The sequence below is a fragment of the Gossypium hirsutum genome, chromosome A08 (assembly GCF_007990345.1).
Source record: "Gossypium hirsutum isolate 1008001.06 chromosome A08, Gossypium_hirsutum_v2.1, whole genome shotgun sequence".
NCBI classification, from domain to species: Eukaryota; Viridiplantae; Streptophyta; class Magnoliopsida; order Malvales; family Malvaceae; genus Gossypium; species Gossypium hirsutum.
In genome coordinates, this window is record NC_053431.1 from 7,943,600 (window position 1) to 8,015,688 (window position 72,089).

At 35.3% G+C, this 72,089-nt stretch overlaps 2 protein-coding genes, 1 non-coding gene and 1 pseudogene across 4 annotated transcripts; 2 read left to right on the forward strand and 2 right to left on the reverse strand.

Moving 5' to 3' along the window:
• Positions 1-7,529: 7,529 nt before the first annotated feature.
• LOC121205838 (small nucleolar RNA R71) lies at positions 7,530-7,636 on the forward strand. Its single transcript, XR_005900911.1, has one exon. It is a non-coding gene; the product is annotated as a small nucleolar RNA R71 (small nucleolar RNA).
• Positions 7,637-25,308: 17,672 nt separating this feature from the next.
• Positions 25,309-32,259, reverse strand: LOC107950623 (cellulose synthase A catalytic subunit 3 [UDP-forming]-like; annotated as a pseudogene). Its single transcript, XR_001698133.2, has 15 exons — positions 32,154-32,259; positions 31,834-32,008; positions 31,225-31,420; positions 30,803-31,020; positions 30,631-30,703; positions 30,317-30,515; positions 29,755-30,021; positions 29,291-29,636; positions 29,076-29,213; positions 28,627-28,752; positions 28,328-28,540; positions 27,928-28,192; positions 27,604-27,806; positions 26,778-27,128; positions 25,309-26,170 (listed from the first exon to the last, which is right to left on the reverse strand). The product of XR_001698133.2 is annotated as a cellulose synthase A catalytic subunit 3 [UDP-forming]-like (transcript).
• Positions 32,260-49,316: 17,057 nt separating this feature from the next.
• LOC107950640 (nuclear transcription factor Y subunit A-1) lies at positions 49,317-52,621 on the forward strand. The gene is made up of 7 exons (XM_016885527.2): positions 49,317-49,499; positions 49,897-50,109; positions 50,424-50,563; positions 50,766-50,837; positions 51,524-51,685; positions 51,785-52,187; positions 52,286-52,621. The coding sequence occupies exons 2-6, from the start codon at positions 49,935-49,937 to the stop codon at positions 51,905-51,907; spliced, it is 672 nt and encodes a 223-aa protein (XP_016741016.1). The 5' UTR covers positions 49,317-49,499; positions 49,897-49,934; the 3' UTR covers positions 51,908-52,187; positions 52,286-52,621.
• Positions 52,622-52,808: 187 nt separating this feature from the next.
• Positions 52,809-56,957, reverse strand: LOC107950632 (carotenoid 9,10(9',10')-cleavage dioxygenase 1). The gene is made up of 14 exons (XM_016885517.2): positions 56,659-56,957; positions 56,449-56,519; positions 56,322-56,336; positions 55,981-56,092; positions 55,638-55,737; positions 55,044-55,106; positions 54,793-54,903; positions 54,522-54,709; positions 54,147-54,285; positions 53,884-54,001; positions 53,703-53,804; positions 53,350-53,601; positions 53,152-53,263; positions 52,809-53,049 (listed from the first exon to the last, which is right to left on the reverse strand). Exons 1-14 carry the CDS (start codon positions 56,899-56,901, stop codon positions 53,023-53,025), a joined length of 1,653 nt encoding a protein of 550 aa, XP_016741006.1. The 5' UTR covers positions 56,902-56,957; the 3' UTR covers positions 52,809-53,022.
• Between the last annotated feature and the right edge of the window lie 15,132 nt (positions 56,958-72,089).

Here is a 72,089-nt window from a genome sequence, read left to right on the forward strand (position 1 = left end):
AAGTTTAGTAGTAAGGGTATTTTGGTCATTTAGGGGTAAAATGAATTAAAATACAAAATTAAAAGCCAACTTTGCTCATCTTCTTCACCATGGACGTGTATACCAAGGGAGACTCCATGGCTAGGGTTTTCAAGCTTCCCAAGCTCAATTGTAAGTCCGTTCTAACCCCGTTTTTCAAGTTCTTTACGTTTTTGGAGTCCCGGTAACTTGATTTAGCTTATGCTAGCAATAATTCAACCTAGGGTTCATATTTGGAAAAATACCCATAGGTAAAATTTGTGTATTCTGGTGTTTTATGATAGAATATGAGGTTTTAAGTTATGTTAGACAACTTGTGCTACTCGGTTTTAAGTGAAAACGAGCAAAAGGGCTTAATCGGTAAAATACCTAATAGTCATAAGTATATGTTAGAGTGAGAATTTGATGTTGCCATAGAAGGGAAAAATGATCATCATGTCATAAAACATAAGAATAAGGGATGAAGTTTAATTCCCGAGCCTAGAGGCAAAAGTGTAAATATGCAAAAGTTTAGGGGCAAAATTGTAATTTTTCCAAAGTTTGAGTTAAGGACTGTTTTGAATATTACATTAATTAAATAAGTAAAATATGATGTTTTAGATCCCGAAAAACGAGATTTGAACCTAGAATGAGAGAAAAATTGAAAATTGGGAAAGTTGGTAAAATGACCGTTTTAATATCAAGGTAAGTTCATATGTATAATAAGCATTAATTTATGCATGTTTCAATGTAAAATTGATATATTTACTATGATCTCCGAGGTGTTGAAAGTATGTAAGTTGGTATGATAATAATACAACAATAATGATGTAATTTATATTTGAAAGTTAAATTTAGTGAATTAATTGAATTATGTTAAATTAAATGATTATGGTGCCAAGCTTATGAATTGATTTAAAAATATGTCTATGGTACATGAAGTGCATTGAATTATCATACATAAATGTGATTTCTATGATTATGGATATTATGGGAAATTGTAAGTTCATATGATTTTTAATAAGACAATGTGTAATTTAATGTTATTGCGTTGATATTAAATGAGATGTAAGTTTATATGTAAGTAATACATCACTATTACTTGTATTATGATATTTTATAAAAATATTGGAAATATGTTTGTGGATAATTACTTGATTGGTGAAATTGTTGGAAAAGAGAGAGAAATCCCGATTGAACCTTCGGAAAGATTGGATGATACAGATGGTATGTAGCTAGGTCACATGTATAGTGCTGAGTGCACATCATGTGTACAAGAGAGCTACAAGACATTATGATGTAGCTAGGTCGCATGGGTGATACTATGTGTACACCATGTAGACAAGAGAGCTACGGGATATATGTAGCTAGGTCGCATGCGTGGTTCCAAGTGAAGGACACCATGTAGACAAGAGAGCTACGAGATAAACTGGCTAGGTCACATGGGTGGTACTAAGTGTTCACCATGTGTACAAGAGAGCCAAACTATATGATGGGTGGAGCTATGTGCTGAAACCACCAAGTATCGAGGATTGATCCGAAGTGTTCAACGGGAGACTCTCTATGTATTGCTTTGTGAGTTTTGTGATGAATAAGTGCAGGAACTTGGTTATGTGAATGATGTATTCATTAAGCAGGATGTGGTAAGGTTATAAACAAGTAAGTTATACATGAGGATGATTTTATGGTGACCTTGTGATCATGGGCCTATACTTGTGATGTATCAAATGTGGTGAAAATGATTTGTGATATGTATGTTAAAATGAGGTTAATACAAAGAAAGTGTGAAAGAGTGAATTAGCAATAAAACTATTTTGGACAGTAGCAGTGACGTGATTTTGAAAAATCACCAAAAATAGTATAAATTGAATCAGAGACTGAATAAGATATCAAATTAAAGCTTAATGAGTCTATTTTCATATAAAAGAAACATACAAGCAAAGGAGTTCTATATTTTGAGATATTTATGTTTTTGTGAGACTGATTCAGAATGATTACGTGATCCCCTGTTCTGACTTTGGAAAATCACAAAAATTTGGAGAAAAATAATTAGAGGATCAAAATTATATTTTTAAAATCCATAATGAGTCTATTTTCAAGATAAATCAACAAGAACATTATCTTAGTTTTGTACTGTGAGATAATTATTTTTTAGTGAAGAGAGGTCAGAACTGTTAAAAAGTGAAACAGGGGAAATTTTAATGAATAAACTGTACTAATTGGCTAAACCAAAAATTATGAAAATTTTATGGTGGAAATATATGTGAGTCTAGTTTCAGAGGAAATTTATGGATCTTAATTTGGATCTCTGTAGCTCGAATTATAAATAATTAAGTGACTATGACTCGTGTGGACAGTTTGATGTGAACATTTATTAGTAAATTGTGAAATCGTACTTACAAGAATGCTATATACATTAAGGATGTGGAATGGAGAGGAGGAGGAGGAGGAAAATAAATATAAGTGGAATACATGGAAACTATGGTATATGAAATATTGATATAATGAAATAAATGATATGTGTTTATAAGAAAACAAAAAGAGAATGTTATGTATCATGACATGTATATATATATGACTAGTCTCAATGTAATGCTTGTTGGGTATGGAATTGAATTGAAATGTTTCAGGCAAACATGTTATTCTGTGCATCTGAATCGTGGTATTTTATAAAGATATGATCTAGCTTTAAATATGAATGCTTGATGATTAAGCTGAAGATATTTGGTAAGATGATAATCTTGGTATATATGTATAAGTGTTACTATAATAAATAAGGTAAAATGAGTATGAGAGACACATGTATGATGACATACAAATGCTATGTTTGTGGTTTAATTGAGGATGTTTAATCATTAAATGAATACCATGTTATATGCTTTTGATTTTGTATAAGTGTGTAAGAGATCAAGGTTGACCAAAGCTTGGAAAATAGCCTAGGTATATTCCACACAGGCAGAGACACGACCATGTGTCTCAGCCGTGTATGGAACACGACTTTGGGACACAAGCGTGTGGAGCCTTAAAGCATGATATTTCCAAGATTTTCGTAAGTTCTCGGTTTAGTCACAAACCCTTTCTAAAGTATGTTTTGGGCTTCGTAGACTCAAATAAGGGACTATGTGTAAGAGAATGAACGCTTTGAAATATGAATAAAATTTTATGGCTCGTATTTTAGTTTAATGTTTGTATGTTTGTCTGGTAACGCCTCGTACCTTAGCCCGGCCTCGGATACGGGTAAGGGGTGTTACAGTCGAGGACTTTTCCAGTGTGTCAAGTAAACTGAAGTGTCGAGCGAGACGAGTTATGTAAGGGCCGAGAAAGATGGGGCCCTTCTTATGGCGTTCAGTCTGATTGTAGCAAGCGAGCGCAATAAAATATGTCACATCAAACACATGTCCAGTAATCATGCTTCACAAGAAATAAGCGTCATAGGTACTAACCACTCCTGTGCTCTCTCTCCAACCCGCCAAAGTGTGAGTTAGGAGGACATGAATATACTGTAGAGCTGAAGAGAGGTGCATCGCCTTTGAGCGACTTGCGACATAGTTAGTCAGGCCGCCTGTGAGCTCCACCCAACATTGTGAGGGTGAGTAATGAATATGTCGATGAAGGCAGAGAAAGTTCTCAGTGCTCATGAACTCCTCTGTGTAAAGTCCCAAAGCAGCACCGAACTCTATGATACACATGTGTCACACCAACCCGCCAAGGTGAAAGGTGATGGTGCCTGGCTCGTCATGGACTGACATGACTTGCTGAACTAAAAATGTGGCGCCAAACTCTAAGGGGAGCTCTGAGCAGGTGGGCTCAATGATGGTGAAGAACCTTACCCATGGGGCTGTGGTGATAATCGCGCACACATCATCAGCCAAAAGGACCTACTCCAGCGCGGCCCAATCAATGCAACGACCCACATCGAGAGGTCGTACTCGATGAAGCTGGTATATTTCCTCTTGAGGGCCCGCTGAAAATTGAAGATAAGGTTGGCGAGCCTCGGCAGATGCGCTCAATGAAGAGGTCCCACTGGAACCTTTCCGCTTTTTCGAAGTGGAGACGGCAGTCTTCTTGCCTTGTGTGTTGGTCATAATGTTCCTGAAATAATAAAAAAGTGTATTAATAAATAATATATTACCAAATAAAAGCAAATAATCCTAATTAACAAATTACTCCTAAAACTTATTATTCAAAATCAAAATATACAACTTTATATAATGATTCTAAATAGAAAGTACATAATTAAATAACTAAATAAGTAAAATCCAAACTAAATATGAATCAGAACTCAAAGACAAAGTAACCTATACTAATATATATATTAACAATAGTAACTAATCATTGGCAGAACACAATCATATTAGACAAGAATAGTAAAATGAACAAATTATATGTGAAGAAATCATGTCAAATAGACATCAAACAGTGGGTAATCATATGAATGATAATGAACAATGGAAAGAAAAGAAAATAGTGAAGAATTGGAATAGGTAATAAGCATAAGAAATAACTAACATAAAATACTTGTTATAATAATCAAAATAGTAATTGTTAGGGGTGAAAAGGGGAACTAGAAGAAGTGACCGGAGATGTGGACGGCAGTGGGATAGGGAGGCGTGCGGCGGTGCTTGGTGGTCGGAGGGAAAGGAGAAAGGGGAAAAAGAGAGGAGAAAAATAAAAGAAAGGGAGAGATGGGGAAGGAAGGGGTAGGAGAAGGAGGAAAGAGGAGAAAGGAAAAGAGGAAAGAAAAATGGAAAAAGGGATAGGGATGTGGTGGCCAGTTGATGGTCAGTGAGAGGGAGGAGGGAACGGCGGTGTCTAGTTGAAGAAGATGAGGGAGAAAAAGACAAAAAAATGAAAAGAGAATTTAGGGTTTAGGGGTTTTATGTGGACACGGTCGTGTGAGTCTCGTATTGGGCCACACGGCCGTGTCACACTCCCGTGTGGCTCAAAATCTAGCCCATTTTCGTCAAGGAGAATAATAGCCCACTCGTCACACGGTCATATCGCACGGTCGTGTGCTACGTCGTTCGCTTCTCCCACGCCCATGTGGTCTACCCCACACCCGTGTGTCCTAACACACGACCGTGTGCCTTACCCGTGAAGCTCTCTGACTTACTTAAAATTTGAAAATTTAGTTCCAGTTTTCACACGACCTTTGACACACCCGTGTGTCTAGGCCGTGTGGGTCATATGACTGTATCGCACGCCCGTGTGGTCTCTATTAGGCCGTGTCTCTGTCTAAATTTGGGAAAATTAAGTCCCAGGATCAACACGGCCAAGGACACGCCCGTGTGTTCAGGCCGTGCGGATCACACGGCCATGTCGCCAGGCTGTGTAATACACTATTTAATCCCTGTTAGAGCACACGACCTAGGACACGCCCGTGTGTCCAGGCCGTGTGGGTCAAAAAACTTGCATTTAACATTGAAAAATAGATAAAAAAATAAACTAGTTAGTGGTGTTAGTGATCGGGTTGCCTCCCGAGAAGCATTTATTTAGAGTTTAAGCTCGACTTTACCTCGTATTCACATAGTCACGGCTGATCACGGAGTCGAAACCCCTCTTTCTTGTTGTCAATTCCTTTATTTAAATAAGGTTTAAGTCGAGTGTTGTTTACCTTAAAAGTGCCGAAATGTTAATGGTTTACCTCGATTGTATCGTATGGAAAGACTTTGAGTACTGTAAAAGGAGTCGCTCCGTTTGCATTGAGCTCTGTATTGATAATTCGAGGGTCATTTTTATCTAACTAGACTTGGTCCCCTACCTTGAATTGGCTCGTCTCGTCTTTATGCTCGTCATGGTTTTGTTTTGATTCGGCTTTGTGTATTTTTGGTTCCTCCTTGACATGTGTCCGCCATTCATCTAGTTCTTCTATCTGAAGCCTTCGTTCTTCATGAACTGTTCTAATGTTGTCGAATGAACTAAAACGTGGCTAATTTGTATTACTTGAAAATTTTTCCTGCAAAGAAGGTCGAACCACATGAGTAGGCATATTATCAAGATTTAGACAATTACCTTCATCACTCGATGTCTTGACCGAATCTCAAGCCTAAAGAATGATTGTTTCGTCACCTACACGAAGCGTTAGTTCACCTGTACCAACATCTATGATAGTTCTAGTAGTTGCTAAAAATGGAAGACCCAAAATTAAAGGCACCTCAACATCCTCATCCATGTCAAGCACAACAAAATCAACAGGGAATATGAATTTATCTACTTTTACAAGTACGTCCTCAATAATACCCCTAGGAAACCTAATATTTTTATCTTCTAGTTGTATACTCATTCTATTTTGTTTAGGTTTCCGAAGACCTAGTTGTTTAAACATTTTATAAGGCATGACATTTATACTTGCCCCTAAATCGGCTAAAGCATTATCAATATTTAAACTACCAATTAAACAAGGAATAATAAAACTTCCTGGATCTTTTAACTTGTTGGATAGTTTATTTTGTAGAATCACTGAGCAAACTGCATTTAACTCTACATGCGACGAATCATTTAACTTCCGTTTGTTTGCCAAAAGCTCCTTTAAAAATTTAACCTAATTGGGCATCTGCGAAAGAGCTTCAATAAACGATAAGTTAATATGTAACTTTTTTAAAATGTTAAGAAATTTACCAAATTGTTCGTCTGTGCGGTCTTTCTTTGTCGCTTTAGGGTATGGCACGCGAGGTGTATTTTCTGTGCTCACCGGTTTCTGTTTAATGTGGCTTTCACCATCCTTACTATTATTTACCATGGTTTCTTGCCTTGGTTCTGGTTTGGACTCAACTAACCCTTCTTCATATTGAACAGTAATCGCATGAAGTTGCTCTCTTGGGTTAGTCTCGGTGTTGCTAAGCAAGCTACCTTGTGATCATTTTGAGATCAGCTTAGCAAGCTGACCTATTTCAGTCTCGAGACATTGAATTGACGCTTGCTGATTTTTAAGCACTATTTCAGTGTTTTGGAAGCGTGTTTCTGACATCGAGATGAATTTTGATAGCATCTCCTCAAAGTTCGTCTTCTTTTCCTGCTGGTAAGGTGGTAGGAAGCCTGGAGGGGGTTGTGGTTTTTGATTGCCTTGTCCACCCCAAGAGAAGTTGGGATGGTTCCTCCAACCTGCATTGTAAGTAATACTATAGGGGTTATTCTGAGGTCTTGAATTGTTACCCATATAGTTGACTTGTTCATTCGTGGTGTTGGAGTCATAGGCTAGGCATTCTGTATTATTCATTCCTTCTCCACTTGTGCTGCACTGCATCACCAGATGTACCTGCATAGAGACACATAAATTATCAATCTTTTTATTTAAAATCTCTAGCTGATTTAATAATATAGTGACTGTGTAGAGGTTGAAAACATTGGCTGCTTTAATAGACTTTATCCTCATGACTTTCCACTGATAGTTATTCAGCGACATCTCTTCAATAAATTCATAAGCCTCATCGGGTGTTTTGTTATTTAGGGTTCCGCCAGCGGCTGCATCGATTAGTTGTCTAGTTGAGCGGTTCAAACTATTGTAGAATGTCTAAACCTGTAGCCATAAAGGTAGCCCATGGTGAGGGCACCTTCTCAATAAGTCTTTATACCTCTCCCCTGCATCATAAAGAGTTTTTAAATCCATCTGCACAAAAGAAGAGATATCATTCTTCAACTTAGCCATTTTAGCCGGTGAAAAATATTTAAGCAAAAATTTTTCAGTCATTTGTTCCCGAGTAGTGATTGACCCTCGTGGTAACAAGTTCAACCACTGTTTAGCCTTATTCCGTAATGAAAAGGGAAACAACCGAAGGCGAATGGCATCGTCAGAAATGCCATTGATCTTAAAGGTGTCTCGGAATTCCAGAAAATTTGCTAAATGAGTGTTTGGATCCCATCCTGCAAACCATCAAACTGAACAAAATGTTGTATCATTTGAATCGTGTTAAATTTCAGTTCAAAATTATTTGCAGAAACAACAGGTCTAACAATACTCGATTTAGTTTCTGTTAAAGTAGGCTTAGCATAATCATACATAGTACGAGGAGCAGGATTTTGATTTACTAGATTTGCAGCAACTATAGGAGGTAGCAGATTATTTGGATTGTCCGCCATCTCTTCGGGTATATCGGTCACGTCCTTTTGCTCTTTCTCTATATACTGTAGGCTTCGCCTTATTTCTCTTCTATTTCTGCGAGCTGTACTTTCTATCTCACTGTCAAATAGCAAAGGTCTTGACGGGTTCCTGCTAGTCATAAACTAGAGATTCCTGCCAGAAGCAAATAACAGGGAGATTAGAAGAGAAGTAATAAATTCAAACAAAAAGTAATTCACAATAAAATTAAAAAATGGCTAAAGTAATAAAAATCAAGCATTCCTAATATCTTAGTCCCCGGCAACGGCGCCAAAAACTTGATGATCATTTTATGAATCACTAAACTAGACTACGATCATGATTAAGGCAAGCGCACCTATCGAATGGTAGTATAGCTATGGTGAGTCCAGAATATTGTATCCACAAGGACTAAAAGTACTAGTATTAACTGTCTTTCTATTATTTAGCCTAAAATATAAAAGATTTGTTGTAATTTAAAATTAACTAAACTAATTAACTAATGAACACGACAGAGAGCGACTTGGGAAAAATACTTAAAGAAAACTTATAATGAGGACAATATCCAGGAAAGAATCCACCTAGACTTCACTTATTATTCTGATTCTAAATCAAATGATTTATTCACTTGTCATGATCCGTAGAAATCCCTAAATTATGTTAATATCTCTTTCGAGACAAAGAACAACTGATTCTAAGTTGATTAATTGAAACCCTTATCGTCGCATTAACTTGATTTATGGATTTCCCTATTAGATTTGACTCTAATCCGGCATATTTATGTCATCCTATTTCGAGGATTACATGCAACTCTGCTTAATTATGCTAGATCTACTATTAAACAAGAACTTTTGCTCCACTGAATAAACACATCAAATTTGGAATAATATCCTGAAAATATTAAAACAATGATTAAAAACACATAATTAAGAACAAGAACAAGTATTTATCGTGTAATTTCGATAATTAAATAATAAGATCCATCTTAGGTTTTCATCCTCCCTAAGTATTTAGGGAGTTTAGTTCATAATGTAGTAGGAAAACATCTCAAAAATAGAAAAATAAGAAAACATAAAGAAACCCAAAAAGTTCGAGAGAAATTGAAGAAAGATCTTCAGTCTTGAAGGAGATCTTACTTTCGAGCTGAATCTGTTGGCATTCTTCGAGTAATTCCTGTGTTCTACTCTGCAACCTCCTTTTGATCCTCTTCTCCTGTGTTTAAATAGACTTTGGAATGCCAAAAATAGCCCTAAAATTATCCTTTTCCGAGTAGAATTAAAATAGGTCTCGACAGGGACACGGCAGTGTAGCACGCCCGTGTAATGGTGCTCAGGCCGTGTGTAATTCTGACATGGTTTTAAGTCGACACGGCCATGACACACAGACGTGTGGCCTACCCTTCTAGAAGTGTCTAAGTCGGGTGAAGCGCTGAAATAAACCCATTTTGTCTGTTTTTGGCCTTTTTCTTGCACTTTTCACTTTCCTATGCTCATCTGGATATAAAACATGAAATTAAAGGATTAAGAGCATCAAATCCACTAAATCTTATGATAAATCATCCAAAAATATGCCAAGAATGGGATTAAAATATGTTACTTTTGAGGTTTATCAGTGCGGCATCGACCAGTGGTTGTTTGCTCCTACTGCAGTCATGGGCTTGTTGGCAAATATTGATTCTACGTCTCAAGGTGAACAACCCATATATGTTTCCATTGGTGACGATCTAAACATCATTTCTTAACAAATACATAGTTTGCATAGTAATTTTTATTATTATATGTTTCTACTAACATATCACTTGTACAGGTGGAACCATGGGCCGAGCTACATGGGACTGCTCGATGATTTAGAAGATATTAGGTTGTTGTTAAATCAATGCTCGGAAGCTGAGGTAGTGACCTATTCTTTTGAACCTATGTTTATTACGTAATGATTGGTAAAAAAAATCATAAATAATAATATTTACAATTTTGCTTTTCAGCTTGAATGGATGTCGTACATCGACACTGATGTCATATCCTGCATTTCACTGAAAGTTTTATGCAATTGATAGATATGGGATGTGAATATGTCGTTGATAGTGTACGCGATGATGGAAATGCACGAAACAAAACATGTGTTGCAGCAGTTTGAGTGGAGGCAACGAATTCCATCGCCACTGCAAGATTTGAAGGATCTGCACAAAGTAGACATGCAGGGGAAGGGCAACATTGACTGTTCGAAGCGGCACGAGGAGTACATCGAAGCATGGGGTCGTAGGATGTAATTTATACCCATTCACGAACAATTTTTCTCAATAGAGACGACAACAACTGCTATTACCAGAGGAGAGGAGTCAGATTTATCGGTAAGTCGTATCTGCTATTACCAGAGAGAGGAGTCAGCAAATTCAGGCAAAGAGGTCAGGTCGACTGCCACAGCATATCAGGAGGAAACGCAGTCAGACGACTCAGACGACGGGTTCGTTATTCGCTTCAGCAGAAGACGCGTCGTCTATGGTTTTAATATAATAAAACATAACATAAAATAAATAATAAATAAAATAAATGAAATAAAGATAGAAAAGGAGAAAGTAAATAGACGAAATAGAGAAGAACAGGGGAGAAAAAGAGAAAAGAAAAAAAGAAAGGGGAAATAGGGATTTTAAGGTTTCAAGCTTAAGTGGTAAGTCAATTTAATCTATTTTCTTGTAATTTTGATGTTTTTGGAATCGTAGAACAAATACTACTTGATATAAGTGGAAATTTTGAAAGCTAGTTGATTTTTAGATAAGGTTATGTTAAATTAATTGAAGAATTAGGGTTTGAATTGATAGAATTTCAAGTTAGAAATGAGAAAGATATTAAATTGCAAAACAAATCATAAGTTTTATGTAGTAGGGACTAAATTGAAAGAATTTCAAAATTAGAGTTTTATTGTGAAATTAGGGAGTTGAAATTAGATTAAAGTGGAAATTGAATTGAGATATGGAATTGGTTTTGTAAGAAAATAGTTAGTTTGATTTAAGGACTAATTGGAATTAAAGTAAAAGTTGTATAGAAATTGAAATATTCAATGTTAAATTGTAGTATATTGATAAATTTTAATTGTTGCGATTTTTGTAGCTAACATTGACCTGGAGACCTCAGCTAAAAAAAGAAAGGAAAAAGTCAACGAGGATTAGCTCGAAAAATACGGTTTGTATTTCTATAATCCGGAAACTAAAATTATTTGTTGTATTTATTATTATGTATGGCAAGTGAAATTGAGGTGAGTTTGATATATTGACATTGAATTGAATTGTTTTGTGAAATTATGTGTATGATTGAAAAGTATATTGAATTGGAATTTATTGAAATTGTATATTGATTGGAAATTGAATTATGTATTAAAACACCCTATTAACAATATTAGGCTAAGTCAGATATAGTTGGCATGCCATAGGATTGGAGGTGTTCAGGGATACTTTGACTTCGAATCGATGAGGCACTATGTGTCGTTTTATTATTGCTTCGGATAAATTCGATGATGTACTAAGTACCGTATTGTTTTACTTCGGTATGGCCGATGAGGCACTAGGTGCCGTAATTGTGTGTTTGGGTTGGATCCGTGTATCCATTGGAGTCCGAGTCGTGTTAATAAGGATATATGAATGATATTGAATAAGAAATGTATATTGATATTGAAATTGAAATTGAGAAATTTAATGTGAAATGCTATTGAATAACAATTGTGAGATTGAAATAGAAGATATGATGATTTGAAAGTGATTGGATGATGAGCTTATGAAATTGGTTATTTATTGAATGATTATTATTATGTATGATTATGTATATAAATATTATAAATTTTGGTTTAATAAGTATTCGGATTATAGAAATACCATTGAGTGTATATTCAGCGTACGGTTTGTCTTTGTGCGCAGGTCAGGTAAAGTCTGATTATTGAATCAGCATCCAAAGTCAATCCCGAACTCAAACACGTGGTGAAGTATTTTCTCTTTTGAGAATTGAATGTACCTAGGTTGTCTTTTGATGTCATTTTGAGATGTGAATATTAATGGTGTATAAAATGATATTGGTTGATTTATATATATAAATATTTGTCTTATATTATAGCCATTTATATGGTTTAGTTTGAATTAATTGAATGGTATTTAATTGAATTGATTAGATAACTTATGTTAGATATCTATGAACATGCATGAGTTAGATCATTATATTGATAGTCCTGACATGTTTTAGATGTATTTATTTATGTTTTGTTCTAGTTGAAAGATTGGATTTTGAGTTGCTTGTTGTTCATGATTTGTAGGGTTGGTAAAATTGTTGTATAAGGCTCATTTTGAGTCCAGACGGCCTGGAACACAGGCGTGTAGCTAGACCGTGTGAGACACACGGCTTACAGATGGGCGTGTGGTTAGGCCGTGCGTCCCCTGCAACATAAAATTTTAAAAAACAAAATGCTCAGGTATTGCTACACGGGCGTGTGTTTCTGTTGTGTGAGGTACACGGCCTAGCACACGGACGTGTGGCTTGGTCGTGTGAGGTAAGTCAGAGAGTTACACGGGGTAGGACACAGCCTGAAGCATCGGCATCTTTTAGGGTCACATGGGTGTGTGAGCCCTGTATATAGGAAAAATTTTGAAATTTCGCGAAAAATTCTCTGATCTTTTAATTAAGTCTCGATTCGTTTTAAATACATATATTAGGCCTCGAAAACCCGTAAAGGGACTATATGATTAATTTATAACGTGTAGGCAATTTAATTTATTTAATGTTCATAATTGATCTGAATTGTCCGGTATTGCTCTGTAACCCTGCTTCGACGATGGATAAGGGTTAGGGGGTGTTACACCTTCCGTCCTTTATGACACACTTTCTTTTGAATTTTTCGAAGTGAGACTTTGTGATGTAGTAGTTTACACCTTTCTTGATGTTGTACCACTTTAGCACAGCAAGAAAAGTACCTTTTTTGGGGTATTCAATTCCAACATCTAGTACTCTTAAATCACGAACTGCCTTGCATGACCAAGTTGTTTTGTGCGAAAGTCGAGAAAACTCTAAACCACTTTCAGCCAATTGGTCGATGTTCGTCATATGGGGCGGAGGTTCATACGCTATAAATCATAGATCTGGGTCTGGAGTATTGTCCAAGGCGCCATCGTTAAACTCACAAGGTTTTGGTTCTATTGTAACTAGATCTGGTTCGAAAAATAGTTCCACTTTTGAACCATTCGGACTGCGTTATTGAATTTGCTCAAGTTCTGACTCCTCCCCCTTGTTTGTATCCACAGTCCCTTCTTGCTCACCAGCATCCCTTTCCTCACCCGCGCCTTTATTGTCAACTTCCAATATGGTGTTGGACATACCCTCGCCAACCCCCGTCGAAAAGAGTAGGTCATTAATTCTCTTACAGCCCATTTACCCACCAGAATAATCTTCGGGTTGATGACTGGTGTACGTCAATGATCCCCTAGTATAACTGCTTCCACCCCATAATATTGACCCAATGCCAAAGTTGAAATCAGATGCGCTGATTGAATGTCGAACTTGATTGTCTAGATTTGAGTTATGCTGATACCCCGACTGGTACTAATCCTTGAAATTTAGGTTGATGTCGGAGATCGATAAGTATCTTCCCATCGATATCCCAGGAAAATCGTAGTAGTTGCTTTAAAAGAGGTCGGAAAACCCATCAAACAACTATGTAGTAGGACTTTCTATTTGAACTTCAGCACTTGTATTCGTCGCAACGGAGGTCGAATATGGGCCAGATCTATCAGTATTGATGAACTTGACATATAACTAAATAATATCATTTTCGCTTGAGATGTGCAATGATATGACCGTTTCGAGATGCGTCTCAATAATCACATCGAATAACTCATACTTATAGGGGTCAACAGATGTAAGAAATCTGTATTGTAACCTCGTAATTCTTCCCCAGCTCGATCCCTTGACTTTACTCCTGATCTGGGTCCGTAGCTCACGCATTTGAATGGTACTCTTAAATGTTAATTCTATGGACTTCGCTCCTACAAACACAACCTCAAACTTTGTATTACAGATTTGACCATCGTAGTATATAACGGATTTCACTCGTCGACTCATTTCAATATTGGTCACGGTTTGGATGAATAAACACAAATAAATAAGTAGAGAGTTGTATGAATGAGTACTCACAAGTCTCACCTGTGATGCAAGTTTTTTTTGTTTGATATTAACTTGATGTGTGTCTATGATATGAAAATTACATCGATTTTATAAGAAAATTATGTAGGGAGAAAGAGAATACGTGCTATGAATTTTGTTACGAATACATATATTAGTTGCATAGTGTATGGTGCAAATAAATTTTATCATGCATTCAAAACTCATATAATTTTATCGAGATTCTACGTTTCATAACGTGCACAACAGTCATTTGAAAAGGTACTTTTTGCCTGGAATGGTAAAATATGTTAGAAAAAGCTCACCCAACTGGGGGCTTTCCTGCTCCCAAGTTAGGCGAGCATTCTCTAACATACTAACCATTCCTGGGGCTGAAAAGCCTGACACTTCGAACAATTCGAATGATTTAAATATTTCAACATGTTTAGAATATGTTGCAGTGCACTTTGAAGGTTTTCCTTTGCTAACAGACCCTTCCATGCGACTATAAAATAACTCTCACATACCAAGCTTCATCATCCCTCACTTATATAATTTCTATCCAATCCTTTCTATTTCTCCACCATAAACCATTTTCCAACCTTAAAAATTTCGATCGCTAAAATTATTTGGTTTATATTCGAGTTATTCTTGAGTCTTCGATGATGCGATATCACTCCAAGCCGCACACATTTCATATATCATACTGAGATAGGATCATTGCCACCGAAACCTATCCTAGGGAAGTCGGTTATGGGTGATTTTGCTTTGTACGGTCAAGGCTGAAAGCTGACATGAAGGTCTCAATCAATGGTCGTTATGTGGAAATGGATCGGGGTATAATAGGGGAGCCAGTTGACGGTCGTTACGCAGCCACAAGCTTAATCTTTTCGAATACATGGAAATAATGCCCTATAAATACCATATAGAACTTGGTAAACCTTCTAGTTATAATCATATTCAAACTTTTAGATGCCTTTGTTATGTTCAAAACTTGAATAAGAAGAAAGAAAAGTTTGCTAGCAGAAGTCAATGGTGTGTGTTTGTAGGATATCATTTTGGAAAAAAAGGGTGGAGAGTTTATGATCTTGATATAGGAAAGTATTTTGTATCGAGAAATATTGTGTTTTCTGAATATGAATTTCCATTTGATGTTAGTAAGAAGGGCGCACAACCAGAACTAGCACAAAATACTCATTTCAGTATCACCAACCATGCTAATGATGAGTTGAATAAAGTCGAAGAAAGTGAGGTACTTGAGAATTCAACCGTGATTCAATGTGATAACGATGACAATGGGTGTTACTGAATTCTCAAGTCAATTTGTTTAAAAACAACTTGGGCGTGGTCATAGAACAAAAGAAATTTCTACTTGACTGCGAGATTTTGTGACATATACTGCCCAACGAATAAGCCCCTCTACATGTTCATCCAAACCAATTTTGTCCCCAGGTATCTTTTATCCTATATCATATTATGTAAATTGCAACAATTTTTCTCCAAAACATCATTCTTTTCTAGTAGCTATGGCAGCCAAAAAGGAGCATACTTTAAAAGTTCAAGCCATAAAAGATATTCGATGGAAAAAAGCTATGACAAAAGAAATTGAGGTTCTTAAAGCTAATGGGATATGGACTTTGGAATATTTACCACCGGGAAAATGAGCTATAGGGAGTAAATAGGTTTACAAGACCAAATATAATTCAAATGGTTTAGTTAAACGTTATAAAGCTTGATTGGTGATTCTTCGCAATAATCAGATTGAAGGAATTGATTACAGTGAGTCCTTCACCCCCGTATAAAAAATGGTGACTATTCGTATGTTTCTTTCGATGGTGGTAACAAAGAAATGGAAACTTCATGAAATGGATGTTCATAATGCATTCTTGTATGGAGGTGTACATGAAGATGCCTCCTAGTTTCGTCACACAAACAAGCTGGCAAAGTCTGTAGATTACGTAAATCACTTTATGGGTTATGATAGGCCCCTCGCTATTGGTTCGAAGTTGACAACTGCATTAAAGTGGTCTCAGTCTTACTATTCATTGTTTACTTTGAATCAAGACAAGATATAGTTGAGTATACTGGTGTATGTTGATGATCTTGTTATTACGCGAAAAAATAGTGTTGCCATTTAGAAGTTTAAAGATTATTTATGGCACTGTTTCCATATGAAAGATTTGGGAACATTGAAAAAAATTTTGGGCATAGAAATGGTACAAAATTGCGAAGGGATTTTTTTCCAACAAAAATCTTCTTTGGATATTATTAGCGAAGTTGGGTTATTGGATGCTAAACCATCTGGTTTTCCCATCGAACAAAATCATCATTTAGCCTCGGCAGAGAGTGCGCTGTTGGAATATTTAGAAAATTATCAGAGATTGATGGGAAGATTGTGATAATACTCTAGAATAACGTATTTTTATGTATTAATCATGTGTTTATTCTGAGGTTGATCCTACTAATTTGAGTTATTTATGTCTTTTTATCGATTAGGGACTGATTTGGAGGCAAAAGCAAAATTAAGGGACAAAAGTGCGAATTTGGAGACACAATGGGCTGATATGTGACACAGGAAAAAGATTGTGCCAAAAGTGCGAGCATGGAAGACACAATGACTAAAAACGCAAAAAGAAGGGATTTTATTTTATAAGACTCCATTTTATTTATATTAGGATAATTAATATTAAGATAATTATTAAGATTATTTAATTTTAAGATTTTATTTTAATTATCTTTATTTATCTTTAATTAAATGTATTTATCTTTTTAGAATTTAAGTTAAATTAGACTATCTCCCCTAGCACTATAAATAGGGGGTGAAGTGACTCTATTTGGTGTTCATCTTTTTCTGTAAACACTCTCCCCCTAAAAGTCTAGGCTTTTGTTTCTTCATATTTTCTTTCAATAAAATTCCCTTTTCCATTTTTATATTTATTTCTTTTTCCACCATTATCATGAGCCACTAAAACCTATTTAGCCGAAAGTTGTCAATATTCCCCAAAAAGGGTTCTTGAGGCCTAGAATACGTACTTAACCTTCTTGCCAAGTATTCATCGTTTCTCCGCACTACGGGCTGACGCTTCCATCCATGGCCCTTAGGAAGTAAGCTTTTCAGCATATGCAAAGGCGGCCGCTTTGTATGTTTTGGAAGGATTGCACAGTCGGTTCGTTAACTTACTGCGTCAGAGGTTGGCGAGCCAAAGAGACGAAATGGCGTGGGATTCGCCATTGAGAAGCGTTGATCTAGCATAGATTACTGGCTAGAGTCGGGTTCTCTAAAAATCGTAAGTCTAATCTTTGGAGCTGGTGGTCGTAGGTATCCTCTTCCACTATAACTGGCTTACTTGAGTTGAGAAGGGTCATTTAAAAGCCGAGGATCGAACCCAAGGCGGAATGAGACAACTAGGGGCTGGAATCTACCAATAAGAATTTCTTTTCCTTCAACTCTTTTTATTATTTTTATTATTTTCGTAATCACAATTTCAGTCAACTTTAGATTCTATTTTTTTATTTTTCCAAATCAAATCTTTAATTCTGTTATTTTTTTTATTTTTTTCTGTCACGCAGGTTTTCTTGGACACGATTCTGCCCAGGATTTCGAGAAACAAGCATTCGTATAATCCGATCCCTGAGGATTTGACCCTACTTCCCCTTTACTGTTCTTTTTCATTATTTTACAGGGAATAGGATATTTTTGGTGCTCTCAACGACCGCATCAGATTGATTTACTTGACTCTTACTCAACCTGAGTTGTCCTACTATATCCATATCTTGACACAATTTATGCATCAACCAAGGAAAGCTCATTAGAAAGCAGATTTATGCGTGGTTCATTATTTGAAGGGAAGTCCTAGACAAGGAATATTTTTACGCGCTGATTGTGATCTACGACTATATGTCATTGTAACTCTAGTTGGGGAAGTTGTCCTTTAATGCGACGATCTCTCACTGGGTATTTTGTTATACTAGGCACTCTCTTATTTCTTTGAAGACTAAAAGGAAATATATAGTGTTGAGATATTCTGCTGAAGCATAATATCGTTCCATGGCTACAACTGTGCGTGAACTGAAATGGTTAAAAGGTCTCTTGGTGTTGTTCATTCCAATCCTATGTTGTTGTATTGTGATAGTCAAGCAGCCTTACATATTAGTGCAAATCATGTGTTTAATGAGAGAACAAAGCACATTGAAACTGATTGTTATTTTATTCGTGATGAGATTCAACATGGACATGTTCAAATTGTTTATGTTCGTAGCTCTGAGCAATTAGCTGATATCTTCACTAAAGCATTGGGGACACAATAGTTTAGGTATCTTCTACGCAAGTTGGAGGTTTGTAATCTTCACGCACCAACTTGAGGGGGTATTAGAAAAGAAGCTAGGGAATATATTAAGATATGTAAATATCTGTTAAATATGTAAATAATATATTTAGGAGAGAAGTTACGGATTTTGTTCTAGAAATTAAGGATTTTAATAGATTTATTGGATGACTTATTTTCCATGCCTATCATGTAATATGGCTTTTTTTTTGGCCAGTTAAAATAGAAGAAGAAAGTCATTCCTCTCAAAAAATTTTACAAAAAGACTTTGTAGCTTTATTTATTTATTTATTTATTTAACTATAGCATTAGTGACACAATTATGAGTTTTTCTTGGATTTATTTTACTAAAAAATACAATTTCATCACTAAGATTTTAAAATTAATTTTTTTATCCATCATTAAGTGATTAATGGTGAAGTTTCTTTAATTAGTATAATAATAGTTTTAGTTTTCAACTTTTTAACCTTCATTATATGATAAAAATTTGAATTTTTCTAAAAATTTAGAAAAATTTATATAAACATAAAAAAATTCAAAAATTCAAAAAAAAAAGATAAAATTAAATAAACGAGATAAAATTGTTTCACATTATAAGAAAAGAAAAAAAGTCAAAATATAAATTTGTTTTTTACAATTTGGGTTTTGAAAAATAATTTAAATGAATTGAAATTAGATCATTTAATGTAGTTGAAATAATTGAATTTTGGGTTGTTCGATCAAGTAAAGGAATTTCGATAGAATTCATACTCAATGTTATTATTATTTTGACTTTTTTCTTTCTTTTTATTATCTGAATATTCAGGAACTAAGGCCATTCCAATGCTTCTTTTCGCCATGCATAAACTGAACCAACAATTAGGATAAGCACGAAAATGAAAGCTTCTATGAATACGGGTACCCCCAATACATCGAAACTCATTGTCCATGGTTAAAGAAAAACCGTTTCAACATCAAAAACAACAAAAACTAGAGCAAACATATAATAACGGATTCAAAATTGTAACCAAGCATCGCCCATTGGTTCTATACCCGATTAATATCTAGAAAGTTTTTCTGGACCCTTTCTAATCGGGGCTAAAACTCCAGAAATTAGAAATGCCAAAATAGGAATAGCACTTGATATTATTAGAAATGCCCATAAAATATCATATTCGTAAAGCAGAAACATAGACGAACTCCTATGAATGTGATCAATTGAGTTTAAAAAAAGGAAATTTTGTAATACATTTTGTATCTTTTAGCTAAAAAAATGGCATGAGAGTCAATTTTATAAGATTCTATAATATTTGTTCCAGAAGAAGTTCTTCAACATGGAACTCGCCTTGAAAGTATTACTAATCTGGTTCTATTTTATTTTTTATTTGTTATTGGATTCTATTAAACGGCCATATTTGTTCTTATATATCAATATTGAATAATCTTAGGCTTTACTGCAATAAAATCTAGAGTTTTCTTGTATAAACATTTGCTTTAAATCATATTTAAGCTTTATACCTAATGAATATTAAGAGATTGAAATTGATCTATTTTTTATTCGTTTTCATGAATTTACGGTAATGATGAAGATTTGTTATTGCAATAATTTAACTATAACCTGAATATTTATATAGAATTTTCTAGCTTTTTAAAAATAATCTTGAGTTTTTTTTATAATTTTTATATAGCATTAGGATTAGGATTCGATACACAAAAAGTATAAAAGCGAAAGACAAAATTGTATTAAACCTACTAAAAAAGTTAACCACTTAATAGTCAAGTGACTAAAAGAACAATTCTGAATACTTAGTGATTAAATTGTAGCTTCTTTTTAATTATCTAATGAAAAAAAAAAAGCACAATATCAAGTAATGCACCATTTGCCTCTATCCCTATAATCTAATGCCATGGACTAATGATCTTTATTGTTTCAACAGCGTCTTAAACTACAATTCAAAATCCAATATTGTGTTCCAAATAATAAATTATACCAAATTATTGGTGTGTGTTACATTTGTATTTTGCATGCATGAGAGAGTGTGTGTGAATCATAGATTCAAGCAACCCATATAAAACTAAACCAAAACGAAACATATCTATTAACTAGTTTGGGCCATCAAGGTTGATCTATTCAATTTTGCTTCTACATTCGGAAACATATGTGTGTGTTAGAGTAACTATGTCAATTAGATTCTGTTAGTGTTGTTAGACTCTGTTAGATGGGTGTTATGAATTAGTTAGTGAAGTACTCTTGTTGTATAAATGTATGGCTTGTATACTGAACATAGTAGTTTTGATTGAAGAATATTCATGAGTTTCTAATATGGTATTAGAGCATATTTTTCGTCTGTAGAGTTAGAAACAGATAAGTTTCTGGTTCTTGCGTCACAGAATGTGGCCGTTCTAGTGGATGATGGGAATTTCTTGGCTCGAAAATAATACATGTCGTTGATTGTTAAGATTCATCACTTACAAATGTTTATAGATGGGATAGTTACCATTCCTCAAAAAATGGTGGTTGATGATGATGGTGCTTTAGTTGAGAATCCGATGTATGTGCGCTATGAATAGCAAGATTCTGCGCTCGCCGCATGGCTGCTCTCGCCGGTTAGCCCCTCGTTGCATAATCAGCTAGTTGGGAGTTTTGATTTGTCTTTTGAGTTGTGGGAAGCTCTTATGCGTATATTTGGGTCTCACTCAACCACTAAGGCCATGCGCTATCGATCGTTGTTGCATAGTGTTCGGAAAAATGAGTTGTCAATGTCTGCCTATTTAGTAGAGATCAAACATCTTTGTGATTCATTGGCAGGGTGTGGTTAACGAGTATCGATGGAAGAATAACAGTACTATTTTAAATATTTACCAACGGAATTTGACCATGTGATGTTAATTATCACTACCAGTAGAGTTCCATTTGATCTCCAAGGAGTCACGACTGCTCTGTTGGATGCTGAGGCTCGACAGCAAGGCCATTTATCTCAGGCTTCGTTTATGACGAATGTTGCGGTGGCAAGCAAGACTGTTTTGGCACCAGATGTTCCATCGTATGCTGGACAACTGTCGCTAGAGATGTTTCGATCATCTCGTGGATCTGAGTTCTCTCGTCGCGATCGAGGTCGAGATAGAGGATGACGTAGTGGTAGCATGAGGCCTCAATGTTAGATTTGTGGAAAGTTTGGGCACCTTGCTCGTATACGCTTCTACAGGTATGATTCGGCGTCTGACAGCGAGGGAGAAAACCCTAGAATGAGGGCTAATAATGAGAATTCTAACTGGATTGGATCTGTGTCCATGTGGTTCTTAAGCCCATTACTGCATATATGTCCTATACGGGTAGTGGATCAACTTGGTCTGGGTTGCAGTCTCATCACTATGTTCCTGATCCAGTAGTACATGGTCCATTTCAATAGATTCAACCTTTAACTTATGAGGCAGATCAGGTTCACCATGGTTCAAGTCAGCAGTTTCACTCTCCTTTTGCCTTTGATTAGATTCAACCTATTACGCGTGTTAGTGGGTGCTCTATCTTAGCTAAAGATTCTAGTCTATTGTTGCTTAAGGAATTATTGTATGTTCCTGATATTTGAAAAAATTTGTTGTCTGTTTCGAAGTTTGCAAAGGACAATGGTGTGTTTTTGAGTTTTATCCTAACTATTGCTTTGTCAAGGGTCTGGATACTCATCAGACGTTGTTTTGCGGAAGTGAATTGAATCGGTTGTATCAATTTGATACTGCAAAGTTTGAGTCTGCCTTTAATGCTGCAAGTACAACTAGTGCAGGGTCTCCTCAACAACAGGGGTCAAATGCTCAATTTGACCAGTGGCATAGACGATTGGATCATCCGTCACATGGAGTTGTTCGCAGTTTTTTGGATGCTTGTAATGTTAGAATCTCTAGAAATAAGAGTTACTTATTATGTAATGCATGTGAACTCGGTAAAGGTCACAAATTACCATTTGTTTCTTCTGATTCAGTGTATACTACACCTTTAGAACTTGTGGTAGCTGATGTGTGGGAACTAGCTCCTTATTACTCTTCTGGCTATCAATGCTACTTGTTATTTGTAGATTCGTTCTCACAGCACACATTGATATATTTTCTTCAAAAAGAAATCTAATGCTTTTCATGCCTTTGTGTCATTTAAGACCTGTGTTGACTACAGTTAGGTGTTAAACAAATTCAGACCGATGGAGGTGGGGAGTTTCAGCCCTTTACCTCGTATCTTCAACAATGTGGAATTCTTCATCGCGTGTCTTGTCCACATACCTCTGAGCAGAATGGCTTAGTAGAATGGTGCCATCGACAGATTATTGAAACAAGGCTATTGTTGTTAGCTCAAGCTTCTTTGCCCATTTCTTATTGGGCTAATGTGTTTGCTACAGCCATGCACCTTATGAATGTTCTTCCCACGAAGGTACTAAATAGTGTATCTCCAAGAAAGAAGCTCTTCGATCACAAACCTGATTATCATCAGCTTCGTGTGTTTGGATGTTGTTGCTATCCACTTCTTCGATCGTATAATCGACACAAGCTGCAGTATAGGTCAGCACCCTGTACGTTTATTGGTTATGCTTCAAATCACAATGGGTATAAATGTGTTGATCGATCTAGTCATGTTTACATTTCTTGACATGTTCAATTTGATGAGAATGTTTTTCCATTTGTTCAAGCATTTGCTTCTGAAGTATCCGTTACTGACGACAATGCTAGTCGTTAAACAAGAGTTGTTACTACCTTGCCAGTGTTCATGGTTCTTGTACTAGTGAGTTCAGCACAATCTTGACCTATTTTGGTTTCAGCTAGAGATATTGGTGTCTGGGGTTCTTCTTCAGATGCTAGCGTCTTGGGTTCTTCTTCTAATGATGCCCTTGTCTCTCCTTCAATGAGTTCAGTGGGTACTTCAGAACCAACGGTTGAGTAGCCGGTGTCTACTCCACCTATTGAGCAGCAGGTGCCTATTTTAGTGAATTGCCATCCCATGATGACTAGAAGTAAAATGGGGGTTTACAAACCGAAGGCCTATACGACAATAGTTGGTGATGTGGAGCCCTCAACTATTCATGAGGCAATGACGATTCCTTCTTGGCAGCAAGTAGTACATGATGAGCTTCAAGCCTTAATTCGGAATCATACGTGGGATTTAGTTCCAGTACCGGCTGATCGACCTTTAGTCGGTTGCAAATGGTTGTTTAAAATAAAAAAAAGAATCCTGATGGAAGTGTGGCACGTAATAAGGTTTGCTTGGTGGCTCAAGGATTCTCTCAAGCAGCTGGACTGGACTAGCATGAGACCTTTAGTCCAGTTGTCAAAGCAAATACTGTACGCATGATTCTTGCCTTAGTTGTATCTCAAAAGTGGAAGCTTCGACAAGTTGATGTGAACAATGTGTTTCTGAATGGAGAACTAGCTGAAGATATTTACATGAAGCAACCTCCCGGGTTTGAGGTGTTTGATGCTCATGGACAACCTCTGGCATGTAGGTTGAATAAGGTCATATATGGTCTTAAACAAGGGGCATGGTTTGAAAAGTTGAGGAATTTTTTAGTACAACAATTGCAATTTAAGGCTTTAAAAGCTGATTCTTCATTATTTTACAAGCACATAACTGCTGAAAGTGTTTATTTTCTTGTGTAAGTTGATGATATTATCGTTACAGACGGTGATTGTGTTGAATTAGATTTTGTTATCTCATGTTTTGATCGTCAGTTTTCTCTAAAAGACTTAAGGGAGCTGAATTTCTTTCTTGGGCTTAAGGTGTTTAGACATAAGGATCGTATGTATGTGTCTCAGCAAAAATATGCTCGTGAGTTGTTAGAACGCGCAAACATGGCGAATGACAAGCCAGTAAACACTCCTATGGTGAGTTTTCCGACTCTCACATCCTTGGTTGGGTCGCCATTGTCAGATGGTACATTGTATTGGCAGGTTGTCAGTAGTTTGTAGTATTTGTGTTTAACTCGCCCTGATTTGTCATTTGTTGTCAATAAAGTTAGTTAATATATGCATAAACCTCATGATGTGCATTGGAGAGCTGTAAAACGTATCTTGCGTGTGTCAAGGGTACAATTGATTATGGGTTGTTGTTTCAAGCATTGAGTATGAGTTTAATTGGTTTTAGTGATGCTGATTGGGTGAGTTCACTTGAAGATCGCAAGTTTACTTCTGGACTTTGTGTATTTTGGTGATAATCTTGTTGGTTGGATATCCAAGAAATAAAGTGTTATATCCCAGTCTACTTCAAAGGCTGAATATAGAAGCCTAGCTAATGTGACATTCGAGTTAATGTGGTTTCATTCTTTGTTGACTGAGATAGGGATAGAGGCTGAATATAGAAGTTTAGCTAATGTGACATTCGAGTTAACGTGGTTTCATTCTTTGTTGACTGAGATAGGGATAAAGCTTCGTGGTACACCAATTTTTGGTGTGATAATTCTAGTAATGTATCCTTAGCTGCTAATCCTGTTCTACATGCTAAGGTTAAACATTTGGAGTTGGACATTCATTTTGTTCGAGAAAGGTTCTTAGTAATCAGCTGTGCGTGAGTTTTGTTCCCGGTTGTGATTAGGTGGCTGATGTGTTGACCAAATCATTAACGGTTGGAGCTTTTTCTCGTTGTCATGATCGAATGAATGTTGTTGCTGCAAGTGTTTTGTGTCAACATACTGGAGGGGGAATGTTAAAGTAATTGTGTCAGTTAGATTCTGTTAAGAGTGTTGTTAGACTCTGTTAGAGGGGTGTTATGAATCAGTTGGTGAAGTTCTCTTGTTGTATAAACGTGTGGCATATATACTGAACATAGTAGTTTTGATTGAAGAATAAACCCATTCATTCATTCATGAGTTTCTAATAATGTGTATGTATATACCTGAATAAATACCAGTATTTTCCACAGGCATATACCTGAATAAATACCAGTATTTTCCACAGGCTGTAACCTTAAGGCATGTCCAAAATGTTACATCACATTCCTGATAAAACATGATATTATATGACCTATATACATATACTGCACATGATGTGAACTGAGTTTTAATTAAAGACAACATCATAATTCGTTCATTCCCACCTTTTCTATGAACTTAGCAGTTGATTCCACACAGCTCTACATCTGGCCCGGTAACTCTAGTGGTGAAGGGATCAATCCGTACCCACAACAGAGAGAAAATGGAGGCAAGCAGAATTGACCATACAACAACGATGGTCGGTGTCCGGTTTTGCCGTCCCATTAGACCCTTCAGGAAGGGGTAGAGATGGATGATCACCCAGAAGGCAAAGAACAACTTACCAAAGAGAGGACCCCATGATTGATAACCACTGTTGATGGCATAAGAGATTCCTGCAACAACCCCTACCAAGTTTATAATAAGGAGAGTAATCGGTGGGATGAGAAGGGTTGTCCATTTGAACATGTAAAGTTCCGCAAAATCTCCGTCTTCATCTGATGCTTTCGAGGTAACGGTGAAGTTAGTGTCAATGCCAGCAAGAACTTTGAGAAGCCCTTGAAAAACAGCAAAAAGATGTGCGGAGACACCACCAATAACCCAAAACTGTTCGTTTCTCCACCACTCATCTATTCCAACACCACTCCACCTCATTTCTAAAATACCAGTTGCAAAGATGGAAAGAAAGAGAGATATAAACCATATACTTGCAATGTTACTAATCTGCAGTCACAGCAAATCAAACAACAGAAATTAACATAAGATTCACCCATTTGTAGCTTTCACCATAACAAAACTGTTGGGAGTTAGGAAAGCACTAATAATCTATCAAAAAGTACGTGAATAAGGTCTTTTTCAGAGAAGACTGTATCTTCACATGAATTATTTCCAGACTCATAACAGTTCAAATAACCTATAAAATAATAAAAGGATACCGATTAAAAATACAAATTTAAGGTAAATGACAATCAAGTTGAAGGTAAGTGAGGTTAGTTATATGTGCAATTAAACCAGTTAATTCTCCTCAGCAGCCAAAAGATCCCATCTAACCACTAGCCAACCTTATTTGACCATAGAAATTCAACAACTTAAACCATAAAAAATTATCTGAACCAAAATCATAGGGACTGTATTGACATGGACCTGAATGACCTTAAGTAAAAGTAAATTTTTGAAAATAAAAAATAATGAATATAACATGAATTATTAATTTATATTAATTACTTTAAATTGTTAATTGACCGACCTTCCTAATAGATAAGTCTATGTTAGGTGATAAGTCCATGTGCATTTTTGCAAATGAAACATTGATTATGTAGAAAAGACTAACCTGTGGGATAATGAACTTGTTAGTGAGCAGACAGACAGCAGGCAATGTGCAATACATGAGAAGAGGAATGGCGGTGACTGGGTAGATGGTAGTGTTAACATATGCAAATCGTTCAAGCCACTTCAGCCTACCACCATAACCATACCAGATAGGACAATGCCTACTAAAAAGAATTTCCACAGAACCAAGGGCCCATCGAAGCACTTGTTTGAGACGATCTGAAAGATTAATAGGAGCAGACCCTTTAAAGGCTGGGCGTTTTGGCATGCAGTAAATTGACCGCCAACCACGGGCATGCATTTTGAATCCAGTAAGAATATCTTCTGTAACAGAACCATAGATCCATCCAATCTGTAGGCAAAAGGAACATGAAAGTTTAAGTACACTATGGCAGATTGAAGGAGAAAGATGTTAAGAAGATTCAACAAAAATACATGCATAAAGGACAAGAGATTATCCTGCACAAGCAACAAAAATTGAAATTTAAATTGGAATAAAATCAAGCATTTGTCTGACTTCCCAGAATGGCAATTCTAAAATTCAAAACTGAGTTTTGAATATAGAGTCACTAATCTGGGAGCACAAAATGCACCCAAAACAAGCTTATATTCAACAGTAATTTTTTTTTGGGTTATATTATACTCTTTCTTTTCTTCTTCTAATGCCCTAAAACAATCATTGTAAATAATTCAGTATATTATGAACATCAACTGAATAGCTATAAATCCAGATATCAATTTTACATATAAAGGAACCACACTATCTTAAGATGAGCAATAAACTTTTAGGTGCAGTGAAAAAAGGGACAAGAAGGAGAACAACTTACCTCACTTCCCCAGTCTGTTTTGTCTTCATATCCACAGCTGATAACATGAATTGCTTCCTTAAGAAGTGTTTCTGGCGTAGCAGACTGAGGAACACCGCCATTCTCCATAAGGGTAGAGGCAACAAAAACAGCAGACTGTCCAAAACGTTGCTCCAGGCTCATTTGCGACATTAGTAGTGACTTTTCATCATCAAACCCAGCACCTAATTTCACATAAGCACAATGTAGGATATGGAAGGGCTTTTCCTCATTAGGCCAAAAAAGGCATGGAACTAATACATAACAATCACCACTTAACTCAAAAGACAAAAAAGTGCATTTTACCTTCAACACCCTCCTCTATATCATCTAGACTGAATACTGGTACAGTAGGATCAACAGGCTTGCCAGATTTCTTCTTGTCTGATCCCTTTTTACTTGATTTTGAACTCTTCTTCCGAGAACCCCCACAGAGTGAAGACAGCGCCCCTGCCCTTTTATGCTTGGGCTTAAGTGGAGGTTCATATCCATATAATGCTGTTCTATTGAAGACACATCCCGTACCGACATAAACAGGTCCTTGAATGCCATCCAGACCCCTCAAGTTTATCTATAGTTTAACGAAGTATATAAGATGCATCAAAAGGAATTCTACCGCCAGTATGTTCTATAAAAAATTGATACACACAAATCATTCTACATGGCTGCAGTAACATCATCTACATGAGTGAAACATTTTGCTTACATCAAAGAAAACAGTATTTCTGTTGGCATATCGATCATTCCGATCAATACCATCAAATCTTTGCGGGAACTGAACATAACAAACTTGCTTCCCAAGGTTTGGATCCATCAGAAAACACATAGCTTCCCTTAAGGCCTTGCTATTATTTATGTAGTGATCACAATCAAGATTCAACAGGAAAGGTCCATTCGTAAGAACTGCTGACACACGAACCTGCAAGAAAGATTCATTGAAAACTAGATTGACATATGATAGACAACAAAGAATACAAATAAAGTATTATTTAAGAAGTAACTTACGAGTGCATTCATAGCACCAGCTTTCTTATGGTGTTGGAAGCCTGGACGCTTTTCACGAGAAACATAAACCAACCTTGGCAGCTCATTGCCCTCAGCATCAAGGCCCCCACTCTGGCCTAAGAAAACCTACAAATTTTACAAAACCTTATTGTAGTTATTAATGGATCCAAATTACTTATACCTCTGGCAACCCAATAAACTTCATTCTGAATAATGAAAACCATGTGGATAACAAAATAAATAAGCAATAAACTTGAAAATGGAGTGGAATAACTCAAGCAGATTTGTTTTCCTCTCATGCGTCCATTAATATGCACTGTTGGAGTTTTTCCAGTCCACTTTGCCTTTGAGTGCATAGAATCATATAATCTAGAAATTAGGAACATATGCCATCCTGATCAGGGTTGGTGCATGTGTAGATACTCTATGAATGCAAAAAATTGTCCTACCTGGATCATTCCTGGATGATCTCTGGTGTTATTACCGGGCCATGGAGTACCATCCTGCATAATCCATCCTTCTTCAGGAACTTTCTGTGCCTTTGCGACAAGCCCATTAATTCGAACTTTAAATTCTTCATATTCTCTCTGCAACAGAAACAAAGAATTGAACATGATGAAATTTTGAATATGGAGCAATATGGCACAACCAATCAGACCCTTACCTTCATAGCTCTACGATCTTTAACAAAAGATGTTTGAACTTTATCCTTCAGGTAGTCAATCTTCTGTGCAAAATACCATTCTGGAGCCCGAGGCTCAATGTTATACTTCTTGCAGAAAGGTACCCATTTCCTGGAAAACTCTGATGTCTCAGACAGTGCTTCAAAGGTTAACATGGCAGCACCATCATCAGAAACATAGCAAGAGACCTTGTCAACTGGGTAGTCAACAGCAAGAATGGATAGTACAGTGTTGGCTGTCACAAGTGGAGGCTCCTTTAATGGGTCGACAGTACTCACAAATATGTCAACTGCAGCTAATTCCGACGGTTCTCCTTCTCAATCATATCTGTAATTCATCCAAGGAATTGAAATCACAAAACAAGAAAAATCACAGGGACTGAGTTGGCAGAACAGCTCAAAATATTAGCAAGGATTCATGAGATTGGCAGGAAGAAACATTCCACCTTAAGGCAAGCCTATTAAGATACGTCTCACGATTAACAGGAAGCCATTTTGGGAACTGATCCAATATCCAGGATATTGCAAACCAAATCTCACATATCACAGATATCAACCATAGAGCATAGGCATTTGGAACAGGGTTTGTTATTCGGTAGTGCAAGAAAATGCAGAGAATAACAAGACGCAGTATGATGACCATCCGATAAGGATTTATTTTAGATGAGGGAACGGAAACCTTCCTTGATAGAGGCTGTCTAGCTTCATCATTCCTGCAAATTAAGAAGCAAGAGTGCTGACAATTAAACTAGGCAAGACAGATTTATAGCAGGACTCAGGTTCCACACACCAAGAATTTCACAGTGGTTGCTTAAACTAGGTTTCTCCTATTTCAAAATATGTATGAATATACACACACTTATATACATTGCAGGACTCAGAAATACCATAGACAAAGTACTAAAGTGTAATCATGATTCATATAATTTTTTGACTTTCCCTGGACAACTATGCACAAGAACAAAAAACCTCACAAAAGTTCTAGAAATTAAACAGATAGGAACGCACAGTAGAGAGTCATCCACAAGCACATCAGTGCTGGCATCAATATCTCCAAGACCTCTTTCAGAAGTAGCCCGGCATGTACTCATAGGAACAGTATTCTTCTCCTGCTTCATCTTCCAGCCATCAACTCTCTCCTTCCAGGCTACATTGCCTAACCCTGATGAACCAAACTCCCTCACTGGATCCACAACCCTAATATTCGCTGCACAGGAATTACAATACTTATATCAACTACCCATAGGTACCTATCGACTGAACAATAAATTTCTGTTTGTGCAATTAATTGATCTCAGCCACAAAAGGAAGAGGATTCATACATTTCCCACCAGCAACTCCAGGAGATGCCATAGAAAGCCGCTCAGGTGATGCAGCAGAGAGCTCACCAGAAACCTACAATATTCCAGGAGAAAAAGCAAAGTTCCAATCCATCATTCTATGCATGATCAATCTCACATCAAATCACTAGCTTTTAGACAGCAAATCAATTACCTCCTGCCCACTGGTGAGCAGAGGAATATGGTTATGAGAAATTTCTTTATCATAAGTTGGAGCACCAACATCCTCCCCTCTATCATACTTTGCATTCCAGCCCAGCGTCCTTTCTGCAAGTTTCTGCTTCTGCTCTTGGTTTTCTGAGTAATTGAAATCACTGGCGCCATCATCTGCATCACCACCCGTTTCTCTGTCTCCAAGAATAGCAGGACTGCCTGGAACCAGTAATAACTATAATTGGAAAACCATTGATAATTATCGGTAAAATTGAAGGGTGATTTGAGTACAATAATGTGAAAATGTATTCAACATTTTGTGTTAACGAACAGATCCTACAAACAACTAAATATCTCACAAATATATATTTGTGGAACTTTGGACCATGTGCATATCTAGTAAAACATTAATGTTCAAAGTACCTTTTTGCCACTTGTATCTGGTCTTGCATTGAGGGCAAAACTGATTCCCGTCCTTCCTTTCATATTCATAACAAGGCCTGCATACAGGAAATGCACATACATTGCAAGCAATGAATGGATCACCATCTGTATTTTTGCCAACATTGTCACCACAGATTTGGCATGTCTGGCCACCAAGATTCTTCATGGGCTTGCCCTGATCAATCGAAGAGTAACAATTCACACATTTAGCAACAGAAATAGACGACTTCGTTAATCTAAGTATAAACATTTAAACCTACCAAAAATGTCCAACTATAAGTACTAAGAAAACAGAAGGTATAGGGAAATCATCACAAGCAGTGATAACTAGGTTGTGATTGTCATAATAAATTCAGGAAACCAATTGCAAACATGGTCAACTCGAACTCCTTAAAATCATGGAACCAAAAAGCAATAGTTTTTACTCGAGGACCTGTTGCAGGTATTTAGCTTAACTGGGATACAATTTTTAGCCAAGAAGAATAATGGACCCATACGTGGTTTAATTTTCTTTTGCCTTCAACTTTTCTAATCAATAAAGCAAACAGCAAACCGGAGACAACTATGAATATTTCTTTCATTGCATACCCCAATATCTCCTTCCGATTCCATTGTCACGTGCTTCTTTCTTTAGCTGAGAACAAGGGATATAACAGGTCGTCCAAATATCAATAAGACATGTGCATGCCTTTTATTTACAGATGAATGTAGCAATTCACTTCAATTAATCCTCCACTTCAAGAGTAAGTTGTTGATCTCAAATCTGAAAAAATAAATAAATAAACAATGAGAAAAGAGATTATCGTTCACTAACTAGCATTTCCCATGCCTCGGAAACTATTTCCAAGAAAGTACTTTTAATGGAAAATGCAACTAAATTTGAAGTATCTTATTCTTAGAGATTCCACCGTTTAATATTTTCTTCATATGTACGATAAACGCCACTTAATTGAGTTCCAACTGAAAGAGTTAACCAAAATAACCACGATCTGAGGTTTCTATGCGAAATCAGACTGAGAAAATAGAAAGAGTTAACTACTCCGATTGTAAATTCAAGAGCAAAAAACGTTATAACGGAATGCGATTACAAATCAAACACAATATATTTCAAAATATTAAAACAAATTCGCGAATAAACCAAAAAAACATTATCCAAAGCTAAGGCTATATAACCACAAGTTTTAGAGTGAAAACAAACATGAGAAAAAGAGTTGGACGCATAAAAAGCGAAATCGTACTCAAAAGCGACAAATTGGCTTCAATCTCTTGCAAAAGGAGAACAAATCTACATCAGATCTTGCGGGAAAGCAGCGAGAGAAATGGAAATCTAAGAGAGAAAAGTGATGTACCAACCTTGCAAATGAAGAATTGAGGAACGAAAGAGACAAGCAATGCAGAGTAACAAAGAGCTCTCTCTCTCTCTCTCTCCCTTCCCAAAGAAGATAGAGAAAAGTAAATGAAATAATAGCTCTTGTTCTAAAGCAGAGAAAAGCTTACTTACAAGAAACGAAAGTGACAGTGAAACAACGAGCTCCTTCAACACACCCGGACCCGGACCAGTATCCGGAAGACTGCCGACATTTAGAGATGGCAACCGGGCGGGCCGGTTCTAGCTCCGACCCAATCTGAGTTTTATAATTTATACCTTCCACCAAAGTTTTTAAAATTTGTAAGGATCGATCCAATTCATTAAAATAATTGGTTCAAATAAATTATTAAAATATTTATAAATATTTAAAAAATTAATTTAATTATTTAATTTAAAAAAAATTTAACTCGATTGAAATATTTTTCTCTAAATTAATATTATTTTATAGTCTAATTAATTTAATTGAAGGTAAAATTCAAATAATCATACTTTTTACTATTTAAATTTCATTTAAAATTTTAATAGTTGAAGTCGAAAAAAAATTAAAATTTTTTTCAATTCTTACTTAACCTGAAATATTAAATAAATTTTATATTTTTTTATAAAATTTAAATAAAATACGGGTTTTTTACCTCAATATTATAAAAAAAATTTATACACGAAAATGGGTTGTCAGCCAAATTAGTTACGAAAATGGTATTTTTTTTAAGTCGTGCCTACCTGATAGGCACAACCGATTTTTTTAATATTAAAAAATTTTTTGTTTAAAAAATTATTATATATATTTTTTTCGAGTTAGTATACAACCCGTGTATATGGACGGGAAAAGCATACATGCATGTTACGCCTATCTGACAGGCTCAACTAGTTGAACCTATTTGACAGGCACGATTAGTTTTGCCTTATAGGTAGGCGCAACTGGTGGGGTCCACATGCTTAATTTTTCCCTATATATTCCCCCGAAAATCAGATGAAGAACATACAGAAAATTTAGCAGCAAAATTGAAGTAAGAAGAGAGGGAGAAGAAGGAAAGGAAAGAAAAGAAAGCAAGAAGAAGGATAATGTATTTTAATTTATTTATTTTTAAATAAAATGTAGAATTTTGTTAGAAATTTTATTATTTAAAAGTTTGTTAGATGAATAATTTTGTTAGCTTCTGAATGAAAAATTTTGCATTAAAAATTTTATGTAACTTTTTTGCTATTCGAAACTATTTTGAGAATTTTGAAATTTTTTTAACAGATCTAGTATTGAATATGGAGAATCAGTTTTTCGTATGCGTTTATTTTGATGGAGAAATTTTGACAACAAGCATAGGATGTATATTTGAATGTCGCAAACAAGTAGCAATGAGATTCAATAGAAATATCTCTTTTGATGATATGAAGGAAAAAATTAGTGAAAAAATTTATAAACGTTGTGGGAGAAGGATCTCGAAACTTTTCTACAAGTTTCCAGTTTCGACAGATCCCATAAAATTCACCGAAATGGAACTTGTAGACGATGAAGACGTGGAGACAATGGTCACTCTTTATTGTAGGACTTGGAGCAACCAAAATGCACCGATTCAGTTATTTGTTGAGTTAGCTGGTGTGGAGGAAACTGAAGATCCCACTCCATTAGGTGAAGAAGATGGAGCTCAAGAACCGTGTATGGTGGTTTCGGTATCATACGTTGATAGTCAATCAACTATACATGGGATCGACATTGATCTTAATGCTATATCCGAGACTGCTGTGGTTGGTGATGGTGTATACCATAGTAGTAATCCTTCTGATCATGAAGTCGATAGTGAAAGTGATCCTGACGTGGATGAGGTCCCGGATGATATTGACGATGAAGGCGTGAATGAGGAAGTAAATGTTAATGCGTCTTCAGTTGGGAACCAGATTCGTCGTATTGTGATACATAATAATCCTGTGTCACACATGTCTCGGATAAACCCTAATGTGGCGCATGTAGCCGAGTTCCTAGAGTACCTTGAAATACAATCTGCTCATCGGATGGCCGTATATTTTGATCCTGAGGAGTTGTTCGTGGGCCAGAGATTCGAAAATAAGGAAGAGTGCGTATTTGTCATTAAACGGTATAGTATGAATATATCAGTAGACTATAAAATCATCGTGTCTAAACTGACATTATATATTGGAGAGTGTTGGAAGTCGGCGGAAGGCTGCATTTGGCGGATACGAGCTGCATTTATCCAAAAGTCGCAGATGTGGGAGATACGAAAATTTGTTAGGCCTCACACATGCACTTCATCACGTATGACAGAAGATCATCGAAAACTTGATTCCAAAACTATCTGTACGTGCATCATGCCAATGGTTGAAGACATGCCGACCATTAAAGTTTCGGTACTGATTGCCGAAATACAGGCACGATTCCAGTATCGAATGTCATACCGGAAGGCATGGATAGCTAAACAGATGGTAATTGAGCAATTGTACGGAGATTTCAATGCATCATATAATGAGTTGCAGGGATGGATTGCCGCTATGAGGGAGTACATACCAGGGACTGCCATTGAGTTGCAGACACGACCTTATTATGGCCCTGATGAGCAACTACAACCGAGAAAACAAAAATACCAACGGTTGTTCTGGACGTTTGATCCATGTGTACGTGCATTTCCCCACTGCAAGCCGTTTGTGCAAGTAGATGGGACATGGCTATACGATAAATATACACAGATCTTACTTCTTGCTATTGCTGAGGACGGGAACAATAACGTGCTTCCGATTACGTTTGCCATCGTAGATAAAGAGAATATGGAGTCGTGGGAATTCTTTCTTATAAACCTGCAGAGGTATGTTATTTGTAATGGTAGTATTTGCATCATCTCCGATAGAGGGAAATGATTAATTGCCGCCATTAGGCGTTCCGGTGTGCCATGGAGATCTGTTTACTGCATACGGCACATTGCGTCTAACTTCCATCGAGATTATAAGAATGCAGACTGGAAGAGACAAGTTGTGAAAATGGGTAAAGAATAACCTTATCCTTTTAATAAATAACCTAATGTTTTGTGATGAGACTGTAACTTATATTTTCTTAATACATACACAGCGTACAAGCTTGAGCCACACATTTTCCGGCAAAGGATTACTCGACTTGAGAATGACATAGAAGTTCAAACGAACACATCTTTCCGATAATGGTTGGGTACCATGGAGCCGTGGCAATGGGCTCAAAGTTTTGACAAGGGCTTTCGTTACGGTCAAATAACCACAAACTTGGTGGAGGGCATCAACGTTGTGTTATTGAAAGCACGACATCTTCCGATTTCATCTGTCTTCTCGGCTACATTCTACAGATTGGCTACTTTGATGCCAAGAATGGGTTAGCAACAAGTCAACCAGATGGAGGCAAGACACGTGTTTGTCGAATATGTTAGGGATGCAATGGTTACAAACCGTTGGATGGTGAGGTTGATAAATGTAGAAGTATATTCACGATGTAATGAAACGTTTCACGTTACAGAGACCATCAGTCGTCGACCCGGTATACCACCTAGTTCCTACGGAGTCGATCTCAAAAATAGACGGTGCGATTGTAGGAGGTTCCAGACACTTCATTATCCTTATGCACATGTTGTAGCAGCTTGTGCTAAAGTCTCACTCAATATAGATCAATTTATCAATAAAGTGTATACCCTCGAACGCACGTTGCATGTATAGGAGAATGAGTTTCTCGTACTTTCTAACCTATCTACTTGGGAGGTTCCTCCGACGACATTCGAGCTTGTCCCAGACAAAAGGTTGCGTAGGAACCCAAAAGGTCGTCCGCAATCATCTAGAACCCGTAACGAAATGGACATTAGAGAGAAATCTGATGGGAAGTTGTGTGGAGTATGCAGATTACCCGGTCATAATCGGAATAAATGCCCGCTCTGAAACTACCATATTGGACAATCGTCGCTATAAGATAGAAATTAAGATTTTGTTAATTACATGTTGGAAGAAAAAGTCCCGCCGAGTAGCATTAAATGGATTTTTTAAGCATTTTAAAATTGATTGTTTTTAATCTCCTCTTTTTTTTGCAATTATGTACTTCAACCCAAGCAAATCCAAAATTCACCTTCGAAACACATGTTTATATACAATTTACATACTTACTCCGGGTGAAGCATGACTATTTGTGTTCATACATACTTAACTCGGATTTATTATGTATTTCATTTACTATTATAATTAAATTCTTCAACTAGGGGAATGATGACTATCCTTTGTAATTAAATGATAAAAAACTCATTACATAAATAGTCATTACATAATTTGCCAAAAATAAATTAAATTGATAAATAAAATGCCAAAAAATTTATTACATAAAAAGGCAGTTATTTATATTACAAAACCCCCTAAAATTGATGGTTTGATGGTGTGGTTCTAGGGGTATATTTTTGTAGAGCCCGACGTTCATGTTGCGGATGACTACAGCGATCAACGTTCTCTTCATCTGTATGTGGGGGTGTGTGAAACATAGACGAAAAATCATATGTCTCAAACGCCATCGATAAACTTGAGCCGAGAGGAGTAGAATATGGCGGTGGATATGGGCCGGGAGGAGTAGAGTACGACGGTGGATATGGCTTTGGAGGAGTTGAGTACATGGGTGGATACGGGCCGGAAGGAGTAGAGTACTGAGATAAATATGAGCCGGGATGACTGGAGTACTGAGGTGGTAGTGGGCTGAAGATATCAAACTCTGAATGATATCCGTGGCCTGAGGAGCCCAAGAAATAGTCATTGCCCCCTAAATCTGGATGATAAGAACTACCTCCAGAGTGTAGTTCCGGCTCTGGCTCCTGCTCTGGCTCCCGCTCTGGTGCATGATGCGGATCTGGAAGATGTTGCCTAATTCGTGTCGTATGCGGGGGGACTACCATCGACCGCCCACCAAACTAAAATGGTTTCCCTATCTTACAGTACCACTGTAGGTACTGTAACGAGGGCTGGAGATCCAAGCCACGATCCATCTGAGGTACCCTCCTAAACCGGTTGTTCCACATCGTAACATATTCTTCATGCTCATCTCCCCAATCAAGCCCATGCCTCCCCCTCCTGGTCATCCCATGGATATCCCCCAATCGTACTGGCAGACTCGGGATATATTGAATGCAATCGAACTGCCAAAGTACTCGATCGCCATGATACCACTCCACTATCTGAGAATTGATAACGGGTGCGCTAATGTACCATAAGTTTGAGTGGACACGAGCAGACGAGGGAATAACTGCCATAATTTCTAGAACAGAATACGGCATCCAAATGAACTGCACAGTTAATCACATTTTTTATATTAACGTAGGTCGAGTGAAATAAAATAATAAAATAAAATTGATATTGGAAAAACTTACCCCCTCTCCAGAATGATTCTTGATCATCAGACTGTATATCGTAACCGTGTATGACCTTCCGATACTCGGATTTGTGCTCCATCTAAGAAAAAAAATTGTTAGAATAACATAATCTGAAAAAAAAAGTCAACTAATTGTTACAACGCATAAAAATTCATCACCTATTAACGAGTGGAAATATATATGGTTGGTGACTAATTAATGCCAAGAATGGCATCCGGTAAAGTGCCCACGACTGCAGCAGTATGAGGCATCCGTCTATGTCCATCGCAGAAGGATCTGTCATCCGACAAAGTTCTCGATACAACATGGCTAACACTGCGGACCCCCAACTGTATGAACGGGTGTTATGCAAATTAGATAATAGGGGTAAGTACATCAAGTGAACAGTACTGCCGTTTGATTCCGTCATAAGTACACCCCCTATAAGGTGCATAATGTAAGCTCGAACAGCCTGCATCACCTTCCGTTCATTGGCAGTACTCGACAAATACTCAAAATTGGCCTTTAGCCATGACAACCTCAAACTGGCAAATTTCCCCTCACTTGGCGAGCGTCCAAGTAATTCATAGCAAAAGGTTGTCGGCCTGGAGATCGAACTTACGCCCGTGACCGCGTTCCGGTCGATGGGTCTTCTAGAGTGATGGTACACTCCCCAGACGGCAAATGAAATGTATGGGTCTCCGGACGCCATCGCTAGACTAAAGCGGAAATCAAGTCATATAGCAGATCAAAAGTCCGGATTAATGCTGCTGATCCGAACCAGGCTAACTCCAAGAACGGTATTAGGCGTTCATCTGGCTGAAACCCTATACTATTAACACGGCCTCTCAATACGCGATACGGCTCCTGAATTATTATATTAGCGAAATAATTAATACAATATAATTTAATTCAACAAATAACATGACTATGAAATAAAAATTTTATTACCATCTCCTTAATGGTACTTGATATGTGATTTGTATTATCAATCAAAGAACCCATTTGTTACAAATCTGCAATTAAAAAAATTGAATTCATTTTTTCTTATTTCAAAAGATACAATAAATTATTTCAAATTTTAGAAATAAACATGGTAAATATCTCATAATTTCTCATTTTTTACCTACAATTTTTTTTATATTAGATAACAATAATAATATAATTAAAAACATATAAACTATCTAAATATAAAAAACATACGAATTAAAAAAAAAGAAGAACTAGAAACATACCTATTAGAAGAACTTCCAAATAACCTATAAAATTATATAACAACAAATTTAATCAACATTTTAATAAATCAATAAAAATTATCAAATAAATATATAATAATATAAAATTACATTATATAAAAATTACATTAAAAAATCACAAAACACTAAACTATAAACACTAACAATTTATAATCATATACTAACACAAAATAACTATAAAATTATTTTTTTAAGTACATTACTAAAAAAAAATCACAATACACTAATACACACTAAACCAGTAAACACCAACAATATATAACCTAATCTTAAATTACTAATAAAATAGCTATAAAAATATATTTTTAAAATATATTACTAAAAAAATCACAATACACTAAACCACTAAACCACTAAACACTAACAATTTATATAACCTAATCTTAAATTACTAATAAAATAGCTATAAAAATATTTTTTTAAAAATATATTACTAAAAAAATTACAATACACTAATACATTAAACCACTAAACACTAACAATTTATATAACCTAATCTTAAATTACTAATAAAATAGCTATAACTTTTTTTTAAAAATATATTACTAAAAAAAATCACAATACACTAATACACTAAACTACTAAACACTAACAATTTATATAACCTAATCAACTATAAAATTATTTTTTTAAAATATATTATTACTAAAAAAATCATAATACACTAATACACTAAACACTAACAATTTGTAACCTAATCCCATAAATTATTAACAAAACAAATAACTATAACAAAATACAAAAAACTAATAATTTATAACCTAATCATAAACTACTAACAAAATAATTATACAATTTTTTTAAAAAAATTTACATTGCTAAAAACTCACAAAACACCATAATTTTATAATAAATTACTAAAAAAATACATTACCCTTTTTTTTCTTCTTCTTCTCCTTCTCCTTCTCATTTCTCTCCTTTCTTTCTCACAATCGGTGGCTGCTTCTATATGGGGGGACCATGCTTATAAGGTCCCCCATAAATTTTTTTTTCCCATGAGTGATATGACTCATGCATGAAAAAAAATGGGCAGCATGCAGGGGTAAGGCAGCAGCAGCAGGTGGAGCGGTAGCAGCAGCTAGGTGGGAGTGTCGTGCCTACCTGTCAGGCACGACTAGTCGTGCCTACTTGACAGGCTCGACCCGTTTCGGGTATTTTTTACCTGTATAAAACCCGTATTTTTACATATATATTAATATAAATATTAAAAAAATTAATATAATAATAATTTTTTAAACGAAAAAAATTTAATATTAAAAAAATCGGTTGTGCCTGTCAGGTAGGCACAACCTAAAAAATATACTATTTTCGTAATTAATCTGGCTGACAACCTATTTTCGTGTATAAATTTTTTTATAATATTGAGGTAAAAAACCCATAAAATACAATATTTTACCTAGAAAATTGAAAAAAAATAATTAAATAAAATAAAAATATCCCATACCTCTTTCTCTCTCCATCCCACCCTCCCGCTCCCTTTCCTTCTCTGTCTCCCTCTTCTCTCTTTCCTCTCCATCTTCTCCCTCCCACCCGCCGGCTCCCTCTTCCCCCTTCCCCCTCTCCATCTTCTCCCTCTCTTCCCGTTCCCCTCCCCCCTCTCTACTCCAGTCATAAACCTGCAAGTAAAGTTTGTTGTTAGTTAAAATTTTTCACCTTAAAATTTTGTTAGCATTGCAACAGCAAATTAAAAAAAAAAACTATGCTTTTGTAAAGCATACAGATTGTAGGGGAAGAAGAAGAGGGGAGTAATAGGTGTGTTGAAACTCCAGTTAAGATTGAATTAACTGATCAAATTGATCTAATTCAGTGAATCGGTTGGTTAGCCAATCAAGTTTAGTCGTTAAAGGTTTTTTAGAATTTTAGTTAACGGATAATTTGATTCAAAATCGGATAATTAATCAAATTAATTGAACTTAATAAATAATATTATATATTATGTATATTAGACTATTACTAATTCAGATAATTCGGTCAAATGAGCATTATTAATTTTTTTATATGTTATATACTTGTTTTAACAATAAAAATAAAACATAAAAATTTTAGTTAATTCAATTAACCGACCAAATTAATCGAAATATTTCGGTTCGGTTAATTTTTTTGGAAAAATTCAATTCGATTAACAATTAAGATATTAAAAAATACTAATTCAATTCGATTAACTGTTTATACACCTCTAGGGAGAAAAGCAGAAAAAATTGAGAAAAAATAAAAAAATAAATAAAAAAATAAGAAAATAAATTAAAGTTTCACGTACCACAATTTGATTGTTTATAGAATTATAATTTAAAGGTAAAGGTCAACATTGGTTATAAAATTATAATTTAGCTGGCAAAAAAAATGTTTAGATACCTAACTCAAAATAGTCATAGTTGGAGGAAACCTTTTCACAAATACAAATAGAAACACAATGTAAGCATAAATACAAGTACAAACTAGAATCAAATCATTACAACACATCTTGAACTGGAGTAAGAAATGAGAGTATAGATTGGAGTTCTCTGTTCTCAATTTGTATTTGGAAACTCTAGAAAAGCATAAATGAATTTGTTATACACTAGCGCTAGAATTGAACAATAAACCTACGAGTGGTCTAAATAAATCCTATTTATAAACCTCTTAGGAGCACTCGAAAATACCCTTAGAATACTCAAGAAGGGCCTCACTGCTACACTAGACTCCAACTACCACGTCTCATCAGAGATAATTGAAAGCCTATTTTATCACCACCTTATCTAGACCTATAGTAGCAAACCATTTGGCCACTTGCTTTTGATCCTCTTATGAGAACTCAACACATGACACCTCAACACCAAGATTAATGATATACAAAGTCCAAAGCCTACAGACCAGAAGCTAGCAAGCTCTCTCCCCTCCTTCTGATCATTCTCTTTTCCTACCTCCCTATTCTCCTTAACCACTTTAAACTGTGGCCCTCCACCTTGTGGTGATCCCATCAAAAAGTTCATATTTAGAGATCAGCATAGTAATAGCCTCACCATCCTATACTCCAGCTTATCGTGGGCAAAGGCACTAGCACTTGACCCTTGAATGATGCATCTCTCTCTTGCTTACGGTAGCGACAAGGTGTGGCAACCATCGAAAACAAGTTGGGTCAAACTTAACCCGGATGGTTGGGTTAGTCTCGATAGAAAGATGACAGCAATTGGTGGTGCACTCCGTAATAGTAATGGAAATAGGATTGTCTGTTTTAGAAGAAGTATAGGGACTGCTATTGTTTTCCAAGCCGAGGGTAGGGCAATATTGAATGGCTTGCACTGATATGTGCAGGTTGAAAGTGAAAACACTTTATTGATTCGGAATTTGTGCACTTGTCTTGATGAAAACAATGGAATGACTGAGATTAGATAGAAGGCCATGGCACTTGGAGTTGTAACGTGTCAATAGGGAACAAAACAAGTGATTATCGTCTGTAAAAAAATGTAGGAAATTAATTTGGAAAGGTTGCCTTTTGACTAGAACTTCATAAACTCATTATAATACCTTAAAAGAATTGTTTGCACTGGAACAAAAAAGTATTTTGGGTTATGCTTGGTGACATAAGTGAGCAAATAAGAGCTAAGTGAAAATTTTGTAAAGCTGTGTTATATGATAAATGCTACAAGGATGACCCTCTTAATTAGCCCAACAATGCATACTAAAATTAATAGTTGTTCAGCCATTTGGTGGCTTCGAGGTCAAGTTAGATGAGCAACTTTTTAAATTCAGTTTTGTAACTATTAAATATTATTAATTAAGTTTTTGATGTGGTTATTTCTTATGCAATTCTTAAACACTTGCAAAAGACCATGAATGAGTTGTCTTAGTAGTGGATGAATCTCACCATGTATATGATACCATGATTTTTAACCAATTAAGATGTTGATGTGGTGTTTTCTAATTGAGTGAATTGTGGATGTGAAGATTTAATGTTTGCAAAATGAAATATTAATGTTTAAATATTATATTATCAAACTTTATTTAGTTTGTTAGCAATTTTACCTATTACTATTTAATATAACATCCAATCCAATCAAATATAAAGTTAATTAAATAAACAAGTATAAGTAAATAAAATAAATTACATTAAATATAAAGTTAATTGAATTAAACAAAAGAAATAAATAAATTATATAAAACTTAATTAAATATATACAATCATTCAAAAAGTTGTAATATCGTTTCACAACGTAATTATCTATAATTAAATGTTAAATTTTACCAATATATTAGTTGTACAAATCTTCAGCCTCACATCAATCTTCACCATGAGGTAATACGATAAATGAACTTACTTGAGATGGGTGGGATAAAAGCAAACTCACCACCCAAAGGGTCTATTAATGAAGATGATGTACTGGATAGAAGGGACAATACATGGACACACTCTTCATGTTTGCCAACATTTGACTAGCTTCATTCCCCAATTGATATGAAGATGCAATCAAATGTTGAGGTTAGGCGTGTTAGACATACGATTTTCGAGGCCTCTATTGACAACTCAGTGGTATATGACATTGCAAAGGTCAAGAAGGCCATCCTTCGCCAGTGGGATACCATTTTTTATGGGTTATATATCAGTCAAAGTATGCCATTGATTGTGCTAAATTATAATTCAAGATCATGCATCCTCCACAATATTTTAAAGATGAGCCTTCCAGTAATCAATCCATTAGGCGCATAGGTGTCGTTCCTCACATACAAATCCAGCCCATGAAGCTCATCGCGGTTCATCGAAGGTATATGAGCAAAAGATGGTAACCAATAGGATATCCACACAAACTATAAACAATTGTATAGTTAAATGTATTTATGATAATAATTACTTTAGTTAAATTCAAATATACAAATAAATTACCTATGTAAATACAAATAAGTCAATTTGTGTATATTTTGAAAAATCTAAACAAGTCTATATTTGTTAAAATATTAAATGTAATTGTTGAGGGAAGACTGAGAGCTGAGAGTGTGTAGATAAAATGTAAGCTTAGTATTCTTGAAGGGTTGATTCTTTCTTCATCATTCTTGAGAGTATTTACAAGCAAAAGTCATGTGTCATATAGTGTTAATGTGTTGAACTTGTCATCTAGCCATTATTATAAAGTGCATGGAGGGATGTCTTTGATGGGGCAAAGATATTTATGATAGGACAGGTCTTATAATTCATTCTAACTCTAATGAGATAAAACAGTTAAGCCTACGTGATGTTTGGTAACCAAACAACTTCATATTCACAATGAAGATTGGACTATCTGTTGTTTGGATAATCATCCTCACAAGTGACTTTCTGACTCGCTAGTGACAAATTTATTGTTCAAGCATTTTCTAAACTTGCGACATATCCTAATGCAAATAAGGATATAATAAAAGTCAATTATGGATAAGTATGAGAATAACAATTGTTATATTTCACTGAAATCAATTTACTAGACATGAAAAATAATGTGCTTCAAATTTAATTTAGGCTAGCTTTGAATTTAACTTCAATTCTCAGTAACAAACTTTTTATTTGACTAAATTATATCATTCAACTTCTATTATTAATAAATTGAATCATTCATACAAATTTTGTTAATTAATTTTATTGTAAAATATATACGATACATTTTTTAAATAAAATCAAATTTGAAATTTTTGTGTTGTGTCATGTATGCATTTTAAACGAGCACTTCCATAAAAATTATTTAATTAAGTTACCATAAGTAATTTATTCATAAAAGAAATCCAATGATATAATTTGATAAAATTAGAAGTATATGAATTGCATGAATTAAGATACTTAAAATGTAATTACCCTTCAATTTATAACTACCAACATTACTACAAATATTTTCAGTCTTCTATGTTTATTTATGAATTTAATAACAATATGTTAACCACATTAGCAGAGAAGTCAATTTACTTGCATGCGAGATGTTCAAATGGTTAATCGGTCAGTTAACCAAATTGAATTAGCATTAATCGAATTAATTGAATCTTTTAATCTTTTAATTATTAATCAAACCGAAATTTTTAAATATAAAAATTAACTGAATTGAAATATTTCGGTTAATTCCATTAGACTGAAATTTATATATATATTTTTTGTTAAAACAAGTATAAAACATATAAAATTGATAAATTGATAATGTTTATTTGACCTAATTAACCGAATTAGTAATAGCCTAATACATATAATATATAATATTATTTATTACATTTTATTACTTTGATTAATTACCCGATTTTGAACCAATTTAATCATTAATTGAAATTCCAAAAAACCTTTAACCGACTTTCGACCGAATTAGATCTGTTAATTGACCAATTAACCGAATTAGATTAGTTCAGTCAATTAATTCTGTTTTAACTGAAGTTTGAACACCCCTAAATGCAGGAAAGCGAAGAAACTAATACGACTAGTAGGGTGGAAACTATTATGTAATCGTTTCAAGGGCAATGGAAACGTTATAATGTCGTTAAAGAAGCACGACAAGATGAACAGGGTTACATATTAAAAATAAAAAGAATAAACTACACCATTAGTCACTAAACTATGGACAAGTTTTCGTTTTGGTCACTTAACTAAAAAAAGTTACAGTTTGGTAATTTAACTATTTGGAAGTTTTCATTTTAAGTCACTGAACTATTCAAAAGTTTTTATTTAAATCTTTGGGATATTAAGTTTTTTCTAAAAAAAAAAAGTTTCGCCAGTAAGCTCCAAGCGGTGATTCGACGATTTGTACGGTGGAATCAATACTCATCAATGAGTAGAATAACATACCTTAAATCTAAGTCAATCTGACAGATAATGTTAGAGATTGGAGAAAAAAAGTTGTTTATATTTTTGTTTGCAAATTTGTAATGTCCAAAGTTGTTTCATGAAAAAAATTCAACAATAAAAGAAACGGAAAAAAGAGCTTTTGATTGATGTAGGTAGTGCAAACAAAGGAAGCCATATATCATTTATTTTAACAACACAGTGACTTAGATGAAAACTTTTAAATAGTTGAGTAATCAAACTGTAACTTTTTTTTATTTTAGTAGCCCAAATGAAAAATTACTCATAATTTAATGACTAATGGTGTATTTTAGGGTTTTTTACCCTAATAATATAAAAAATAATTAATTACGAAAAATGTATAGAAAATAGAATAATTACGAAAATAGACATTTGCTACAGTGTTTTGACAATGTCGCCTGACATATTGGCGGCACCAGACTAAAATGTGATGATCTAAAAACTCCAGGGACCTTACATAAATTTTCCCATTTTAATTAGGTGTTGAAAAAACACTTCAAAGGGTGCCACCTACAAAATGGCGGCACCAAACTTTAAAAGGATAAATTGCACCCTGAACCCTCTTATTTATTATTATTTTTTATCCTTTGTTAACACTAAAAATAGATTGACCTCTTATCAATCAGTCTAAAATATTTTTCTACAAAAAAAAGGTATTTTTGTAAGTAAGACGATTCCAACTTGAAATGAATTTTATTTATTTTTCAAAAAATATTTTTAAAAAATAAATAAAATTCATTTCCAGTTGGAATCGACTTACTTACAAAAAAACTTTTTGGTAGAAAAACTTTTTAGACTAATTGATAAGAGGCCAATCTATTTTTGGTGTTAAAGGAGAATAAAAATTAATAATAAATAACGGGTTTAAGGTGTAATTTACCCTTTTAAAATTTAGTGCCTGTCAAGCACCACCCTTCAAGCGTCTTTTCAGCTGCCAATTAAAAAGGAAAATTTTCATATAAGGTCCCTGAAGTTTTTAGATCATCACATTTTCGTCAGGTGCCGCCAATATATCAGGCAGTACCGTTAGAACGCTATAACAAATACTTATTTTCGTAATTATTTTGTTTTCTATACTTTTTTTCATAATTAATTGTTTTTTATATTATTTGGATAAAAAAAACTCTATATTTTACCCTAATAAAAATGATGAAAACATGGCAAGACTGAAAAGGGTGGGCCCCATCATATGTCCTAAGTATGACATGTTGTATGCGTATCAAACGTGTCATTGTTAGTGCCGGTTAGACCAATGCAAGGGTAAAGTAGTTCGCCTAGTTCAAGTTGGGCTTGGATAAGAATTTTTGCATCTCCAATCAGGTTTAATTTAAGTAATATTTTTATTATTATTTAAATTTAATCATAAAAAATATAAATTAAAAATATTTTAAATATTTTATAAAATTTTGAATGGTGAAATGAACTTTTTCGACAAGTCGGCTAAAAAATGAGTTTGGACTTAAAATTTTTTAGTTGGGCTTCAATTTGACTTGACCCGACTCATAAGCGACTGTAGTGTCAGTTGACAATTGTGTCTAGGTGTTAGCGTGAGTCCAATCAAGTTATCTATTTTATGTCTTATAAATAAATGTGAAAAAAGAACTTATATCAAAGTACATTTATATAAAAAATATATAAATATTAAATAAAATTTTGAAATGGTAAAATTAAGATTTTGTATCTATTTTGAGTTTTGTTATAATAATAAAGTTATTAAAGTGTTGGATGATACAAAGGTAGTGATTCACATCATAAGAGATGTAGAGAATGATTGGGATAGAGGTGATTCACATCCTAGATAGTGTGAAGAGTCACTAAAATTAGTGATTTAGAATTATGTGTAGAGTATAGGTTATGCATTTGGTCTTGTTCCTTTCTCTTTATTAAAAAGAGTTATTTACATATGAATGAGGGCTTGGGGTAGTGGACCCTTAATCTTATGATTGCACCTTTAGTATTATCAAATTTAAACCCAAATTAGAGGTTGGCCCAAATATGACTTTTTTCGAAATTGGTTACCTTGGAAAGTTTGAAACATAGTAAGATTGGATTTGATGTAATAGACATTCTTATTGGCATCACGATGATACCTTTTTCATGGTTGCAAGAGGTGCTCATACGAGAAGACGTGAGAGACATTCAAACGTACCGTATAACATATTTAAATTTTTGTGTGTAGATTTTATACAAAAAAAATAAAAAATAATCAACATTTTATATTTTTAAATAAAAAACATCTTTTAAAAAAATTAATTAAATTAATGTCCCACTTATTAATTTGATTAAAAAAATAAATATAATATAGAGGGTGATGATAGTTATAGAATGTTAATGGGGCCGCTATCCTTAAACACAAACGAAAATGATATTTAAATGAAAAAAAAAATAATAAAGTGGGGTTTGTTTTTAAATATCAATTTTGGATCAATCCATGTGTCTCTTAATGATTATCATCAAGAAGGGGGATTTTTGCCGGTCATTCAGCTTGCCTATATATTTTATTCATGTAATACAAAAATGGTGGTGCTGGCCGATGGCCATTTTTATTATTAGTTTATTCCCTGTAGAAACCGTTTGACTCTCCGTGGATTTAACAACAAATTGAAAATTTTGGGTTTAGAAAGAGAATTTTCCCTATAGAAATTTTCAATTTTCAATTAATTTATTTTAATTGAAGTTAATTAATCAAAACTCTCTCTCTCTCTCTATATATTTATATTCGATATTATGAAGTGGTATAAAATGTAGGCATATAAAGGTTAGTTTGGTTGGATTGGATTAAGTAATAAAAAAGTTATAGATTTAAGTGATGAATATTAGTGGGACCGCTGCTTGTTGTAAGTTGGAACTTCCACTACGTGCTTAATTGCTTATCCATAATACCAATCCAACATATTTGAGTTTGATCTTCAGCTTGCTTTCTTTTCGTAATTTTAAATGTCCACAACCAAACCTATTTTGCACTGTTAGGTTTAGGTATAGATACATGTCACTCGGATAAGATATTTTTTTTATTATTCATGTTTTTTTCTTAATTATTTTGTGGTTCATAAATAGGAATCGTTTTAAAATTTATAATTAAAACTTAAATTATGAAAAATACCATATAATTTTTAATAAAAAATGCAAAATTTATATTTTGATAAAATAAAACGAAATTAACTCTTTCAAAAAAATCGAAAAATAATATAATTTTAAACTTTTATAAAATACGAAACCAAATATAAAAAAATTTAATTTTTTAATTTTTCTAAAATACATAATTAATAAAATCAGACCTTTGTATATCAATCAAATTGAAATGTGAAAAATTTGAACGTGCTGCAGAATTAAAAAAAGAAAAAAAAATTTGAATGCCGCCTACCCATTAAAAAAGAAAATCAATGCCTGTCGCCATGTCTCTGTTAAGGTTGCATAGATAGAGCGCAAAATGGACCAATCTCTGTGATCTTTGCTTCTCAAAATCAAATCCTTTCAGCCCCTCTTCCTTCCATGCTTTTCCTACAGTAAGTCCTCTGCATTTATCCAAATATTCTTTTTTGTTTTTTCAACTTTTTCCTCTCGAAATGATCTTTCTTCTTCTTCTTTTTTCCCTAGATTTGATCCAATATTTCGAAGACGATTACTTTAGGGTTTTTAATCACTCAACTCGTCAATTTTCTTTTTCTTCTTTGATGTTATGTGAGTTTCGTCTTTGGTTTATGAGAAAATTGGAGGAAAGAATATTTACACGATTTATGGGGGGCTAGAATTAGTCGTGCCCAAAATGCAAAATTAGAAATCTAATTACTTAGTTGTATTAAGTTCAGCTGGACTTCAATTCACTCTGTTTCTCTGTTTTGTTAATTAGGTCTCTAAATTGTATTTGTTCATTTCTTGTGTCCGTTTCTCTGTTTTTTTAAGGGGCTGGGCTTCTGATTCCCAGAGTAAAGTAGTGAATAATGCCAGCAAAACCGCGGAATGAAGATCAACGGATGCACCATGGTGCTCAAAGTGTGTTGAACTCAACTGCCTCCTTGGAGCCCTGGTGGAAAGCAGTAGGGATTGACCTCTTAGGTGAAGCTGCTTCAAAGTCAACCTCTGCAGAGAAAAAAAATGGTCCAACAGCAGATGGAGGTAATCCAGTTAAGAGAATCTGATTAGTGTAGGATCACTACTTGGATTTCTCGTATTAGTTAAAGATGGGATGATGCTTCTTTTTTTTATGCTAACAAGACATCAGTTTTGGGACCTAGTGAATTATGTAATTTGGTATCGATGGAGCGTCGTTTTTAGTGGTCTTAATAACTTTATACGATCTGTCTCAGTTTCTTACGTAGTGCCATGTGACAATAATAACTAGTGCCATGTGATATCTCTGCTTCTTGTATAAAAATTGATTCATACCATGTACTCATTACATTTTGATGTATTCTTTGTTTCTGGATCAGATGGGCGAAATGGACATGATGAACAATATCTCAAGCATGTCCCTTCTGCAGCCCTCAAGCATGTCCCTTCTGCAGCCCCCCTTACATTGGTTGAACACCTTGAACCAAATTCCCAAATGGAACTAGCTGGCCACTCAATTGTAAGTCCTCTCTCTCTCTTACTCAGACAAACCCATTCACACATTTACATACCATACCTATAGGAGCGGTCACGAGCTTGCACTGACATGCATCCATCCATGTATTTTAGCAGTCAAACTACTTTTTTATTCTTTAAATTTCTATTAGTTCATATTGAGTCTCACTTTGACTGCGGAAGAAATTTTGCTTCAAACCTTTCAGGTCTTGAAATCTTACCCCTGTTCAGATTCGCAGTACAGTGGAATACTGGCTTCATATGGGCCACAAATAATGGTATGATCTGAGTCTTTTGTTTTGAGTTGTATTGAATAGCAGGAAAAGACAATTTATCGACTATTATTTTGTAGTAGATAGAGGCATCTGATTATTAGAATATCTTGTATCCTTTTGCCCTAGAATTCATTAGATCACTTTGTATACTTTAACAAAAGCTTTTGCATTGGTGATGCTTCTACTTAGGATCATGGCTCATTTGTTCCATGTAAAGTTGTTACAGTGTGTCAAAAATTGTACTTAGAATTTCAAGCAAATGAGTACCATCTTCTTGCTTTTCTTGGAAGCAAAGTGACCTTGTTCACTAATAGTTCAAACTTTATTTGCTAATTGTTTCACAAATTGTGTGTAATTATCGAAGAGCAACTTTACCATCTAATTTATGTGACTATCATCTACCCTTCCTCTTTCTTTTAATTTATCTGAACTGTTTTTGGCATAATTATTGTTGGTCATTGACATAAAAGCTCTCATTTTAGGGAGTTATTGCATCTAATTATCTTCAAATGAGTTTCACGTGTTTTCACTACTGGGGATGTAGGTTGATGAACTTATCATTTCGAAGGTTTAATAGATGTCTGTATGTATCACATTACTCCACATGCAACCAATGAACTTATTGCATTCTCTTGCTACCTAAATTTGTGATGTCCACATTTTGGATAACTCCAACTATGATGTGCTAGGTGTCACCACTATATGGAATGCATCATGCTAGAATGCCTTTGCCTCTTCAAATGGAAGAGGAGCCTGTTTATGTAAATGCAAAGCAATATCATGGAATTTTAAGGCGAAGACAAATACGTGCCAAGGCTGAGCTTGAAAAGAAAGTCATTAAAGTTAGAAAGGTAGAACCGGTACTTTTAGGCTTTTCTTTTTCTTTGTGGTTGGAAGAAATGTATAATTAGAGAGGCTCAGGACTGAAACTGTGTTGGCATTGACTACAGCCATACCTTCATGAATCACGGCATCTGCATGCTATGAGAAGGGCTAGGGGTAGTGGAGGTCGTTTTCTGAATAAAAGAAGCTGGATGATCACATCACCAGTCCTAACTCAGAAAAGGGTATGAATTCAGATGAAAACATTTCAGCTAAATCAGCTTACTTATCTGGGTTTGAGTGCTTATCTTCCAGTGGTACTGGAAATTTGAGTTCCTTCTACGGACAGCAAGAGGGAAATGTGTCACTAGTTAAGGATTTGCATGAAGCACAGCCTTTAAGTAACGGTACACCCCACTTATCATCTAATGATGCTGAGACGGGTAACTACTTCCACCAGCAGAGGGATATGGTGCAAGGGAATGGGGCACAACATGGGTCCCCTTCAATTAAATGAGATTCCTTCTTGAGGTGGGTGACTCTATCCCACATCGCTCTGCATGTTTAGTGTTTGGTAACTCATGTCCATTTTATGTCTCTGTATCTAATGGAGTCTTTTTTTTATATAGGCAGCGCTGGAGGTATTTGTCCCTTAGATGTTGGGTGGCGGAATCCTTCCCAGAGTGGCGTCTCTCAGGCAAATCATTCTTGGCTTTGGTTTGGTTAAGGGGTTATCATATGGGGAAGTATGTGGTCTTTGGTTTTATCCACACACTGCTGTTCCTCCTATTGATCCCTTTGTAGAAAGATAATGTGTGGTATCGTGCTACCTACAAAAGTGTATAATTTGAAACAACTTATATTAGAACTTGTGAACTGAAGCAGAACTTACGTATGACTAAAGAGTTTTAGCATTTACATGAGTGTGGCCTTAATAATGTATAAATGCTTCCTGCTGTTGCTTCTCTCCTTTCCTCTTATTTTTCTAGTTCTTATATGAGAAACGCGTCTAAATGATAAAAAGACAAATCTGAGGCATTGAGATTTTTGGTTAACGCTCTCCTGGAAAACAGAGGTATATGCATTACATGCTTGATACCTTTTGAGGAGGCTCATGAATAGCGCCAAATATCATCCCCTGGCCCCAATAACTCTATACAAATGAAGACCTTTCCCATTGGCTAAAATTTAAAATATATGGTATTTTTTTACATGCCCAAGACAGTTATAAATGTGTATAATACAGGAGAAGCATTATTGGTCTTACAGAAAAAAAAAAAATAGTTGTCAACAACACTGCTGTCAACTGGTGATATAATGTGTCTTGTCTCTTAATTTGTCTGAAAATAGAAGTCTCCAACAATTTCTAGTATGCTTGCTCTTTAAGTTGTTCCTGTTCCACGGGAAGCAAAAGCCAAAAAATCACACAAAATTAGAAAAGCAGAAAGATTTTATCATCTCTAGATGTTAAATTATTTGTTATGCTTTTACTAACCTCTGTCACAAAGAAAGCATGAAATCCATAAGGAACCCTGTAGGGTAATTCAACAACTGCAACAGGATCTGCTGACATCGTTTTTGCATCAATCACATTCACTGCTGATTTTCTGTTCAGTCAAAAACAATAGTCAGAAAAGACCGAGCAAACGGAAATACTCAGATAGTGTATGGCAAGAGTAAGGGAGAGACATACCCAGTATTTTCATCATGTGCAAAGAATATCAAGTAGCCATCGTCTTCTTCACAAGTGGTACCAGGCTCACGAGGCACAAAAACAGCTTCTGAACCGAATCTACCAGGACCCAAGTCAAATACCCCAACAACATTTCCCCCAACTTCAATCTTTTCTTTTCCTGCCTCTGGTTCCGTGTGCAGATCAAATTTAACAATTCCCTTGACTTTCGCAATGCTGTCCAAAATGGTTCCATACACATACCTTTGTTTTCTAAATTCACACAAGAGATGGAAAAAAATGACAAGTCAGAAGTATAAACTTCGATCAAAGAAGGTAAGCATATCAAACAGTATGTTATTTAGATCATGTACCTGCCAGTGTAGTATTCATTCACCCTCGGGAAATCCACAGCAGAAGCTGATAGTTTCTTCTGTGAAGCAAGACCACTTTTCATGTTGAACCTCATCTCATACCTGATTTAAATGATAAGAATGAGAAACAACCTTGTACAAAGATCATTTGAATATGCACATAAGAGGTCAGAGTTCTCACAGCTCATTTGAGAAATTTTCAAGCTTCTCTTTGACCTCCCCATTGACCATGTCCAGATCTGGGTTCTCAAGACGGCAAGTGATCAGAACAACTTCATCTCCCTCCTCCCAAGCATTCGCTAGAAACAGAACATCATAAAAGCAGTTAAGTGTCTAATCCATCCATGTACTTGATAAAATATTAAGCATATAACAATTTTATCCAAACTGGAAGTAGGTATAAATAAAGGATTGAGTAAAAAAAATATAAAATGCATACAATACCATTGTGGAATATAAAGCAATTAGGAAGCTCAAACCATCTGATTAGCAGGTCATCCTTTGCATATCGTGGAAGGACACCAAAGCGAGCCTTCTTTGAAGCATCAAATGAGTATATCAGCTTCTTGTCTTTAACCATATCCTGAAAATTTAAATGTCAACAATCATAAGATGCAATTACTATGATTCTCAACAATGATGTCAGAAGCTAAATTCTATTATGGTACATCAATAGTCTTAATTACCCACCAAAAATAAAAGTTCTTGATGAATCATAGAACATTTTAGGCACCCAAGTCACATATCAACCTCAACAAGAGTTTGAAAGCTGGTATCTGATAGAAAAATAAACAGAAATTTCTGTTGAAAGTGGCATACCTTTGGTCGAAAATACAAGGGAAGATCCAAGAAAATTGCATAATTCTCAGTAATTGCAAAGTCATGCATCATGATTGGTTCTGATATTGTTATTGGTACTGGGTCGTGCATGAAACCATCTTTTGAAATAACTCTGTATGTAATATAAGGTGGCCCTTCGTGTCCATAACCAAAAGTAAACATCTCACCTGCATGCAGAAACATCAAAAATCAAAAGTGTTTCACCACAGGTAACTAATAACTTATCTCATTTTTAAATAATGTGTCTCACCAGTGACTGGATCAACCTTTGGATGAGCAGTGAAGGAATGTGCCAACCGCTTGTCATAATCAATCATGCCAAGAGTTTGGAGATCTCCATCCTCCAAAACTTTGAGCACATCTGTTTGTTATAACAGGCAATACAATTTAATACCCAAGCTTCATCAAAGAAATAATAAGAAATGCAAATAGATGTGAATGTTAGCATCCTTAAACCCCCATTCTTTCTTAACAGAACTGAAAGAGAGAAGACAAACTTACAAGGTTTATCGGCCTCTTGAAGTGCCAGAAGTTTCCCATGGTGATAGATGAGATTTGTATTAGCTGTTCAATTATGATATGGCAGGTCAGAGTCTCACATCAATAAGATAAATATTTTAAAACAGGTAAACTACCAGTGATGAGCAACAACAAAAAAATGGAAAGGGTGAAATTGTTTTCAGATTGCATTTTAAGGGATATATGTGCCACTGCCAAGGATCATGAAATAAATTAAAGGACACATAAGTTTCAGAGCCCCCATCTGGAAATGTACCACATCAACTCAATGGATCAGAATGAAGATGTAATCTATAATACATTCTAACTCACTCAATGTTCTACTAACATTTCCTTTCTATGAAGGCTTGGAGAAATAAAACAGGGATCTTTGAACCATGCAGCCATATCTTTACTCTCTCTATATGGAACAGACACCAGAGCATACAAATACTAGCACTCAATAGAGACAAAGCACAAATGCATAAGCTATAAAATCCTTTCTAAAAAATTTGTGCAACTGTGTATTAATGGAACATCACATGTAATCCATTGCATTATCTTTGCATTTAGCAGAAACAGACTCAACAAAATTACCTGTTCCATTCCCGTATGATAAATCTAACACTTTAGCCTTTTCTCTCAGCTTATATATATTGACCATGAGCAATCCAAATAATCCTTTAAGGTCTCCAACCTGAAAAATATCATATTCAAGAGGAGGATAGCGACATGCCAAGCATTTGCGATAGAGGTTTTACACAGTTAAAATTGAACTTAAAGCTTCTAACTGCAGGTCAGTCATTGCTGTTTAGTTTTCAAAAAGCCCCACTACTTAGAAGCAGCTTAGTGGAATAAAAACATAGCCGGTACAACTTAGCTAACATTACAATGAATAATTTCAACCATTCGTGTCAAGAAGGCAACTTGCAAAATATACCTTCATAAATTTTGACCCCCCGAAAAACTCTTCTTGTTTAAGACGCGATGTCTTGACAAAACGAGACACATATGTTGCCTTTCCATCTTTGATGCGCAGACCATGAATCATTCTATAAATTCCACAATCAACAAACAGGTTACATTATGTTAATTCTGTTCTATCATTCAAGTGCAACCACATCAAGTAAAAGGTAAGAAGCAAAGAAAAAGATCTGAATTGGCACTATGACAAGCATCCACATAGTTGGAGCAATACATAAAGCAGTTAATCAGAGAACCAGTGGGCAACTAAAGCAAAGAAGTAGTGCTATATAAATGGTTAAATTGAAGCAAACATACCCATCTCCATCAAACCTGGAAGGCAAAGAAATTACAAAGAAAAAAAAAGAACAAAGAATTAGAAGTGATGACCATGAAAGTTAATTCACAAGAAAAAAAAAAACAGAAGAGTTGAAAATAAACATACCAGTGATATGCAGCAACAGGGGGAAACTTGGGGTTAGGCCCAACCCTTACAAATTCACCATTCAAACATTCCTGGAAAAACACATACAAAATTCCCAGAAAATATTATATTACTAATATCACATAATAATAAGCAATTGAAAACAAAAAGTAACTATTTAATTCATTAAGTGAATCCAAATAACAATCAGTTTCAGCTAAATCAGCTTACAGGGAGATGGCCTTTGACAGGAAGATTATGGGTGGGAGGAGTTTCGGTAGGAACAGGACCGAAGTTACCCGATAGATAATGTTGAGGCTGAGAAGAATCATACATAACCTTAACTATCAACTGCTCCAACCAGTCAATCAGTGTCGATTTTAGACCTTTTTGGGGGCTGGGTTTCACCTCCAGGATTCCCTTCTCAGCTCCCACGCCGTCATCGTTCACCAGCTTCGCCTTTTCCTCCGCCATTTCTCTCCTATTCTGAAACTGATAGTGGTGGAGAAACCGGGGAAGTGTGCATAATTATTGTATGTAAGTGGATGGTACTCGTTGGCATATAGGGGGCCACGTCATTTTAGAGATTAAATTATATTTTGGTCTAATTTCTAATATCGGTTCTTGTACTTTTCGTACTTTTAAAATTTAATCTATCTACTTATCTAATTTAAAAACTAAAGTACGATATAGCAATTCTACCTAACTTCTACTATATTTTAATGGATTTATACTTGATGAACTTTGCGGTGTATAACCCTATTAACCATTGATGAATAAAATAATCACACAATAAAAAAATAGCTAAATTGATTATATTTTATCAATATTAACTTAATTTTTAAATCAAATTTTTTAATAATTCAGATTATACAAAAATATATTTTTATTAATTAATATCTAATTTTCAAATTAAATAGGAAAAAAATTAATTTTTTTAAATAAAAGTAAATGGTTAAATTTTTAAAGGCTGGATAGCACAAGGACACTCCTTAAATTTAGCGGGGAAGTCTAATTTGACATATCAAATTACGACATATCAAATTCCCCTACACTTAATTCTTTGCTTTTCCTCAAGAAACACATAAAGCATGCAAAAAGATTACCCTTGAACTAAATCGAACAATTAGGTCACATGGTGGTAAAGTATCGAACTTGTATGAAAACTAAATCACATGTAACTTAAGAGTGATATCTAGCTAACTTGGATATTCTTAATGCAAACACAATTAGTTCAATAAGTTAAAGTACTAATAAATATGGAGGCAATTAAAATGAATGTATGCACAAGTGTTATCCATCAAAATGAATTATATGGATCGCTCATAGATATCTAAAATGAATTGGTCATGTTCATCAAGACAAATGCAAGCAATTCAAACATTATTATGTTAGTGAATTATTCTGGTTCCAAAGGTCTTCTAAGCTTGTAACGTTCTAAGGCTTAAGGACGGTTCGTGTAACAGCCCATTTTTCAGTAAAATCGGAACAGTGGTTTCGGGACCACAAATTTAACTCGAAAATAAGGTTTTTTTATTTCATTATATGGTTCGTAACATGGTAGATATATCGTGTGAAAATTTTGATACAAAAATTTTATCGATTTAGTGCTTAATTACGAGAAGGACTAAATCGCATAAAATGCAAAAGTTAAATTCTAGTAGCTATGAGGATCAAATAGCTATGGAATTCAAAACTAAAGGTTCTTTTATGATAATTAGACCATTAAGAAAAGTATTTAGATTTTTCTTAGTGACTAATCCATGGAATTATAGAAAAAGGGCAAGGACTAAATTGAAAATACCAAAATACTTAATTAATTAAAAGATAAAAAGAAGTATATCATCTTATTTTCATCATCTTCAACCTAAAATTTTATGGAAACCCTAGGAGAGAGAGGGAAAACTTTCAAGGCTTAATTGGATCTGGACAACACTATTTCAAGGTTAGATCAAGGAAAAAAATTTTAGGATTAGTAGACTTTTACGCGAACAAGTGTCGAGGTAAGTTCGTGTAACTTAATCCAGCATGTAAATATGTTTAATTGAATGTTGTGTTGTATGGAATGTGATTTATAGTGATGTACATTACTTGAATGCTACCATGAGAAAATTGATACATGCTTGAAAATAGTGAAAAAGGGGTTAAGTCCCAATTGGATGTTGAATTCAGATGATTATATGTGCTTTCCCGAAACAAATAGGGTCCTATATTTGTTATGGACGGGATTTAGCTCGGACAAGTAATCCTAATGACCTTGTTATAGAAGGGATTTAGCCCGGACGGGTAATCCTGATATAATACCTCTCGAGCATACATTATGATTAGGGTTTAGCCTAGACTGGTAATCCTAATCGAACTCCTCTGAGTTTACGTTATATAAAGGATTTAGCCTGGACTGGTAATCCTGTTATACAATAAGTGGCTCGAAAGAGTGTTTGGTACCCTTGAGTAAGGAATTGACGGATTGTTGAATCATACACTTCGAATGTACTACTTAAGCATCCATCGGAATTTAATAATTCAACGGACATATAACTCTTGACATGGCATGAAAACCTTGAGATGAAATGATAATGACTTGAAGGAATATTGCTTGATGAGCTCATCTATATTACTTGATTGATATGAATATTTTGGTGACTAACATGCTTGATTGGATGTATGCGATTAGGTAATTTAGCCAAATCGATGGAAACATAACTTTGTACGCCTAGATTTTAATAAACAAGATGGATAAGTTTAGTTTCCGTTATACGAACTTACTAAGCATGTAATGTTTACTTCGTTTATTTTTCCCTGTTTTATAGTGCTTGGAAGCTCGTGAAAGTTGGAAGATCATTGGAGCATCGTCACACTATCAACTAGTATTTTGGGTATATTTAGTGAAATCATTTTGGTATAATGGCATGTATAGGACAACTTGGACAATTATGGCTTGAAAATGTTATTTTGTAACCTAGCCATTGGAATGGCTAGTAATGGTTTATTTTGGCATAATTAAGTAAGTTATGATGTTATATTCATATGTAATATGTTATGTGTAACACCCCATACTCGTAACCCACGCCAGAGCGGAATACAAGGCATTACCTAATTCGATCTCATGTACACAAACGTTCCCCATTTCGTTAAGACTTGGTCCACTTAAGAACTTTTCAATTTCTACTTTAAACTTCTTATTATGGGCCTACGAGCCCCAAATCGACCATTGAAAACTATTCGGGATCAATTCAGGTCCTTAAACCATCTATAGAAAATTTGGCTCTAGAACAAGGCACACGCCCGTGTGGAAGGGCAACACGCCCGTGTAGCCATTAATTCTAAATGTACACCTACAGAGGTTTTCACATGGCCTGGCACACGCCCGTGTGCAAAAATATAGACATTCTGTTTCTAACGTCAGCATCTTCAAAATGTCACACGGCCAAGGCACACGTCGGTGTGCTAGGCTGTGTTCCCCACACGGCCAAGGCACACGCCCGTGTGCTAGGCCGTGTTCCCCACACGGCTGAGACACATGGCCATGTCTCTGCCCGTGTGTTTACTATCATGCATACTGACTTGAAATTTTTACGTGCAGGGGACACACGGCCGAACCACACACCTATAAGGTAGACCGTATGTCACACACTGCCTAGACACATGCCCGTGTGTTTACCCGTGTGGACAATATAAGGCTATTTACCAAGCCTTTTAGCTACCCTTATTTACACAACCTGCTCAATGGAAACCAAAACCAATATAAGGTTATCTCATACAACAAAATCAGCCACAATAAATAACATTCCATTTTCTGCATTTTACTTATCTATGAAAATAACATCTTTGTATATAAATAAAAATGAATAATAGCCATCATTCAAGGCTTAATACAAAATGAAGGGTTTCCAACCCAAGCCAACACATTTGGCCAGTTCTCAATGACACAAAAATTAGTAAAGTCTAAGCCCTATACATGCCATATTCAAAAATATAAATCAAACTATATCGGAAACTTCGATTGATAGTGTGATCGATATCTCTGACTTCCTTTGGTCCTTGAGCTAGATAGGTGGCACTATAAGAAAATGAAAAAGGAGAAGGAGTAAGCATAAAGCTTAGTAAGTTGCACATAAATAAATATACAACATAACTTTATCATCCATCAACAAGCATCATAATACACAAATGGCATAAGCAAAACTTACTCATCAATATTCAATACACCTCATATAGCATATATTGAGCTCACATTTCATACATATCATATAGGTACCTGTACCACTCACAGCACAGTTATACTTTCCTTGTTAACTTGAAATCTTACTTTCACTGTTGAATCATTTGAGACATTATGCCGATGCCATGTCCCAGACATGGTCTTACACAAGCTTTAGCATATCTGTGCCGATTCTATGTCGCAGACATGGTCTTACACTAACACATCTCGTAGCTGATGCATGTCCCAGACATGTCTTACACTAGCACTCGTCTCAATACCGATGCCATATCCCAGACATGGTTTTACACTGGCTCTCATAATGTCGCTGATGCATGTCTAGACATGTCTTACACTAGCTCACGTATATGACCCAAACGTCATGGTATAAATATCCGATTTATTTCCTAAGGTTTATTCGGGAATTCTACTATCCATTCTCATCATATTCTCTTATTTCCATAATCAAGCAATTCATACTATAATAATTTTAATGCAATTCAAACGCATATATTATCAATGCAGTTGTATTATTTACATACAACTTATCTCGGATTATAATATGTGGCGAGTAGTCGATTTAGTCGCTTTGCTTGGCTTTCCCCCGGTCTAGGTTCGGATTCGGTATTTCTTGATCTATAATAACAAAATGCACTTATTTAGTCACTTTATCAATCTAGGCACTTACAATTTATAATTGGGTAAAATGACTAATTTGCCCTTAACCTTTTGCAAAATGACCATTTTACCCCTAATCTTGAAAATTGATTTTTATCGAATTTCTTCAAATCTTAAGCCTATTCGAACCCTTTTTACTCGTATAGAAACTCCAAATTCTCACTATTTCACATACTTAACATCTATTTTACAACTTATGCAATATAGTCCTTTTAGGTGTTTTCATGTTAACACCTTTCACAAAAATTGTTCATAATACACCCAAAACTTATTTTCTTCCATAAAAACTCAGCAAACATTACAAAAACTTTCATGGAAAAACCCTACACTCTTAATAATTTTGCAAAATAGTACCCTCATTTGAAAGCTCATGCTTCAAGGGTCTCAAAAGTACAAAAATATTCAACAAAGGGTTGGAAAATCACTTACTTGTGAAGGCTTAAAGTTGCTGAAATTTTTAAGCTTTCAAACCCCCTTCAATGGCTGATTTTTGGTGGAGAAAGAATATGAAAAAAAGGATGATATCATCTTTCTTTTAATTTCTCATATTTTAGTCAAAATAAGCCACCTGACGTACCAAATTTTGAAAATTTGACCACCCTTGCCTCCTATGGTCGACCATGCCTCCCTAAAGGGCCTAATTGCCCTTTAAAGACCCTCAATTTAGGTTCTCTAGCTATTTGGCACTTTTAGAAATCAAAATAGGACTTTTGCATTTTATGCAATTTAGTCTTTTTTCACAATCGGGCTCATAAACGTCACAATTAACTTACCAAATTTTTCATGCATTCCTAAAAACATGCTATAACATATAAGAAATTATAAAATAATTTATTCAACTCTGAATTTGTGGTCTCGAGACCACTATTCTAACTAGGCCTTAAATCAGGCTGTTACATTATTATATGTGATCAATGATGCTAATGGCTAAGTTACTCCAAGGTAAGTTTACAAACACATATGCATATAGTGATATGCCTTGATGAATGATGAGGGTTGCCCAATTTGAATGCTTGAATTGGTTGGTATTGGTTGTGTGTTTCAAATGCAGGTCTTGGGTGAAATTTTGGGTGAGAAATGAGGCTAGAAAAGGCTTCATTTTGTCCACATGGGTAGACACACGGGCGTTTATCTAGACCGTGTGTAACACACGGCCTGGTAACACTAGCATGTGGTTAGGCCGTGTGCCTCTGCACCTTAATTTTGAGAAACAAAATGCTCAGAATTGAGCACACGGGCAAAGACACGGGCGTGTGTCTCAGCCGTGTGTGTTACACAGCCTAGAAAACGGGCGTATGTCTTGGCCGTGTGAAACTTGCATCTAATTCAAATTGAAATAATTAACCACACGGCCTAGCACATGGGCGTGTGGCATGGCCGTGTGTGCAAGTCAAAGAGTTATACAAGGTCAAACACGACCTCCAACACAGGCGTGTCCCTTGGATCACACGAGCGTGTGAGCCCTGCACCTTGGAAAAATTTTGAAAAGTCATAAAAAATTCTTAGAGGTATCGATTAAGTCCCGACTCGTTTCTAATGCTCGTATTGGGCCTCAAGGGTCTAACCAAGGGACATTATAAATGATCTCGGTAAATAAATAGTAATTTACATAAATTAATTGAAAAATGTTCTAAATATTTTGGTAATGCTCTGAAACCCTATTCTAGCGACGGATACGGGTTAAAGGTGTTACAGTTCAGAGTTCAAACAAAAGATATCTCAAAAGATATCTATAAGGATCCACACACTTTATTCATCCTATGGTACACTTTATACGTTTCCATTAAAAGTTATTGCCTCTACTCTGTTATACAAATTAACAAATCGAACTAATTAGTCTATAATTAAGAACTGTAATAACCCGATTTAGGGCCTAGTCGGAACAGTGATCTCGGGACCACAAATTCGAAGATAGAAAAATTATTTTTATTATAATTATGATATTATAGCATGATTATATTAGTGCATGAAAAATTTAGTGAGTTAATTTTAATGTTTTCAAGCCCGATTGCGATAAGGGACTAAATCGCATAAAAGGAAAAAGTTACCTTTTAGTACCCATATGTGTTAAATAGATAGAGAATCAAAATTTGGAGTATTTAAAGGGCAATTAGACCCTTTTTAGAGTGCTTGGCCGGCCATGGGAGACAAATTGGTCAAAAAGTCCAAGTTTGGTTGGGTTTGGTGGCTAATTTGACTAATATAGTAATAAAATAAGAAAAGATGATATCACCTTTTCATTTTCTTCTCTACCACCTAAAATATAAGCTAAAATGGGGGTTTGAAGGCTCAAAAATTTGTAGCAACTTAAAGCACTCATAAGTAAGTGATTTTAATGAGTTTTCTTCAAGTTTTTTTATATTTTTGAGACCCTTGAAGCATGAACTTTCAAATGAGGGTGATATCTTACAAAATAGTCTAGAGTGTAGATTTTTCCATGGATGAATTTGTGTTATATGCTGAGTTTTTATGGAAAATATGAGTCCTAGTTGTGCTATAAACAACTTTTGTGAAACGTGTTAGCATGAAAACACCTAAAGGGGCTAGTTTGCATAAGTTGCAAATTAAGTAATAAGTGTGTGATATAGTGAGAATTTGTGACTGCTCTAGTAGTAAAAAGAGTTTAGCTAGGATAAAAATACGAAGAAATTCGATAAAAATTGATTTACGGGCATATGGGTAAAATGGTCATTTTGCCAAGGCCTAAGGGCAAAATGGTCATTTTACCAAAGTTGTTAATTTATGAATGCTTAATTGTGTTTAGTGACTAAAAGGATGTATATTGTTAATATAGATCAAGATTTGCCAAGACCGAGCCTAGATCAAGGCAAAGCCAAGCAATCCGATTAAGTCGTTTTATTAAGCACTTTTTGTAGTCCAAGGTAGGTTGTATGTAAATAGTACAACTACATTGTTAATACTTGTATTCATATTTCCATTGAATTGATATTGTACAAATTTTTAAGTTATAAATTGAGAATACCTTGTGATATTTGAGATAGTAGAAATATCCCGTTGAACTTTAGGATATGAATTGGATATTCGTGCCAAGACATTGGGTGATTTGTGTGCGAGTGTAAGACATGCCTGGGACATGCTTCGGATGCACTATGAGAGCTAGTATAAGACCATGTCTGGGACATGGCATCAGCATCCAGATAAGGGCTAGTGTAAGACATGTCTGGGACATGCTTCAGCCATATTATGAGTGCCAGAGTAAAACATGTCTAGGACATGCATCGGCCTCGACAGAGATAGCCAGTGTAAGACGTGTCTGGGACACGCATTGGCTAAGAGTTGTGCTAGTGTAAGACATGTCTGAGACATGCATCAGCACGCATATATGAGAGCTAGTATAAGACCATGTCTGGGACATGTCATCGGTAATTTATCCCATGTCGAAGGTTTATAGAATATCCAGTAGTATCCCAAAACGGTTCAATGGTGAAAGTTGTAGTTTAATTTTGACAAAGAAAGGATGATCAGGTTACGAGTGTTACAGGTACCTATATGATAAACGTGAGAAACGAGCTTAATTTAGAAATTGAGACTTGAGTAAGTTAAGTTATGTTTACCTTTGAGCTATACGCATGATGGCAAATGGTAAGAATGTTGTTGTATACTTATTATATGCAACTTACTAAGCTTTATGCTTACTCTCTTTCTTTTCCATTTTCCCTTTTCTTTCAGTACTGCCAATTTACTTAAGGATCCCTTGAAGTCAGAGATATCGATCACACTATCATCCGTTATACCTGGTATAGCTGGATTCATATTTTTTTTATTGTGGCATGTATAAGGCTAGGCTAGTAAGTTGTATTATTGAGAAATTGTTCATGTATTTTGGTTTAAGATAAAAGCCCTTCACTTTGTATTAGGCCTGGAATAATGGCTATTATTCATTTTGATGAATGCATATAATGTTCTTTCTTTGAATGAATTGGTGTCTTTTGGGGTGAAAATTGTATATTAACATGATCTTGTGTAGGTTGTACAAAATGGGTGACAAAATGGCTTGGGAAATAGCCTAGTTTGTCCACACGGGTAAGACACACGGACGTGTGTCTAGGCCATCTGTGACACACGGCTTACACCCATGGGTGTGTGTCATGGCCGTGTGTCCCCTACACTTAAAACTTTCCAGTCATTTTAGTAGACAGGCAGGCCACACGGGCATGTGCCCATGCCGTGTCATAAAGTCAGTATGCATGCTTGTAGCACACGGACAAAAGACACGGCCGTGTGTCTCGTCCGTCTGAAGGACACGATTATAGGGCACGGGTGTGTGCTTGGGCCTAGGGGTGAGCATTCAATCGAATCGAATCGAATCGAATCGAAAATTTTCGAGTTAATCGAGTTTTTGAATCTTATTTTATCATCCTAACTTTATTTGAAATTTTCTCGAATCTAGTCGAGTGAGATGGAATTCGAATCGAATCGAATCGAATATATTTGTTCGAGTTAAATTTTAAAAAATAATTTTGGGTCCTTGTAACTACTATCACCCATCGTAATAAAATTTATCCACCTTAATTAAAATTTTTATTAACTTTCATCACCTCATAATTTATTTATTAATCTTTTATATACGGGTTAGCTTCTTTGTTTGCTTAGTTGCTTCAATTATCTTCAGATTCTTGTCACTATGTATTTTCGAATTAAAAAATATATTAGATGTAAAAATGTGATTTTTTAATAAAAATTATTTTAAACATAAAATGTGAAATTGATACCAATATAAAATTTTAACATGAATATTTAATGGCAAAATTAATAATTTAATTTTAATATAAATATTCAATATGACTAAACAATCCAATAATATAAATAATATAAAATGTCAAATTTAATTTAATAATATAAATAGTAGATATAAATAAAATTATTACTATTTATGTTTAGTGATTTTTTTTAGATAATTTTAATTTTTTATTTGAGAGTATAGGGTGAGAAGTAAAAATTTAGGGGGAAAATAAAAAGTTTTGGGAGATAAAAGTTTTGAGGGAAAGTAAATAGGGGAGAGTAAAATTTTGGAGGGAAAATATTAAAAAAAATTGGGCGTGGATTTGGGGTACATGGGAGTTGGGATTGAAAGGAAGTAAAAATTTTAAGAGAAAAGTGGGAGGGAGTAAAAATTATGGGGGAAAATAAAAAGTTTTGAGTGTTTTTGGGAATAAAATTTTGAGAAAAAGTAAATGGGAGAGTAAAATTTTAGTGGGAAATGGATTTTGGGTAGATTGGGGGGTTGGGATTGAAGGAGAGTAAAAGTTTTGGGGGGAAAGTGAGAAGGAGTAAAAGTTTTAAGGGAAAAGTAAAAAGGTTTGGGAGTTTGGGGTAAAAATGTAAAATATTATAGTTTGATATTCGAATTATTCGAATTATTCGAGTTATTCGAATTCGAAACTCAACTCGATTCGAATTCGAAATTCGAAAAAAAAGTTTGAGTTGACTCGAATAACTCGATTAACTCGAATAACTCGATTCGTTTAACTCGAAATTTGAATTTTTTTTCGATTTTTTCGAGTCGAATCAAGTTTTGCTCACCCCTACTTGGGCCGTGTAGATTTGGCAGAATGCCCAGGTTTTTAGACACGGGTTCGGGACATGGGCGTGTCTCTAGCACACAGTCGTGCATTTTATACCCACACGGGCGTGTGGAGGCTTGATGCATGAAATTTTTTAAGTTTTTCATGAGGTCCCGGTTGGGTTTCGAATCACCCCGAATTTATGTTTTGGGCCTCATAAGACCGTATACGAGATAGATTGCTTGTGAAAGAGAAGTTTAAGGCAGATAGCACCGCGAACCCTATCCTAACGTTGGATAAGGGTGAGGGGTGTTACATTTGGTGGTATCAGAGCATGGTTTAGTCGATTCTAGGACTGAACTAGCTAGAGTACGAGTCTAGCTATACATGACACGTATATGCATATTGATAGTGTGACGATTCCTGATGATTATAAATTGTTTTTATTATAGTAATGAATCCTAATAGAACCACGGCAGATGACGTGGAAACTAATGCACCGGCTCCCGCAGAAGGGACCGCGCCGATGAGAGTGAGCCCTTAAGTATGGGCCAAGGCGGAGGGACTAGGGAAGCCTACCTCTGAATGATGGATGTTTGGTATACAGAATTCGTTCGCACAAACCCGAACACTCCACCTCCCCCACCTCTTCCGATTCCTCAGTAGACCCCGGTGGCTCCACAAGGTGTGGACGTGTTCAGGAGAGAAAAGCCTCCAGTAGATAAGATCCGAAAGTAAGAGGTCGAGGAATTTCGGGCTAGGGTAGATGATGACCCAAAGAGAGCGGAGTTTTGGCTAGAGAATACCATGAGGATATTTGATGAGCTATCATGCACACCCGATGAGTGCGTGAAGTGTGCCGTGTCACTTCTACGAGACTCAGCTTATCAGTGGTAGAACACTCTCGTGTCTGTAGTACCGAGAGAAAGAGTAACTTGGGAATTCTTCCAAGAGGAGTTCCGAAAGAAGTACATTAGCCAGAGGTTTATGGATAAAAAGAAGAAGGAATTTCTAGAGTTGAAGCAAGGTAGTAAGACTGTGACAGAGTATGAGCGAGAGTTTATGAAACTCAGCAAGTATGTGCAAGAATGCATATCTACTGAAGCTACAATGTGTAAGAGGTTTGAGGATGGCCTGAACGAAGACATTTGAGTGTTTATGGGCATCTTAGAGCTAAAAGAATTTGTGGTACTCGTTGAGAGAGCATGTAAAGTAGAAGAGCTGGTGAAGAAGAGAAGGAAGGCGACCATTGAGTCGTGAGATTTAAAGAGAAGACAGATAGGGAAGACGCATCAGACCACCTCCAAAAGGTCAAAAGAGTTTACTACCCAATCGAATACTTCAGTTGGATATTCGAAGAGAAACAAGAATCGTCAGAACATGACATCTAAAGCCCAAACTACCTTTGTGGCAAGTGTTGGTAATGCTTGGCCAAGTAGGTCAGAGTGTTCGCAATGGGGAAAACGTTACTTAGGCGAATGCCGAGTAAGTGAGAGGGGCTGTTTCAAGTGTGGGTCACTTGACCACTTTATCCGTGAGTGCCCTGAGATGGACGAGAGAGAGAGAAAATAAAAGGTGAAAGCAAGCAGTGCTCCCTTAAGGGGTAGGCCTTAAAAGAACCCCGGGAGTGGGAATAGTAGTAGAGGTGTATCAAGAGAGGCCGCGATAAGGTCTGAAGGCAAAGCACCAGTGAGGACCTATGCTATACGAGCCCGTGAAGAGGCAAAGTCTCCACATGTGATCATGGGTACCTTTTCTATTCACGATATAACTGTTGTCGCTTTAATTGACCTGGGATCTACCCACTCTTACATATGTATGGAATTAATACCTCGTATAAACATGTTAGTAGAGTCCACGAAGTTTGTAATAAAAGTGTCTAACCCGTTAGGCAAGCATGTATTAGTGGACCAAGTATGTAGAAATTGTCCTTTGATGATTAGAGGCCATTGTTTTCCGGCCAACTTGATGTTGTTGCCTTTTAATGAATTCGATGTAATTCTTGGGATGGATTGGTTGACCTCCCATGGCGTTGTAGTAGACTGTGAGAGAAAAGTAATTCATCTAAGATGTGAGGATGGAAATGTTCTTCGAGTTGGGCCAGATAAGTCAGATAATTTGTCGGTGGTAATATCGTCTTTGGCAGCCGAAAGATATTTGAGAAAATGGTATGAAGCTTATCTAGCTTTTGTGCTGAATACCCAAGTGTCCGAGTCGAAGATTGAGTCTGTACCAGTGGTTTGTGAGTTTATAAACGTTTTTTCGGAGGTGTTACTAGGGTTACCCCCAGAGAGAGAGGTTGAGTTTGGTATCGAGTTAGCTCCTGGTACGATGCCAATCTCGATTATACCTTATAGGATGGCCCCGATCGAGTTAAAGGAGTTGAAAGTGCAGTTGCAAGAGTTAACAGATAAAGGTTTTGATAGACCGAGTTATTCACCATGGGGTGCTCTAGTGCTTTTTGTGAAAAAGAAGGATGGATCGATGAGGTTATGTATCAACTACAGATAGCTTAACAAGGTGACAGTGAAGAACAAGTATGCCTTGTCGAGGATCGATGATCTCTTCGATCAATTGAGAGGGGCCACTGTGTTCTCTAAGATAGACTTAAGATCGGGCTACTACCAGTTAAGAGTCCAGGAACATGATGTAATGAAGACTGCTTTTCAGACAAGATATGGACATTATAAGTTTCTTGTTATACCTTTTGGATTAACAAATGCCCCGGCAGTATTTATGGACTTGATGAACCGCATCTTCTGACCGTAATTGGATAAGTTTGTTGTCGTTTTTATCGATGACATATTGATTTATTTGCTGATGAGAGTGAGCATGAAGAACATTTGAGAACTGCGTTACGGGCTTTGAGGAATAAACTGTAATACCCTTACCTGTATTCATTGCCGGAATAGGGTACAAAGTATTACCAGAGTTTACGAATTAATTTTTTTAACTCAATATAACCCCTTTATAGATATCTAACCTTCCCTGAAATTTTAAACCAAAAACAATCCACATCAACCAATCCAATTTAACATATTTCCAAGATAAATTCATGCATATTTATAAAATAATGTCATCACATACCCAAAACCAGGTTTGTTAACCATACTAATGGCTAACTTTACATTCATTTCACGTTAACATTTACTTTATTAGCTTATACATGCCATTGATTTCCAAAATAAAGTTTCTTTATATACCGAAATCCTGAGGTTGATAGTGTGATGCGTCCCCAACCAAATCTGACCTCCGAGCTCTTAACACTACAAAACAGGGAAAAAAGAAACAGGGTAAGCACTTTGTGCTTAGTAAGCTCATGTAACAAGAATTATACTTACCTAATATTTTCAATACAATACAATAAACACCATTCAATGCATTATTACCCTAATATGCACAACTCAACATTCAAGTTAGTACAATAATTTCCATGTGTCAATAATAATATATATCATAATTGATGTACTCTATTATTTTTTCATATTTATCCCGTTGAATTTCTCAAAATTTCGATGGATTTTCAGAGGTACACTTTTAGTGTACATTTCCGGGTCCATCAATTCAAATTCATGTGCGCACATTTCCATTTCAGAGAGCACACTCCCGTGAACCTCATCCTTGTAGCGGGATTACCAGTCCAGGCTAAATCCCCTGCAATATAAACTCATAGAGTATTGTCGGGATTACCAGTCCAGGCTAAATCCCTGCAACGACAATTACTCTAATGAGTTTGGATCTGAATTACCAGTCCAGGCTAAATTCAGACCCTAATTCGGATTACCCGTTTGGGCTAAATCCATTTTCCACATATTCTTCGGGAGGGCTATATCAGGATAGGATCACCCGTTCGGGCTAGATCCTTTTTACCGTCAATTCCTTTTCAGAGATCCATCGAAATTTTCTTTCATTCAACCGAGATTTCTTCCCCTTTTTATCAAATATATCAATTTTTCATTAATTTTCATACAATGAACATTCAAATCATATTCACATCAATAACATACAATCTCAAGCAATTTAAGAATATAATTCAAGTTACACGAACTTACCTTGATACTTGTTCGTGTACAAAAATCTACTAATCCTGAATTTTGTCCTTTCCTCGATCTAGCTTCGTATTTGAATCTTTTGGATCTAAATAAATAAATTTAATTATCAATTTAATACATTTCATGTTCATATGCAACATTCTCTATAATTCAACTATTATTATTTATAGTTTATTTAAAGCTGTCTATTTGAGTCATAGTCACTAAATTATGTATAACTCGAGATACAGAACTCCAAATTAAGATCCGTTAATTTTCCCTGAAACTAGACTCATATATATTCTTACCATAAAATTTTCAGAATTTTTGGTTTGTCCAATAAGTACAGTTTATTCATTAAAGTCACCCCTGTTCTGCTGTCTGACAGTTCTGACCCTTCTTCACTAAAAATTAATTATTTCTTCATATAGGATTCAATTGATGTTTGTGTCTGTTTCTATTAAAAATAGACTCATTCAGGATTTTATAAATATAAATTTAATCCCCTAATTATTTTTATTAAATTTTTTATGATTTTTCAAAGTTAGAACAGGGGAACCCAAATTCATTCTGACCTTGTCTCACAACATTCATTATATCTCAAAATTTACAAATCCATTCCTTACAATATTTCTTCTATGAGAAACTAGACTCAATAAGCTTTAATTCTATATTTTTTTAATCTTCTAATTTGATTTCTACAATTTATGGTGATTTTGCAAAGTTAGTCTACTGCTGCTGTTGAAACTGTTTTTGTGCAAGCTGTTTATTACCATTTTTCCCCTAAGCTTTTAATAAATGATAATTTCGTCCCTACTCAATTAGTCTCTCAGTTGAGCTGATTTTTCTCAATTAACATTTTATTCTATCACCTTAAACTATTTTAAAACCTTTAGGAATCAGAATTTCAGCAATAGACTTTAATTCTAAGCATTTTCACAATTAGGTCCTAAAAATCAATTTCTATTGAAATTACCTAATAAAATCATCTAATAAACAAATTAAAGCTTTAATTTCATTCTATTTCATCATAAAATTACAGCACTCAACCATGGTGACTTTCAATTTCATCCATGAAATCAAAAACTAATGAATTTAATAGTTGGACCTAGTTGTAAAAGTCTTAGAAACACAAAAATTACAAGATAAAGACAAGGATTAACTCACTTGTTTCAAAAATTATGAAATACCAGCTTAGAGAACCCTCCTATGGCATTTTTAGCTGCT

Coding starts and splice junctions, on each gene's coding strand:
- LOC107950640 (XM_016885527.2), top strand. CDS start 49,935: ATGCCAGCAAAACCGCGGAATGAAGATCAACGGATGCACCATGGTGCT. Junction 50,564..50,765: donor AACTAGCTGGCCACTCAATT/GTAAGTCCTCTC, acceptor CAAACCTTTCAG/GTCTTGAAATCTTACCCCTG. Junction 51,686..51,784: donor AAGTCATTAAAGTTAGAAAG/GTAGAACCGGTA, acceptor CATTGACTACAG/CCATACCTTCATGAATCACG.
- LOC107950632 (XM_016885517.2), bottom strand. CDS start 56,901: ATGGCGGAGGAAAAGGCGAAGCTGGTGAACGATGACGGCGTGGGAGCT. Junction 56,520..56,658: donor CTGTCAAAGGCCATCTCCCT/GTAAGCTGATTT, acceptor GTGTTTTTCCAG/GAATGTTTGAATGGTGAATT. Junction 54,002..54,146: donor TTGCTTTATATTCCACAATG/GTATTGTATGCA, acceptor TTCTGTTTCTAG/CGAATGCTTGGGAGGAGGGA.